The sequence below is a fragment of the Lissotriton vulgaris genome, chromosome 6, assembly GCF_964263255.1.
Source record: "Lissotriton vulgaris chromosome 6, aLisVul1.2, whole genome shotgun sequence".
NCBI lineage: Eukaryota > Metazoa > Chordata > Amphibia > Caudata > Salamandridae > Lissotriton > Lissotriton vulgaris.
Genome location: NC_141694.1, coordinates 722,341,188 through 722,411,961, shown reverse-complemented (window position 1 = coordinate 722,411,961; position 70,774 = coordinate 722,341,188). Strand labels below are relative to the sequence as shown.

At 46.7% G+C, this 70,774-nt stretch overlaps 1 pseudogene; it reads left to right on the top strand.

The window, feature by feature from the left end:
* The first annotated feature begins 49,631 nt into the window (after nt 1-49,631).
* Nucleotides 49,632-51,269, top strand: LOC147707897 (uncharacterized; annotated as a pseudogene).
* Nucleotides 51,270-70,774: the final 19,505 nt, after the last annotated feature.

Genomic DNA, 70,774 nt, shown 5'->3' with positions numbered 1-70,774 from the left:
CTATCCACTATTCCAGAAATTACAGCATTAAAATCACCACCTATAAGCAATAGGCCCTTGGGAAATCAAGCAGGAGCTTCCGAAGATCAAAAAAGGTTGTAGACTGCAGACCCGGTGGGACATAGACCGACAAAAGGGTCAGGACGCGCCCCTCCCATCTGCCCGTAACCCCCACATATCGTCCTCTGTCGTCTATCCACGTAGAATCCAGCACTAAGGGGAGAGCATTTCGAATTAGGATGCCCACCCCCCCTAGATCCGGACGTGAACCCCGCATGAGCAACCAATCTATACCCCATCCTATGCATAGCCATGCATGTATTTCCAATCAGGTGTGTTTCCTGGAGTAAAACCACATCTTGCGCACAAGGTTTTAAATATTGAAGAACCACACTACGCTTGATTTTATCCCCCAATCTATTAACATTCCAACTTATAACCTTAAGTTCACCACCACCCATCATCATAGACAAAAGAGAGATAATCATCTGTCGACTGTTGCATATTAGTACAAACCAATATAGTGATGCCAACTAGAACACAAAACATAAGACTGAACAAATTTAACAAAAAAAGGAAAATACAACCACACAAAATCAAACTCAACCCCTCACCCCCCACCCTGCACCCCTGCTCTCGGCGTCCGCCAACCCTCAACTTGCAGGGTGCCTGTCGCCCCATGCACTAGCTAATCAACTATCTAAATATAGATTGAGGGAGGATGTCAGAGCCCCGCATCCCCGCTCCCGCCCCTTGCAGCCCTTCTTCACGCCTTTTACATCTTACAATTGTAGGGGGTAGTCTCAAAGAATAGTCTTGCAACTAGTATAGTGTCCACCCGCCCGCTCCGGTCAAGCAATGCAGTACTCATCACTCTTGTTCCTGTTCACCACAGCCGTCTTCTTCGCCGTCCATCCAGGGCTCCCCCGAGGGAAGAGATTCTCCAGCCAGTCAGAGGCAACCTCCGGGTTGTCGAAAAACCAAACCTTCTCCTCGGCCTCCACCTGCAACTTGGCAGGAAACAGTATAGCGTACTTTAAACCCTTGTCTCTGAGCCGCTTCTTGACTCCTAGAAAGCTCTGTCGCTGCCTCTGAACCGCCTGAGTGTAGTCGGGAAAAAAGTTAAGGGTGGAGTTCTCATATCGTAGTGGCCCACCAGACCTGGAGGCCTGCAGGATAGCGTCTCTGTCTCTAAAATAAGGCACCCTTGCGATCATCGGGCGCGGTGGAGCTCCCGGCTTTGGTCGTCCCCCAGGAACCCTGTGCACACGCTCCACAGTAAAAAAAATTCCCAGACCTTTGGGCTTCTGATGGTTGAGGATCAAATCCTCCACAAATAGGTCAGGGGCTCCATCCTCCGCCTTCTCCGGAACTCCAATAATGCGTATATTGTTTCTTCTGAGTCGCCCTTCATATTCATCCAGTTTGTGACGGGTCAAGTCATCCGAGGCCCTAAGCTCCCGGACTTCACGTTGCAGCTGCGAGACATCGTCTGTCAGACTTGCCGTTTTGATGTCCAAGGACTTGACCTTCTCACTGGTTTTCGTGAGATCGGCGCGAAGCAGGTTGACCTCTATGGTCACTGTATCCAACTTGTGGTCCAGCGACTCCATCTGTTGTCGCAGGGAGGACTTGAGACCGTTAATGGCAGCCATCACATCCTGCAGGGTAGGGTCAGGTACTGAATCCGCGGAGTCTTTACCTCCCTCCGGCGTCCATCCCGACCTGGTGTGCGAACCTCTGGGCATTGTGTACCGATCTAGTTTATTAGACGGCACGACTCTGGAACCCTAGGCCGACCTAGGGGCTTGTCTCTCACCCTCAGGCCGTGTCGCCATTGTGGACCGATAGACAAAAACAGCAAGTTCACAGCGATGATAGACCACAATGAGGTAGAGAGGTAGCCCCACCGGGACAAAAGCCAACACTCCTCCAGCGCTTGGACCTCCTCCGTCTCTCCCAGCTTCAACCAGATCAAACGCCAAGCATCTCCAATCCACCAGGCAATTCACTAGGTGCCGGCCGGGCCCGCTGTCTCCAAGGGCAAGAGTGTGTACAGTTAGATGACCACTCAGGGCTCGCAATCAAATCAGTGGCCCCAGGAGGTATTTCCGGCAAAGACACGCAGCCCCCAGTCAGGTACAGTAGCTCCGGACCATTGCAGCAGGGGGCCACACCATGAAAGTCTGGAGGCAACGACCGACCAGCGGCTACTGATATCCAATCACCAGGATACCTCCGGGCATTCGGCAGCAATGAGACAAAGCTGGGCACTTATATGAAGTGCACCCCAGCAGACACCTCTCAGCTGGCACTACTTTAACTGACCTCCGGTGCTGAGAACGGCAAATGATCAAACTTAGTGCGTGCCAGGTCCGGTGAATGTCCACGGGCTACACCCGTAGTTCAGAAAGGGGTGGTATGCTACCTACTCAAAGAATGCTACAAATAATCCAGGGGGAAGAAGGCTGTCATATAAATCCGGCTTCATGGGAGAAACAGGCGTCAGCATGGGGGAGACAGTCCGCAGTAGGGGCAGGCTTCCTTGAGAGCTGCCCTGTCTCCCTCACTCGTGAACCACCTGCTCCCTGCACTCTCTGTCCCAGCCTCAGGGTTCTCCCAGTGCTGCCGCCAGTGGCCCTTTCTTGCGCCGCTCCACCAGATGCTTAGATCGTGTCTCTGCTTTATACAGTGTCCGCTTCTCCTGTCTTGCTGATTGCATGGGTTGCTCCTCCACCCCTCCCTGATTTTGCCACGGAGTATGAGCGGCCCCCCTGCACCCTCAATCGCCGTCCAGCCACACAACACAGGCGTTCAGTGAGCCGTGTCACTAATGGCTCTGACTCGCCCGTCGTAGTGACGGCACTTTCGCGGGTCTTCCTGCAGACACGCAAGTCTTCGCGCAGACACTCAAAGACCGTGATGACTCCGCCGGGTCTTCACAGAAACACCACGGGTCAGCAGCGGACCAAAGTCGGCCATCAGGTGTCCGGGTTTTCAATCTGCTTCGGGATGCGGCCGGTGACTTCCGGTCAGCACACCCGATGTTATTCGGTTTCAGGCCGGCCGTGCATTCACGAGAGCTCCCGGCTCCACATCTGGCGAGACCCCAGACTTCCGAAGCCAGTAACAATGACGTTCCGAGCCCGGAGTTTCTTCAAATTGCACAGCTAATCCTCCGCCAGATAAAGCCGTCGTCAGCGCCACAATATAAAAGACAGGATATGTGGAGCAAGGAACGGGTCACCCGGAGCTACTGGCCTACGTGGCCATTTTCTATGGACGCGTAGCTCCTCCCCCCGAGCATATTCATTCTTAACATCAAAATGTTTCTGCACACTCCATGGGGGAGATTCCATTCAACGTACAGTTGTTTTTTTTTTATACATACAACCCCCCACTATTATGTAGTTGGAGTAGTTTCTTACCTGTAACTCCAGTTCTGTAGTAGGGGTATCTCTGTTATAGTCATAATCTGTGAATAGTCCCGCCCATGTGCGGGCACCCCGGAGCAATTAAAATAGTCTCTTAAGTCGTCTTCTTCTGCAGTCCTGCATAGTCACTTAAGAGAAAATAAAAGACAAATAATGCAGCCTGACATTAACAAGGCTACATTGGCCAGCACTTCATCCTGAAGTGAAAAGGATAGCCAGATAATATCAGTAAATTTTACAGAGTTTCAGCACACATAGAGAAACTCCCCTTCACAAAAATCCTTTTCATGATAGAGAGGAAGGGTTGGACAGACAAGCCTCATAGGCTGCCATTATGTGTCTGGAAAAGGGACACCGTGCCTTTAAGGAACCCTCCAGAGACCCTCTGTATCCCATGATGCACAGCCAAAGGCAAGTTACTTTCAGTTCTTTTTGAAGGTCTCTTAAAGCCAGGCCTGTAGCATCCAGGAAAAAAATGTTTAATTACACCGGGGAGGAGGGTGGGTCGCTTATGACTATAACAGAGATACCCCTACTACAGAACTGGAGTTACAGGTAAGAAACTACTCCTTCTGTAGTAGGGGATCTCTGTGTATAGTCATAATCTGTGAATAGAATGGCAAGCCCATCCCAACAACCAAATCCAGCGGTGGAAGAAAACGAAAGAAAAAAATCCTTACTGAGCTAATAAATTCCTCAGCGAAGACCGCCCAACTTGCGCATCTGTCCTGGCATCAGAATCCAGGCAGTAATGTCTAGCAAAAGTGTGGACAGACTTCCACGTAGCCGCCCTACAGATGTCTGCAATGGGAACGTTACGTAGCAAAACCGCTTTGCCTCTAATTGAATGAGCCTTAGGCTTACCCCCTTGAGTCTTGTTAGCCTTCTGGTAACATAGTTCTATACAGGATACAATCCACCTAGATATGTACTGTTTGGAGGTGGCAAGGCCAGTCCTGACGGAACCGTAATTCACAAACAACTGATCTGACCTACGAATGTCCTTGGTCTTATCTAAGTAAAATTTCAACACCCGCCTCACATCAAGTGAATGAAGGGACCTCTCCGCCGGAGGGGAGGGATGTTGAAAAAATGTTGGTAATGTGATCGTCTGGTTGACATGGAAATTAGATATCACCTTAGGGAGAAATTTAGGGTGAGTCCTCATGACAACATTGGAAGCATGAAATACTGTATAGGGCTCTTGACAACACAAAGCCTGAATCTCACTCACCCTGCGAGCTGATGTTATAGCCACAAGGAAAGCCGCTTTCCAGGACAAATGCTGTAGAGAAGCCTTATGAATAGGCTCAAAAGGCTCCTTCATCAACCTGGACAGCACCACATTCAGCTCCCATGAAGGCGGAGGGCACCTAATGGGGGGAAACACCTTCTTCAAACCCTCCAAAAAATCTTTCATTACAGGTATCTGGAAAAAGAATGTTTGTGAAGGGCATTTCCTATATGCAGTTAATGCTGCGAGGTGAACCTTAATAGAATGGAAATTAAGGCCAGATTGAGCTAAATGCAAGAGGTATGGAAGGATGGCATCTTCCTTGCAGGAGGTAAGATCAGCGTTCTTGGATGTGCACCAGATGCACAACCTTTTCCACTTGTAGGCATAGGAAGTCCTGGTGGATGGCCTTTTAGCCTCCTTAAGTATTTCCATGCAGTTGTCAGGCAAGTTCAAGTGTCCATACTGTACTATCTCAGGAGCCATGTCGCCAAACTCAACGATGAGAGGTTGGGGTGCACCATCTGCCCCCCGAACTTCATTTGAAGGTCCGGCCGACATGGAAGCCGCAGATTAGGTTGGAGAGACCAGTGGAGCAGGTCTGTGAACCACCACTGTCGAGGCCACTCCGGAGCAATGAGGATCATTCGCGCTCTGGATTGAGACAGCTTGATGAGCACTTTCGGAATCAGGGGAATGGGTGGAAAAGCGTACAGAAGGCTGTCCGACCAGCTGATCCATAGTGCACGGTTGGTAAAACCTGGAGGCGAAGTCTCAGCATTTGCTGTTTTCGGTGGTGGCGAGCAGATCTATATCTGGAGTGCCCCATCTTTCTAAGATGTTTCCTAGCACCTCGTCATTTAAGACCCACTCGTGGTTCTCCTGAACGAGCCTGCTGAGTGCGTCCGCCTGAGCATTCTGCACACCTGGTAGATGGGTAGCCGTTATCATCAGTCCTGTGGCTAGCAGCCTGTGCCAGATCGCCGGCGCTTCCTGAGACAGTGTGCGCGATCTCGAGCCTCCCTGCTTGTTCAGGTAATACATCGTGGTCGTATTGTCCGTCTGTACAAGCAGGGAGTTGGTCTGGAAGGACGGATGAAAGGCCTTCAGTGCGAAGTGAACAGCTCTGAATTCCAGAAAATTGATATGGTACTTGGACTCCGCCTGGGACCACGTCCCCTGAATTTGCAGATAGCCTGAATGCGCTCCATAGCCCTGGAGAGAGGCATCCGTTACAATGGTCTGTATCGGAATGTCCTTGTGGAATGGAACCCCCCTGAGGAGATTCTCTGCTGAACACCACCACTTCAGGGACTGCTGAGCGTGCTGAGACAGCCTGATCCTGTCCTCCCAGTTCCCCGGTTTCTGGTCCCATTGATCCTCCAGACATTCCTGCAGAGGTCTCATATGGAGGCGGGCATGCGGTGTGAGGAATATGCAAGAAGCCATCGACCCCAAGAGAGACAACACTGTTCTTACCGTCGTCGATGGAACGGACATGAGTGTCTGAGCCTTCTGAAGGCTCGATAAGCGCCTCTCCTCCGAAGGACACGCGCTTGCTCAGAGTATCGATGGAGGCTCCCAAGTACTGCAGACACTGAACAGGAGTCGGAACAGACTTGGAGATGTGGATGTGTAGACCCAGTTGGCTCAACAGAACAGCCGTCCTGTTGAAATGCAATTGCGCTTCCTGGAAGGTGGAGGCTTTGATCAACCAGTCGTCCAGGTACGGGTAGACAAACACCTTGTTCTTTCTCAGGTGCGCCGCCACCACTGCTATGCATTTTGAAAAAGTCCTGGGTGCAGACTTCAGACCAAATGCAAGTACGGTGTACTGATAGTGGTTGGTGCCGACTAGGAAGCGTAGGAAGTTCCAATGTTTCTGTGCCATCTGTACAGGGAAGTACCCATCCTGCAGATCTATTGCGCAAAGCCAGTCTCCTCGATGCAGCTGAGGATAAATCTGGTGCAAGGACAGCATGCGAAACTTCTCCCTGCGGATCCACTTGTTTGCTTGTCGCAAATCCAGAATGAGCCTGAACCCGTTCTTGTCCTTTTTGCGCACGAGAAAGAACATGGAGTATAGACCCTTTGCCTTTGAAACAGAGGGACGTCTTCTATCGCCCTTTTTCTTAACAGGGTATCGGCCTCCAATTGGAGCTCGCGCAGCTGGTATTGCGAGCGAACCGGTGGAATAGCTGGAGGTGGGCTGACAAAACGAAGACTGTATCCATTGCAAACAATATTCAGCATCAACTTGTCCTGAGTAATTTTTCTCCACTCTGCCAAGTAATTCTGTATGCTTCCCCCCACGGGAGCGGGTAACAGAAGAGGGGGGAAGTAATCCCTCAGGGCTTGGATCTAGCTGGGCCCTTATTTCCCGATGAGGCCTGCTGACCGCCTCTGCCCCTCTGACGCTTCTGGAAGGGGTGCCTCTGATATCGTTGTTGTTGCTGCTGCTGTTGGCCAGCTTGGCGACCCTGCCCATGCTGGAATAGTTGGGAGGAGTAGCGCCTCTGTAAGGGGCGGAAAGACTTCCGCTGGTCCTTTGGTTTCTCCAAACCGACAGCCTTTAGCGTCTCAACTTCTGCCTTCATGCGGGCCATCTCCTCATACGCATGAGTTCCGAAGAGGGTAGTGTCCGAAAAGGGCAAGTTGGCAATACGCTGTTGCGCCTCCGGCTTAAGAGAGGTAAGGCGCAACCAGGAGTGACATCTCAAGTTTACTCCATGGCAGTACCCATGAGCAGCCAGGAGAGAGCCATCCGCAGCCGCGCGGATGACTTGATTGGAAACCATCATGCCCTCATTCAAGATTTCATGGAAATCTTCCCTTCTGTCTCTCGGGAGGAGTTCAATGAATTGTTGCAGGGACTCCCACAATGAACGGTCATACCGACCCAGAAGTGCTGTCGAACTCGCAGCTTTCATAGAAGTGGCTGCCGTACTGCAGACCTTTCTTCCTGCCAAATCCATTTGACTGCTCTCCTTGTCCCGAGGGACCGCAGACGAAGGAGCAGTAGAGTGTTGCTTCTTGGCCGTTGTAACAATAACCGAATCCGGGGCAGGATCAGTTCTCAGAAACGCTGGATCCGAATCCTGGGGCCTGTACTTCTTCTGAAGCCGGAATGGGGCAGACTTCACCAAGGCCGGCGTCAGGAACAGCTCCATGGCCGGTTCCTCCAACCCTGGCACCAAAGGCAGCAAAGGGCGAGAAAGGTGCTTACGCTGTAGCGTTTCCAAGATGACAGTGGTGGAAGGGGTGGGCACCGTCAGTGCTATCCCCAACTACGCTGCTCCCCTCAACAGCACGTCCTGAAACATCACAATGTCATCCACTGGCGACACCCTTGGAGGAGAGTCAGACAAAGTAGGCGAATAGCTCATGTCACTGGAAGAGTCCGTGCATCTGGTATGCCTGGACCGCGACCTCTCTCTACGACGACTATGTTGTGACCTGGTTAAAGATCTACGCTCACTGCGAGAACGATGCCTCCCCCGTGATCGTGACCTCGGTCTCCTGGGCCTCACCGGACCCACCGGCACAGGCTGCTGCGGAAGAAGAGGCGGCTAAGCCGGAATCAAAGGCCTCGGTTGTTTACGCTGAGGTGGAGGAGGAGATAACCCCTACTACAGAACTGGAGTTACAGGTAAGAAACTACTCCCGTAGTAGGGGATCTCTGTGTAAAGTCATAATCTGTGAATAGAATGGCAAGCCCATCCCAACAACCAAATCCAACGGTGAAAGAAAACGAAAGAAAAAAATCCTTACTGAGCAAATAAATTCCTCAGCGAAGACCGCCCAACTTGCGCATCTGTCCTGGCATCAGAATCCAGGCAGTAATGTCTAGCAAAAGTGTGGACACACTTCCACGTAGTCGCCCTACAGATGTCTGCAATGGGAACGTTACGTAGCAAAGCCGCTTTGCCTCTAATTGAATGAGCCTTATGCTTACCCCCTTGAGTCTTGTTAGCTTTCCGGTAACATAGTTCTATACAGGACACAATCCACCTAGATATGGACTGTTTGGAGGTGGCAAGGCCAGTCCTGACTGAACCGTAATTCACAAACAACTGATCTGGCCTACGAATGTCTTTGGTCTTATCTAAGTAAAATTTCAACACCCGCCTCACATCAAGTGAATGAAGGGACCTCTCCGCCGGAGGGGAGGGATGTTGAAAAAATTTTGGTAATGTGATTGTCTGGTTGACATGGAAATCAGATATCACCTTAGGGAGAAATTTAGGGTGAGTCCACCGGCACAGGCTGCTGCGGAAGAAGAGGCGGCTAAGCCGGAATCAAAGGCCTCGGTTGTTTAGGCTGAGGTGGAGGAGGAGGAGGAGGAGGAGGAGGCGGTGGAGGAGGAGGTGGTGGAGGAGGAGGTGGCGGAGGAGGAGGAGGTAGTTGTTGAGGTGGAGGAGTAGGTGTCCTAGGCCTTGAGGGCGAGTAGGTCCTTGAGTATTCAGAGTCCGGAGACCTAAGTACTCTCCTCTTCTTACGAGCAGGCCTTGGAGAGGATGCTCTGGAGGTAGACTCTTCTGAGGAAGAACGCCGGCGCCGCCGCGACCGGGAACTCGCTGATGAGGAGACGCTCACCACACTAGACCCCATCCGGGGCATCGACTTCCACTTCGACGTCGACTTTTCCTTCCTCGACGTCGATCTCCTCGATGTGGCTCTCCTTGACGTCGATCTCCTGGACGTCGATCTCTTTGACGTCCATCTTAGTCTCCTCGACGTCGATCTTCGTGTCGACGTTGAAAGCGAACGGCGGTGTCGCCTCGACAGCGAGCGCCTGCCTCTTCGGGACTCAGCACGACGACGATGGTGTGTCGACGCCGGTGAAGTCCTCAACGTCGACCTCGTCCGAGGTCTCGACGTCCTACCTCTCGACGTCAACGTCGCTTCGACCCAGAGCCCTGGGTCGACGAGGAACAGATGGTAGTCATACCTCTCGACGTCGAAGCCCTCGACGTCGACCGGGACCGTTTCCGGGCCTGTTCTGGTCTGGGGAGCCCCCCAGAGGCCGATGCAGGGGCAGAGGATGAAGATAGAGTCCCTCCATGCCCAGAGGTCCCACCTGCTTCTTGAGGTCTCCTCTGCTCCAGGCCTTGGAGACAAATCTTCTCCCTTTCACGCAGGGTCCTCCTGGAGAAAGAAAGGCAAATATCACATGAGTCAGGTACATGGGTGGAAGGAAGACAGAGTACGCACACTCTGTGGGGGTCTGACTTGGCCTTCTTCTTACCACACTCAGGGCACTTGTCGAATAAAGCTGGCATTTCGACAAGATAGAGGTGGCAAAACTGGGCAAAAAAGACAGCAACTGGAAGAAGAAAACCCCAGACGTCGAGTGAAACACAAATTTCACTGAAAAAACTCTAAATATTAAAGATATACCCAAAAAGGTAGAGCTCAATGCTCCAGGGTCCTGCTAGCAAGAGCCAGAAAAAAGAACTGAAAGTAACTTACCTTTGGCTGTGCATCATGGGATACCGAGGGTCTCTGGAGGGTTCCTTAAAGGCACGGTGTCCCTTTTCCAGACACATAATGGCAGCCTATGAGGCTTGTCCGTCCAACCCTTCCTCTCTATCATGAAAAGGATTTTTGTGAAGGGGAGTTTCTCTATGTATGGTGAAACTCTGTAAAATGTGTAAAATTTACTGATATTATTTGGCTATCCTTTTCACTTCAGGATGAAGTGCTGGCCAATGTAGCCTTGTTAATATCAGGCTGCATTATTTGTCTTTTATTTTCTCTTAAGTGTCTATGCAGGACTGCAGAAGAAGACGACTTAAGAGACTATTTTGATTGCTCCGGGTTCACCGCACATGGGCGGGACTATTCACAGATTAGGACTATACACAGAGATCCCCTACTGCAGGATGTATGACGTTACAACGCAGGCTATTACAACGCCTGCCTTTACAACACAGTTTTTACATCGCATACCTTTACAACGCATAGCGCTTAGAGGTGCTGGATAGTGAAAAGTTTAATTTTCTATTCCAACTCCAGTCCCCGTGGACACTAGGGAAGGTGTTGGATAGAAAATTAAACTTATTCCCTATCCTAGAGCGCCCCCCAGCGCAATGCGTTGTAATGGTTTGCGTTGTAATGACCGCGTTGTAATGGTAGTGCGTTGTAAAAGTTTTGTTGTAAAGGTTGTTCACCCCTACGGCAGAATCAAGAGTTCTCTGAACATAAAGATAGATTTCTCTTGCAACAGAATTTGTATTTTTTTTTTAATTAGAGTTTTCAATACAGATTTCGGGCGAGGGCATATACCACTATGGCCAATTTCAAATAAATCTAAGACTTTCTCATAATTTCTAAAAACAACGTTTTTCCTCTTTAAGCTGAAAAAAATGTCATGCCTTAGTGCTGCCCGAATAGAACTTACATAATTTTCCAATAAAGCATTACCCCACCTTAAATATGCTGCTATGGTGATCACATACGTTGAGAGAAGCCCAAATTCCAGCCAAAGGGCCGCTATACTGGCTGCACAGTTCAAATTACAGATCTGGCGCAAAATGTGCCCTTCCACCATCTCAAATAAATCCCACTGATTGATTTGATTTATTTCATTCTTCGGCCTTAATTAATCTAAGTTAAATCCAGTATACTTGGATGAATGTACGCATTTTTGTGGCAGGAGATTGCTTGCAGCGTTTCTTAGTAGTGAATGAATAAATTAATACATTTTATTGTGTCAGTTAACTAAAATTGTTACACTGGAGGTCAAGCAAAGTTACTCCGGCACTTGATTACTTCTGTCATGATAGGTACGTATTTAACAGTTCTAATATACATATCTGAAACATAGATAAAATTGATCTAAAAATACTGCGTTTAAAGATGCAAAACAAATAAAAGTAGTACAAAAAACAAATGTCAAACCCAAGAATTAGTTCTAGTCCTTGATTAAGGTTTTGACTAGAAGTTCTTTCACTTAGTGTGCACATTTTCACTCCTCTATCCGTGTCCAAAAGAGGGGGTTTGTGACGTCTGTGCCGGTACCTGTTCGATATTTTAACCACAGAGTTTTCAGTAAAGTGCGACGTGCGTGGCATTTCCTAAAAGTTCTTTCACCTTATGTGCAAATTTCGCCAATCTGGCCAGTTCCATTGGGATGTCCAGGTTAAAAAGAAGTTTCATGGCATCTGTGCAAGTACCCGTTCTGTATTTTTAAAACAATGGTTTCAGTAAAGTGCGACGTGACTGTGCCAAACGTTGGCATGTGCAAACCAGATGAGCCATGGATTCCTCATACTGGTAACAGAGTCTGCAAGTACTGACCGCTTCTAAAGCTTTCTAAATCCCACTGCTGTGCATTCACCGATTCCCATGAATAACTCAATGAAGGCGGGATTCTGATTTTATAGACAGATAAAACATGTGCAAAGTGTCTTTGCCAACAACATTTGTATAGCCTACCAAGTGCAGAGGTCTGGGATATTGCTTTACTTCTGCACTGGTCAATGTGATCACTGCTTGAGCACTTGCTCGTGAAAATTCTTCCTAGATACAGGTACTGCTTCACAACCTCAAGTTTGCTTTTCCCTAAAAACAATGAATATAGTTTCTAACCCTAAATCCCTGAAACCTAAAAACCATGATTTTTCTTTTTAAAATATTATGTTTTTAAAAAGTGATCATCAGAGTAATGACCTAGCTCATTAAGTCGCCTTTGCAAACTTTGGAGTTAGATCCAATAGGATAGTGTCATCCGCATAAAGTAGACAACACAATTCCATAGGACCTAATTTAGGCGAATCTCCTTTATAATGCACTACCCGGCGTGGCAAATCATTGATGTACAGAGAAAAGAGGAGAGGGGCTAATAGACAACCATGCTTCAGCCCATTGTGAGTTGCCACTTTACTTGACAGGGCCTCGTTGCCTCCCATTAGCACTTGTGTCAATGTAACATAACATGTGTATTTATAAAGCGCACGTTTACCCTCAATGGGGCATCTTTGTGCTGAATAACAGATGTTTGTTACCCAACTCAATGGGACTCTTTTTATCGACATCAGAAGGATGAAAGGCTGTGTTGACCCGCCGGGATTTGAACATGGGACCATGAGGTCGAGCACAGGCCCCTGCAATGGATGCATTAATCCACTGAGCCACCAGACCTGGCTTGTAGAGGAATGCAATGCAATGACCAATCTTAACAGATGCCCCGGAATACCCATTTCGACAATTTTCCTCCACAGCGTCTCCCGGTCGAAGGCCGTGGAGAAATCTATAAAGGCGGCATATAAGACCATTTCTTTACCTATTGGATATTTTTCCTCAAAGTTTGTAAAGTGCCACCATGCTTACAGAATCCCGCTCTTTCTACGGGTACAATTTCATTACCAAAAGGCCAATCTTGGAGGTGAAGAAGTATGCTCTTGGCAAACAGTTTTTCGATTGCATCCAATAAGAAAATTTGCCTAAAACTGGCAGGATAATTACTAGGGCCCCTTTTAGGTCGAGCATAAAGCATTGCCTTAGCAATGCTCGTTATATAGTGGAACCACTATGCTTCCTCTCCAAGTGGGTGGAATAATCCCGTAAGCATAGCAGTAAGAAAACACCGGGTTAAGGAAATGAGCCCATGCCAGGCTATCATGTTTAATGATGGCTATCAGAAGATCGTCAGGGCCGCTTGCACCAGAGTATCTTGCCCCTTTAATAAAACTCTATTTACTTACAGGAAGGAGGGCCATAAGTATTCGCCAGGGAGGGCTCAGGAATTGACTCCAAATTTAAACTGTTCCTAGTGTATAGAGCATATGGCTGTGAAATATATTGGGCCCATTCGGCATCAGATATCAAAATGGCTTCTGCATTAGTTCTGCTATCACAGAATTCCGCAATTACGGCCCAATATTGGCGTGAGTCACCAGAATGTGCGACCTCTGTTTGGTCCATTTGGAATCCTCCACCCCCTACGTTCGGCGGCCTTAAGTCTAGTTCTTACCCGCTTGAATATATTAATTTCCCTTTGCATAGACAATGATCCCTGCTTAAATTGGTCCCTTACTAAAGCATTCAATTCCCGAATTAGCTTTTTTTACCTCCAGCAAAGGAACCACCGGTTAGTCAATACCATTGCCTAGTTTTTTACTTCCACATAATCTAAACAGAGCCAACAACTTCTCAAACCAACGAATGGATCAGAGCTCGCATTTTTAACATATCTCCCTAAGCATGTCAGATTTCTATTTGACCAAAATGTAAGCCCCTTTGTTCTATTGCACATATTAGTGTAATTTCTCGAGTTCCAACAATCAAAAAACTTAAACTCCAAATTAACATCCACTGACAAAATACTGTGGTCACTAAGACCAGTCCCCATTATCTTAAACTGAGTGCATGCTCCAAAGAGTTGATATGATACCACCATATATTCAATTAATGACTGCCCCTGGGCCGCATGGAAAGTATGGGATGCAGGGGAGTCCTCTGGAAATATCCCATTCAATATAACTAAGTCATTGGTTCTCAAACAATCCAGCAGACTCAACCCCTTCCTATCAGATCAGGTATAGGCTGGCAACAAAATTTCAGGGATAGATCATACATTTTTCAAATCTCAGTTGCTAAAGGCCAGCGAAAAACAGTTTGAGATTTTAGCATTAAGTCACCTACCACTATTATCAATGTGCAATCTTCAGATATACTGATTCTATCCACAGAAGAAAAAATGTAATCAACAAAAAACTCAGAAGCCCTATCAGGAGGAATGTATACGTTTACCAATAAAAGGTATGAATACGGACCTCGTGCTACATTACCAAAAGTCCATTTTAAACAAATACAGAGTTTTGACGGGTGAATAAAAACAAAAAGGTTCCAATTATACTGTTACTAAGTAGGATAGCTAAACTCCCAATTGCGTGACCTTTGCTGAAGGTTTTGCTGCACACAAAGACAAAAAAAAATCCTAAATCTAAAATCCACACAACTCCATGTTTCCTGAAGGCAGATTATCTTTGAATCTTAAATCATTAGGGGGCTTAATTTAAAACTTGAGAGTCCTACACCTGCCACATTCCAGGACAGGATCTTTTCAGGGGGCTACCTCTTAAACATGAGGAGTTTTTTATTTCCTTTAGGAATCTTCAATGAACCCGCTAGCCAACTCTGTTGTCCCAATTCTGCTCCCCCCCCCCTAGATTTGGTAGCACTTTGATCCTCATGTCCCGCAATATTAATCACTCTTTCCCCTGTGCTGCTACCAACCAGAGATCGTGATAATATCTTTCAGGTTTATGGGCCCCCTCCTATTCATTGTCAATCTGCATAAGGCCTGGTGATCTCTTCTAAAAGATTATATCTGAGCCGCTACTGGCTCCTTATGCAACAATACATCAATCCCATTTTTCCTGAATTCATCGACTTTCGCCAAGACTAGCATTGCAATTATCCCAGAGCTAAAGTAACTTTGGAATTCGGGAGCCCATTTCAACGGACCAATAAAACCCGCTCAAAATCTCCAGTTGTTATCAATCTCAAGTCCTCAATTTCCGATAGTAACTGCAGGAGGCAACTTCTATTAAGTAGGCTCAGTTCTCTGTAAAACAGGGAAGCAAAGATTAGGGTTTTAGATATTTGTCCTGACTTACACCTAATTAATGCCTTTTCACTATGCTTTTGTTCTGCTTCCTGTTCCACTCTCTTAGATGATGGTGAAGGAAAGGAGGAAAAAGAGGAAACCGAGAAAAACCTGTCCTAACCCCCCCAATATGGGCACTTCTATCATAATTGAGGAGAAGCAGGGAGGACTTTCATCCAGGCAATTCAATTCCTGGCCACCATGGGACCCAACAGCCTTTTTGGGCAAAATAGCATTATCAGGGTCAGGGAGTTTGCGTTTTGTAATACACCAGTACTTTTTCTTCTGTGCTTTTACCCCATTACACTCAGATTGAGAGGCATCCTCCACAGGGAGATCAAATACAGTTTCAGCCTTAGACTGTTTAATAAAAGAGGGAGCTTCTTTACACAAATGTGGAGAGGCAATGTGTATCGTATATATTATTGGCTTCAGATGCCATACATTAGATATAAATATATGACAAGAGTGACGAATCTTCCAACAGATGACGTAGTTTTCAATTTTTTTTTATTGTAATTCATAAAATCCACAGCCTACGCGTTTCGCCCAACACAGGCTTCTTCAGGGCTTATCTTTGTGTCTTGGCACTGAAACGTAATTTCTCCAATTAGGGAGTCTTCACAGATTTTCCACTCCTGCGGGGGCGAGTGTTTCTCGGACCACAAGATCACCCATTCGTTAAATAGGTGGGTATTTTTTAGAACTCGTTATCCCTCCTATGTCGGGGGAGTCCTTGTTTCTTGGAATGAAACGATAACTTTGATAATAGCTGTGTCGCTATCATGAGCCGACTTAGGCACAAAGTCCTATCTCCTATGTCGGAGTCTCCCTTCTCAGGTCCTCGTTCCGGAAAGCGTGGATCAAGCATTCGTTAAATAGGTGGGTATTTTTTAGAACTCGTTATCCCTCTTATGTCGGGGGAGTCCTTGTTTCTTGGAATGAAACGATAACTCTGATAATAGCTGTGTCGCTATCATGTGCCGATTTAGACACAAAGTCCTATCTCCTATGTCGGAGTCTCCCTTCTCAGGTCCTCGTTCCGGAAAGCGTGCCGCTTTTTTCAGGCTCTGTTTTGTCCATTTCTGGTGCAAGTCGGTCTGGGGTGGAGCTAGTCACTCTGACTACTCCTTCAAGTTTCCACTTGAAAGCTTTATTGAATTGCTTAATCATAGGACAATACACCTTAAATGCTTTTCATAATGGGCTTGCTTATATTCTTCCCAGATGCTCCAAAACGTGTGCCTTTTACTCATGTTCCCCCCTCTGTCTAGTTTGTTTACTCTATGTATTGACGTCAGCCATTCACTATGTGTCCGAGGAACTTTTTTCACCCACTTGATACACATTTCCCTTCTGGCTATAAGTATCAGCATAAAAAGTAGACTTTCTTGGTCTTTACTCATCTTTGAGAGTTCTGTGTTCGGCTGACTTCTCTAAAAAAATAATGAGATCAAAAGCGCGCCCGCCCCCACGCGTCGCGGGACGCGCTTACAGACTCACCGCAACGCCGTGAGGGGAACAGCCGTCCTTGGGCTCCACTCCTCGCGCCGTGAGGGGAACGGCTTCCTGTATGAAACCAGCGCCGTGAGGGGAACGGCATTGCGGCTTTGGACATTACCGCCTACATTCCCCAGCAGCCTCCAGGGGAGCCACATGAATCCTGCGCCGGCACCAGCCCTCAAATCGCGCCCACCCAGAGGCATCGCGGGACGCGTGCAGGCAGTGCCGGGCAAAGGGCGGGCCGTCTGTGGCCGTCAGGGGCCAGAAGAGGCTGGGCTGGGCCCCCCCTAAGCACCTGAGTAAGGTGAGAGGAAATAAGTACTATGGGGAGACGTACAGCTACCACGGGCCCGAAGAGCTCTTCCACCACTATTTTTTAAAGCATGCTTGAAAACGCTGTTAACATGGTCTCCTCGGAGATCCAAATAACCGAGAGGAGACTTTCTATGGGTCAATTATTATCTCATCCACATACGTCTGGTGGGGCAGAGAGGGTTAACCACACGGTGCCTCTCCCGTTATCTCCTAACGTAATAATTAATAACCCCACCTATCAAGAAATGTTACCTGTGGGGCCGGTGATTGACAAAAATGTAGTGGAAAATGCAGACTGCCAACCGGGGCCTCAAGTCAATACTAGTGACGGTAACCTGGCTTTAACCATCAAAGTTGCTGGGGAGAAAAGAAAGAGAGGAATATCAAAAATGATTGGCAGTAAGAGGAAGCAACCACCCCGCCACAAATCCCAACCCACATCCCAGAGTATGTGGAATCGTGGAACTTTAGGAGAAACTGATGTAATAGCTAGCCCCATTGCGCAACCAAACAATAGCACCGTAGATCTGACAACAACGGAAACTGCATCCAACTCTACTTATACACAAACTGAAAATACATCAGCTAACAATATATATGGAAGGTCAAATGGAATCTTGATTGACACTATAGTGGACTCTGCTTTCGATCGTTTGAAAAATTTGATGGACAAACAATTTAATGCTCTCTTTAAATGCCTAGACAGATTAGAAAGCTTGGTTAAGAAAGAGGATGTTAAGAGAAGAGGGGCTACTATTGTGACCATATCAGGGGGGAACGGTATTTAAAAAACATGGAGGCAACTAATCAGGGCACTTCTGGTACACACAACGCATGCGAAAAGTGCGGTAATAACAAGAACAGCCTGTTACCTAATTCCACGCCTAGTACCATGACCAGTTTGTTGCCCATGCCAAATATATCTGTTGAGAGCAGGCCTCCTATTAATAACCCGTCCCCTAACCCCATATCAGTCACTACTGCATCACTTGCTCCTGTTCCCACGAAATTGGCTATTGGTTCGAAAGGTAACCCTATCCCAGATACTCAGGCTAAAATCCCTTCTGAGGAGGTTCTTCATTTACCACCAGAAGTATGTCCCTACGTTGTAATTTTGGCTAGTGTACCCCCACTGAAGAAAGACCAAACTGAGTCCTGGGATCAACTTAAAAATAAAAGCATTGATTGATTATCAAAGTATAAGGGACTAGGGATGGAATATGCTAATGAAATGTTGATGGTACGACGGATGGGATGGGTGGGACCCTCAGTTAAAAATATTATGGGTGACTGTATAGTCGTGAATTTTAGGTGCCCTCCCCTGCTGAAATGGATATTGAAAGGCCAAACGAACTACAACAATACCCCAACTCTCATACACTCATTACCATTGGGTTTTTTCTATAGACCCCCACAGAGAGTCCGTCATGTTATCATTCCGACATATATCACACACGATCGGTTCACCATCTTGTCAGACTTGGAGAGTCAAGACTGACTACTGAAAGATCCATTGACCACTGTAGCTGGGCCAGAGGAACCGCTAACAGCCTGTCCGTTTGACATTGAATCTAGACCGCCAGATATCACCCGGAATGTTCCTTCAGTAGAATCTCCAACGGCCGGTACGGCTGTTATCAAACCCAGATCCCAAGACCCAAATTTAAATGTACTTAGCTGGAACATCGCAGGTTTAAAATCTAAACTGAACTCAGTGGAGTGTATTAATCTAGTTAGTAACTACGACATATTAATGTTCCAAGAGACATGGTGCACCAGTGATCAGCTTTTAGAGGGATTTGTATGCTATAAAAACATTGTACCCAGCCCTGAAATAGGTCGACCCAGTGGGGGGTTATCGACATGGATAAAGATTTTAGCTGGGAGTAGCATAAAACCCTTGGTGACAAATTATCTAAATTTTCAGGCTACCATTTACTCACATGGAGCAACAATATGTTTAATTAATTTTTATAACAATAATTTTACATCACGACCCAATAGGATTTTTTTTAACTTGTTTGAATTTATTGATAGTCTAGCGGATGAACAGAGGTATGGCAAATTGGACGGAATTTGTCTTTGGGGGGACTTTAATGCACATTTGTACAGTGGAATTGATAACCCTGCCGGTACATTTGCCGCGGCTATTCCGTGTAAAAGAGGGGAGGAAAGCTATAATCATGTATCTCCTCAGAATTTAGTTAATGTTATGGAAAAGGCTGGTGTTGACTCAGACAAGGGGCCATTACCTACCTACAGAGGACGTGGCTGTTCATCCATTATAGACTATGTTTTTTTATATCATTTTCACTGGTAAAATACTTAGTCAAGGCTGAGGTCTTCGGTACTAGTCAAAGCGACCATAATCCACTTTTAACAACCATTAGGTTTTTTACCAAACTAATAGTTAGGAAGGAAATAGGGGCCAAGAACCTGGTGGCATCAACTGACAAACTTAAAGTGATTTGGAAGGGCATAGACAATAAAGCCCTATTTGCACGTATGATAAAATCCTATCCCCAACTGGTAGGGACATGTTTGTCTAGTAGCTGCTCAGGAGCAGAGATTGTTCAGGACTTTAGCGGGCTATGTGCTGGCATTAAACATGAAATCTCAAGACCTGTTACAAATCTAAGTAAGAATCCCAAATGGTTCGATAGTGCCTGCTCTCGGGCTAACAGAGAACTCCGCGAAGCATTGGCGGATAAACCAAGGGATCTAACTTTAGTGTTATAAGAAAGCAACCAAACTACGCTCAGAGGAATTACTAAAGGAACCTTCTCGCCTGTGCAGCCTCACTTAAAAATGTAACTGGGTTTTGGAATGAAGTAAAAGCTTTGAGGTCTATGGGATCGAATATCACTCCCATAAGCTGTAACATATCCAGCGAGTTATGGGAGGAGCATTTTGCAAGAATATACACTGCTCCCATAATGACCTCCCATAGACACTACCCAGTCACAAAGGTTGTTATATCTATAACAGAAGTTAAGGATGCAATACACCAAAGCGCAGGGAACAAAGCCCCAGGTTCAGACGGATTGTCTATAGATCTTATTAAATCGGAACCTGAGTTCTGGTCCCCTCTCTTATGTAATATTTTCAATAATTTGACCAATACGACTATTCAAAGTACTTGGTCTACTAGTATCATTGTGCCCATTTTTTAAAAAGGCGACAGATCCAACTCAAGCTGCTATCGCCCAATTTCTTTGATAGATAACACCGTGAAGATTTTGGGCAGGGTTGTCTTTAATAAGATTAGGAATTGGGCAGAAGACAATCACATTTTAAATTGTTGTCAGCTGGGTTTTAGGAGTAACGTTGGTACTGTGGAACAGTGTTTGAACTTAAATCTTATATTGGAAAAATATACCTTTGCCCAAAAAGTTCCACTATACTTGGGTTTTATGGATTTAACCGCAGCGTTCGATTTTGTCAACAGATCACGTTTATGGGAGATTCTTTTAAAGTATGGGCTGGATGAGGGACTGGTCTATTTTTTGGCATATTTGCACAGAGACCTGAAAGCACGTGTGAGGATAAGCAACGAAGGGGACGTCTCCGGGGACATTTTAATTGGTAGAGGGGTTAGACAAGGGTGTGTCTTGGCCCCTCTACTTTTTATCATTTACATAAATGAACTACACAACTCCCTGTCCAAGTCATCCTGTGACGTTCCTAAAATTAATGGCAAATTGCTTCCCGTACTTTTATACGCGGATGATGCGGTCCTAATGGGCCACACTCCGAAAGCACTTCGCTCTTTAATTACTGGTTTTGTGTCTTTTATAGCAGATTTGGACCTTTGTACTAATTTAAAAAAATCTTATATAATGTCCTGCGGGCCAAAAAAATATCGCATTAACCATATAACATCGGGTAATGATTCCCTATTAAGCACCAGCACTTTTCCTTATTTGGGGTTAGTCTTATCAGAGTCAGGTTCATGGCAAGCCCATGCAGCTCATGGCAGAAACAAACTTGGCAAAGCAATTAACTCTATCATCAGCCTACGGCAGCCAAGACAGGCAGAGGTGGTGCTACCTCTACTAAAGATATATAAATCTCAATGTGTACCAACGGCTACTTATGGCACCGAAGTCTAGGGGTATGTGAATTGCAGCGGGATCCAAATCAAGGAAAATAGATTCCGTAGAAAAATCCTTGGGTCACAGATTTCATCCCTGAATTATATATGCCACAAAGAATTGAATCTACATTATGTGGAGGATTTTATTAGATCCCGTCCAGCATTATTCTGGTTAAAGATATGGCGGAATCCTGGCGCTATCTTAACACAAGAAATAATAGCAGATTGCCTTAAATGCGACAGGGGTAGCAGTCTACCATGGATTGGTGCTGTAAAAAATAGTCTAATCAGTGTGAAGATGGAGCATATCTTCCTTCACCCATTAGGAACTGATGGCATAAGTATAAAATCAGTAAGGGGGGCATTGTATGACCTGTACTGTAAGGAAAGAGAAAATATTGAGTACTGTAAACCATCTATTGCTAGATACATCCCTATTCTTGTGGCACCAAGTAATGATTATTATATGCCACAGGAATATCTTAGGAAAAACATTGGGAGATGGAAAAGGAGCTTACTTTTCCGTCTCAGGGATGGCAGCATAAAATACTCACTTTGTTTCCCGATAGGATTTAATAATAATCTTGAGAAGTCATGCTGCCCATGTGGTGCAGGCGGTAAACAAACATTGTTACATTTCTTATTCTTTTGTAAATTTTATGTGAGATACACCAAACAGTATTTTATCTCTTACTTCAAGGCACGAGTCATTACTGATTTTAATTTAGCATATCACGAAATATTGCAGTTAGGAAGTGATGAGGTGATTTTTCGAGTAAGCTTACTTTTGCAAGCTGCAGTATGTTCACGCGCTTCCATGATCGAACCTCAAGGAGCTAATTAAATAAGCAACATATCTGTTCATTGTACCCCTTAATTAGTCTCCTTGGCGCATACTCGTATCATCTGATATTTTAAGACTCCTTTACTGCTAATGGCTAAAAGGATTAGGAAAATCAGAAATGATGCTTTAGTTGCTAATATTTCCTTGATCTGTATCATCGATTGATATATCTTATTCTCTAGCACTTTAATTACAAAACACTGCTGATTTTGCACTCTAGTCTAATGTTTATAAATTGCGATTTTGCTCAATGTTGCTGCTAGATTATGCTGCTTGTTAGAATTTATGTACAGCACTTTGCTGGCATTTTATTGCCAAATTTTGCACCTTGGTCTAAAACCCTTGAATTTGTACTATGCTATTAATGATGCCGATCTGCATTTTATTGCCAATTTTTGCCTGCCGATCCATAAACCCTTGTATTTGTACTTTGCTATTAATGATGTTGACTTAATAGGCCCTCTAAATTTTTATCTCCTTTTATTCATGTAACCTTGCATATGTAACGGACGACATTGTATATTTACCTATTTTTAAAAGGAACATAATTGTTTGTTTTATGTTTCAATTGGTGGTGATGATTTGTGCTTTAATGGATATTTTTATCCGAATAAAGATCATTTGAATGATTGATTGAATGAGATCAATACTCACCTCCACCCTTCGTCCCAACAGCTCAGCAATGGTCTGACCCGCGTCGCTCCAAAATTCCTTGAGTTGGGGGCACTGCCTGAACATGTATAGGTCATCTGTGGCCAATTCCCTGCATTTTGGACAGCTCCTCTCTTTTTGGCCATTGATCTTGGATAGATTCTTTGGCGTCCAATATGCTCTGTGAGTGGTATATAAATGATTTTTCCTCAGAGGTGCAAATTTTACAACTTTCCAACAGGTAGCTAATGATACTTGCCATTTATTGTCGATGTCTAGCTCCGGCAGTTCTTTTCCCCAAATCTCGCTTGGAACTTTATAGTCTTCTATCCCTTCTTGTATTAGCACCCAGTACCAGTACGCTATTTCCTTCTTGATGAGTTTTCCCCTTGCATCTTTTCCTCTATGTTCCCCTCTCCAGCTTGGATGCCTTTTTGACTTTTTGCCCAACTTGTAAGCTGATAGTACTTAAATCTTGAAATTTTCCCCTCTGTTCTTTCTTTTAGGACAACCCATTCCGCAATAGAGTTGTGTTCCACTAGCTGGCCCCATTTTGTGATGTTAATCTTTCTTTTTTTTCTTTTTTACTTTATTTTTATTTATGGTATTTATGCATATGCATACAGTAAACAGGGTAGCTTCACTGTGGGAAGCCCACCGGTTAGCATCCACGGTAGGTATACATGGTTAGTTTATGACGGCCCCCTTTTTGTAGTTCGTAGGAGTAATGTAGGGAGAAGGATAGAGAAAAGTGTGAATAAGTAATGAGAGAATGTAGCTTAGGTATGATAACAGCAAGGTCTTATATGCTTCTGCTGGCAAGTTGTCATACTTGAATTGTTCATAACCTATGGTGAGTCAAAAGTTGGTAGGGCATTGTCGAATGAGTTCAATAAGTCTCTGGTGGCTCTTACACAAAACGTTCTGGACCCCAGTGCGTCTACACAAGCTGGGACTCAGAGACAACAATACATGCTGGAACTGCAAAGGGGACTTAGAACACCTGATCTTCCTGTGCCCGACTCTCACGGAATTTTGGGGGAGGGTCTTTGATTTTATAGATAGGATGTTCAAATGTAAATGTCAAGGGTCTTCCACTCGATCATCACAGCCTCTATCCGGACCAACCTCCTCACAAAGGAAGAGAGAGAACTCCTGGACCATCTCCTAATAGCGGCAACCAAGATGGTACTCACAAACTGGAAAGACACAGCTAAAGTGTCCTATGTTAATCGCTTTCAATTGTATTGCTAGCTTATCTCTAAGGCATTCCAGAGTACCTGGGGAATCCCACAATGGGGCATATTTACTTTAATATGGAATTTTTAGTAGTTTCCTCATCCGGTACCATAACTCTGCTGCTTATTTGAGTACCTTCAGTTTTACTTTCTTGAAATATTTTGGGTGTCCAAAGTTACATAGGTAGTAGCTTCCTTCATTACCTACTAGGGCCTGCAAAGAGCAGGAGTATTGATTGGAGTTGGTGAGCAACTTTCTGATGTTTTTAAATTGGAAGGCTCTACAATACTCCAAGATGTCTGGGCTTGCAATGCCGCCTTTGCGCCTTGTTCCTCCTTATTTTCTTCCAGGCAAATCTTCCCCCTTTAGCTGCCCAGATGAAACTGCTTAATTCTCCTTGCAGTTTTTTTTATTAGTTCTGTTTTGAATTTCAGTGGGATTGTGCTAAATAGGTATGTGAACTTGGGTAATATCTTCATTTGGATTATGTTGGAACCACCCAAGAAGGTTAAAGGTAGGCCCCCCCATACTTTTAGTAGCTTTCTTACTTCTTTATATACCCTGTCAAAGTTTATGCTTGCGATATCGTCTATATTTGTGGTAATGTCTATCCCAAGATATCTTATCTTTTCCTTCACCAGCGGGTTATATGAATTGTCATTCCATTCCAGAATTTCTGATTTTGATTTGTTTACCATATATCCCGATACTTCCCCATACTTTTCCAGAATCGCCTCTATTTTGGGAAGGGAGGTCGTTAAATTGCTTGTGAATAGCATCAGGTCATCGCAAATAATGCTACCTTCTTTTCCAATCCTTGGTTTTTAAAAGGTATTATGCCATTTCCTTCCTTAGTAGACAAGCTAGTGGCTCGATATAAAGATTAAAAAGTAAAGGGGATGGTCAGCTCGGGGAACATCGCGGCCGAAAGCTAACGGTCGCGGTCGAAGCTCCTTGGGTGCGACTATAGACCTCTCCCGGACCTCTTGCTCTGACTCCATAAAGCGTTTTTAGCGGATTCCCCCCACCCCACCCCTGTTCCTCCTTAGCTTAGCCCCGGAATTTTGATTTCCTCTTTTTTCTTTACCTGAAAGGTTCTTATTTTCACATCCTGAATGGTGCCAGACCCCCTGAGCAGAATGACGGCGCCGCGGGAACCCGCTCTACTGCGGTCTGCTGGTGCAGCAAGAAAGTGGAGGCGCTGGTGTATTCCCTGCTTGCAGGTCCGGGTCCTCGCGGTTAGAGTCAGCACCTGCGACGATGTATAAACTGAAGAACGGGGACCGGAGTCATGAAACTGTGGTAGGACGCCGAAAAAAGGTGGGATGTTCCACTCTTTTCCCCGCGGATTGTGCCTTTGTGACCCGTAAAGGTAAGAAATCTGCGCTTTATTTTTTGGAGACTCAGTGAACCCAGCAAACTCTCCACTGTTATTGATAGCCTCAAGTGGGGTGCCCAGTGAGCAGGAGGGTCCAGTTGGGGCCGTGCAGCAAGTTGGAGCTCTGTATTGTATGGAGAGTAGGGACGTTTTGCCCCCTAGCAGTGTCAATAAAAATCCAAACGTCTGCATATATACTCTCCGCACCAGCGCCATTAAGCTCAACTTGGGCACTGACTCGACTTGTGTTCTGCCTCCAACTGTGGAGGTTAGGGCTACTGCCATGGCCAGTGCAAGTGCCAGGCAGGGCAAAGGAAAAACCACCACTACAGAGACCGCCCTTCCAGTAAACGGAAAAAAGAGAGAGGAAAGGTAAAGAAAGTGCCTACATCCAACGTTAAAATCACAACCTCCCTCATGACGTACTATAAGGTACTATCTACTCCTATAACAAGGGGGTCCAAAGGAAACTTGGCTATTGACAGTATGCAGTCTCCTGTTCTGTCTAAATCAGTGAGTAAGAATGCAGGAATGGTGGCTGAAACAATAATGTCAGCTGAATCAACTGAAACTATTGATATGAATAAAACTGCAACTGGGGTTGCATTGGGAAAAAATCCTCAATCTCTATTATATTCTTAAAATTAACTCATAATTAAAGCATCTAAATAAAGTTTTGACATCAGGGGGACGTAGTAGCCTTAATGAGTAGTGAAATAAAATTTGTCTCGAGGAATGTCAACGGATTGAGATGTCCACGTAGACAAAAATTGTTCATGAAATATCTTGAACAATCATCTGCAAGTCTGTCTTCTACAAGAAACCCATTTGAGCCACCTAGAAAGCCGAGTCATTTTTGCTCAATACTATTGGGTGGAATACTTTTGTTCCTCCGAACAGGCAGCGCACAATAAAGGGGTGGCTATTTCAATTGAATCAGGCGCTAGAGGTATTATCAAATCAACGTCAACTGATCATCTGGATCATCGCACAGTCAGAGATCAGAGGGATCGAGTTAAATGTAGTGTCATTCTATGGTCCCAATACTGATGACCCGACACATATGTGTAAGATGCAGTCTAATTTAATGGAAGCCAATTCTTCAATAATAATTGGTGGCGATTTTAACGTCCTTTTTGATCCCCTGCGGGATAGATCAAATCAGAGTCACTATGTCGGAGCCCCACGTACTCCTTGGCAATGACTGATATGATTCACGACCTAGGGCTTGCTGATGTGTGGAGGGCTAAGATGGGTGATAAACCAGGTTTTACTTACTTTAGTAAAAAAGCTTGGTCACTCATCTTGAATTGACTATGTTCTGGTTGACAGGATGAGTTTAGAAAATCTTCATGATATTTCTATTCTACCTAGCATCTTATCAGATCATGCCCCAATGTCTTTTACCTATCTTGGGAAGGGATATAGCCTTAGGCCTAGATGGACACTGAAAAGGGCTATGTTGTTTAATGAGGATATAGTCAGGGCAATTAAATCTTCTACCGTGGATTATTTCTCTATTAATATAGGATCAACATCTTTAGACTACGTTTGAGACCCCTTTAAAGCCCATATGCGAGGCCAGTTACATAGCCTGATCTGTTCTAAAAATAGGGAGGAGGCTCAAGAACTTCATGACTTGGAAGGAGAAATTGACAAGTTAGAGGATGAAAGGACAAGATATTCTCAGGAGCACCCTGAAAGACTGACTCAAGTTCTTAGTGACTTAGATCGTCTCCATCAGGAATATAGGGACAAATTACATCTTAAGGTGAAGGCCCAGTGGGGATCCCATAATATGAATAACTACGAGTATGGTGAAAAGGTGGGTGCCCTCCTAGCCTGGAAGGCAAAAACTGACTGAGTCAAAAACAATATCAGCGAACTAATAATAGATGAGAGTGGGGTGACTTCTTGTAAATTAGAGGATATGCAAACCTGCCTCCTCTCCCTTTTTTCAAAATTGTACAGACAGGAGACCTCACCTAGCTCTGAAAATATCAAAAAATGGTTAAGGCACAAAGATTTACCTGAATTAACAGAAGGTTGCCGAGATTGTGTTGATGCTCCCATAACAGAGAGCAAGATAAGAATGCACATCAATAAGATTAAGAAGAATAAAGCTGCGGGAACTGATGCGATTCCTGGTGAGGACTATAAACTCCTCCAAGACGAGCTTGTCCCAAGACTATGTGAATTGTTTAACTTCATCTATAGCCAGGAAGGCAAGGTCCCCAAGTCTTGGAATGAGGCCACAATTGTGCTTATTCTGAAACCAGGGAAAGACCCACTCAAAGCAGATTCGTGTAGACCAATCTCCCTGCTGAATGCGGACTATAAGATCTCCATGAGCATTTTGGCAGGGAGATTGGTCAAGGTGGCACCGCAACTGATTAATTCCGATCAGAAGGGCTTCATCCCAGGGAGGTACATTCAAGAGCAGACGCTCCAATTGATTGGCACTATAGATCTGGCGGTGGCTCGGTCGAGACCCTTGGCTGTAGCAGCTTTTTGTCACTTCGGCCATCCAACTATGCCCGATACTGCGGAGGCGATGCTGATCCCTATCCTCTGCCCACACTCTAACAAAGCGCACTGAAATATATATATGCAGGGCACTATTAACTAGAGCGCCGGAAGAGGGAGGGGGAAAAAAGGATACAGGTGCACTGGACTTCTAGGATAGATAATCCCATCAGATAGAGGAGTACACCTGGAGTGGGAGACAAAAGGACAAAAAGGCTCACTTGTAACAATACTATTGATACAAGCCTACTACTATTCATTCTGCGGCCATGTACAGACACCCCTAGACAAAAAAAAACCTCTTACCAAGGTACTGTCTCCTGATGCTGTATATTTGGAATAGCGGAGTTCTGGCAGACGACTCCCACAATCCGTAGAGTTTTAGGCAGAAACTGCTGATATCAAAAACAACCTCCACAGGTTCACTGTTCCGTAAATCCAAGGAAGGGCAAAACGAAGGGGAAAAAGTCAACAGACAGAAAAAAAACATTCTGTGATCCTGTAGGTAACGAGTGCAGCGAATTGAAGTCCAGACAAAAGCCCTCAACCTACGCTAACTAACTAAGGAAAAAGATCGCTAAAGACAGGGTTTTTAAATTCTCTTCGTGAAATGGCCCAAACAAAGCATAATGAGGGGAAGCTGCAGCAATAAACAAAGCATAATGAGGGGAAGCGGCAGCAATAAACCCCGGAAGACGCCGCTCTACAGCCAGCACGCAGCCGCGCACTGACCCGAGTCCAAAACAAACTCAATGTCGGGGTCTCAGGGGTAAGTAAGTACAGCAGAAACCAGGGAGATCTAAAAGACACCCTCCAAAGGTGCCAATGATAGAACCAGAGTTCGAAGGGAAAAAAGGGAAGCAAACAGGAACCGGCAGCCGCCGGTTAGCAAGGCAAAGACTCAGGAACTCCCAAGGAAGTCAAGACTGGAAGGAATAAGCACGTTTCCGGTTCAATCCTAGGCTAGGTCCAAAACGACAGGATACAAAACCAAGCAACGTATCACGGGTAGGAAGCCCTTATAAACAGGAGCTACTCCCTCTCTGCATCATGTGACCTGCCTGTACATGGCCATAGAAGGAGGACTGAATCCTAACAGTACCTCCCCCCAAGGGTCTTCCTACGGGACGGGGTTTTGAAGGGTGTCTCACATGGAATTGACGCACCAACGAGGGGCATGAACATTACCTGACAACTCCCAGGATCCATCTTTAGCAGTGTAACCCTTCCAATCAACTAGATAATACAACCTACCGCTTCTACGTCTTGAATCCAAAATGGACTGTACCTCAAATTCCTCATGACCATCAATCACCAAAGGTGGCGGAGGAGGTAGCTTCTGTGTAGTTTGTACATAGGGCTTAATGAGGGAAGTATGGAAAACGGGATGAACCCCATACTTATCCGGAAGTTCCAACTTCATTGCCACTAGATTGATCACCTTGCATATGGCAAAAGGGCCCACATAACGGGGCAGCAATTTCCGTGACCCTCTGATACAGAGATTCTTAGTGGCTAACCATATTTTATCACCTACAGCATACAAGACGGCTGGAACCCTATGTTTATCAGCTTGATCTTTCATCGTCTCCTTTGCTTTACGCAAGTGAACTTGCGCCTCCTCCCATATAAGCCTCAACCTCTTGCTTAAATCATCAATAGCCGGCACAGTCCCTGAAGGCTGCATCGGCAAAGCCCTAGGATGATATCTCATGGAACAAAAAAAAGGAGACATTCCTAAGGCAGAATGCACACTGTTGTTATAAGCGAATTCTGCCAAAGGGATCGCTTCCACCCAAGCACAAGACAGAGAGGACATCAAACAACGAAGATACTGCTCAATGGTTTGATTGGTATGTTCTGTCTGTCCATCTGTCTGCGGATGATACGCAGAGGACAGACGAATCTCCATGTGCAAAAGAGAACACAACTCCGACCAGAAATGGGAAAGAAACTGAGCCCCTCTATCTGAAACTATGGCTGTTGGTAACCCATGGAGTCTCACTACAGAAGTCATAAAGGATTTAGACATTTCCCTAGCTGTTGGTATCTTAGGCAAAGGGATGAAGTGTGCCACTACCACCATAATGGCAGTACACCCAGATGTTAAAGGGAGGTCAGTCACAAAGTCCATGCTTATGGTATGCCATGGTGTGGGGGGGAACTGGTAAAGGCTGTAACTTCCCTGAGGGACATGAATGCAAAGGCTTACTGATGGCACAAATAGGACAGGAGGCCACAAACACCTGAACGTCATGAGCCACTGTGCCCCACCAAAACCACCGCAAACACATTTCCTTCGTCTTAGGAATACCAGGATGGGCAACCAGAGCAGTGGAATGACACCAGTGAAGAACGGAATCCCTTAACTCAGGGGGGATGAACAAACGATTCTCATGATACAATAGCCCATCACGCACCTTAAACAATGATTGAGACATCCAAGGAACAAGATCTACATTCCTCATCATTTCCCTCATAGGATCCATAAAGTCCTCCACAGAGACACCCCCTATGATTCTATCCCCAGAAATCATGGGTCTAATGTCTCTTTCAGATCCAGCATCCCCTTGTTCTACATGGATGCGAGACAGAGCATCTGACTTTACTTGTTGGGCTGCAGGTCAATACGTGATAATAAAGTCATATTCGTTAAAAAACAATACCCAACGCATCTGCCGGGGTGTCAATGCCCTAGCGGACCTGAAAACTCCAGATTCTTATGGTCTGTATAGATAGTGACTGGATGACGGGCACCACATAAGTAATGCCTCCATTCCTCGAATGACAGTTTCATGGTGAGTAATTCCCTCTCAGCCACGGTATAATTAAGCTCTGCTGGCAACAAGGTCTTATAAAAGAAGGCAATGGGGTGCATACCTCCGGTATCAGGATCTTCCTGCGAGAGCACACCACCTACCGCACATAATGAGGCATCAGTCTCAACAAAAAAGGGTAAGGCAGGGTCAGGATGCACAAGTACCGGAGCAGACGTAAACCGGACGATCAACTCGCTGAAAGCAGCTTGTGTCTCTGAGGTCCACACAAACAATACCCCCTTTTTCAGTAAAGCAGTCATGGGTGCCACCACATCAGAAAAATGCGATATAAAACGTCGATAGAAATTGGCGAACCCCAACTGAATTTGCACGTCATTTAAACAGGTCAGCCTAGGCCAGGTAACAATGGCATCTGTCTTCCATGGATCCATCTGTATCCCTTCCCCTGAGATAATGAATCCCAGGAATTCCACGCTAGACCTGTGAAACTGACACTTCTCCAATTTCACACATAACTGATGCTCCATCAACTTCTGTAACACCTGACTCACATGCGACTTGTGCTCAGACATGGACGCAGAAAAAATCTAAATATCATCGATATATACGATGACACTCAAATCTAAAAACTCCTTCAACACCTCATTAATAAAAAACTGAAAGGCTGCCAGAGCATTACATAAACCAAAAGGCATTACTAAATACTCAAACAAACCAAATTTAGTTCTAAAAGCATTTTTCCATTCATCTCCCGGCCGGACGCGAATAAGGTGATAAGCTCCCCTTAAGTCCAACTTGGTGAACACAGTGGCATGTTTTAATTGGTCCAACAATACCGGAATCAAGGGGAGGGGATACTTGTTCTTCACTGTAACCTTGTTCAAGGTCCTATAGTCTACACATGCGCGCAGACCGCCCTCCTTCTTCGGAATGAAGAAGATGGCTGATGACGCCGGAGAGGAAGAAGGACGTATAAAACCCTTTGCCAACATTTCATCCACATATTCTTTGAGGTGTCGCTCCTCGGGTTCTGATAACGCATAAATGCGGCTACACGGCAACACAGCCCCAGGCACCAGATCAATTCGACAGTCAAAAGACCGATGGGGAGGGAGACTGTCTGCTTGACCCTTATCGAATATCTCCCTGAACCGAAAGTAAGGTGTTGGTATAGACACGGTTTCACCTACATTGCTCACTGCCGCACATGTCAAAGGCGATACCCGATCAGTGGCTACTTGATAACAATTCTGCAAGCAGGTTACTGAATCCAAGGTTATTGTACGCCTCACCCAATCTATCCGTGGGTTGTGTAGTTGCAACCATGGCACTCCAAGAACTACACCAAATAAAGGAGCGTCGATCAGATCGAAACAAACATACTTGGAGTGACCATTGTCACATAACAAACACATAGGTTCAGTTTGCCGTGTGATAGAACCCGACGACAACTCAGTCCCATCAATCGCCCGTACTGGTTCAGGTTGTTCTTTATACATGAATGGAACCATCAACCTGTCCTCCAACTGTATGTCCATAAAGTTGCCTGTTGCACCCGAATCGATCAACACTGACACAACGGCGGGTTACTCTCTGTGACCACAAAACAAGCTGATATGGTAAAGTGTTGTGGCGCTCTCTGCACAGCTCATGCTACCTCGTATGACATACTATGCTCCTCGTGTCCAGCTACACATGCCACCGTTTTTTTTGGCATCACACTAGACAGTTTCGTTGGGCATTCTCGAGCATAATGGCCTGCACGGCCACAGTATAAGCACAAGTTCAGATCCTGCCTTCTCTTTTTTTTTCATCAAACGCGAGTGGACCTCTGATTCCCCCAATCTCCATAGGTTCACTAACTGATTGAGGGTCACCAGAGGGTTTAACCTCGCTTTTTACCCACATGGCACGTGATGACTGGAAACGACTCCGCTCCCCACGTCTTTCCAACATCCTATGATTCAGCTTCACTACCAAATCAATGAAAGCTGCACAATCTAATGGAGGATCCACCACCTGTGACACGATGTCTTTCACATCCTCTGCCAGCCCCTGATAAACAGAGAAGTTCTCTTTTCTTCTGGCCAGTGGGTTTCAGACACCAAACGGTTGAACTTGGCAATATAGGTCAACAAATCTTGTTTGCCTTGTTGTAATTTTATCAACTCCACATCACTTGCCTGCATAAAGGCATGTTTAGCAAACAAGCTTCTCATTTGCTCTTTGAATGCCAGGTAATCATACAACACCTTATCATCGCTATCCACCAAAGGCACAGCCCACAAGGCTGCCGTACCCACCAGATACGAGATGATAAACCCCACCTTGGCAGAATCATCCGGAAAGGCATTAGGCTGACACGTAAAGTGCAGGTGACATTGATTCATGAACGTGCTGAATTTATTGGAGTCTCCTGAGAACCTTTCGGGGGCAGCCAACGGGCCAGGAACAGGAGTATTGACGGACACTGCTATGGGGGTCCCTCCACTCGTTCCCTGCCCTGTACTCCTCTCGAAATGGAAATTTGCAGGCTGAATAATAGGACCCTGTCCCCTGATTGGGTCCCTACTTCTCATCACACTGAGTTCCTGTCGGAACCCCACATTTTCCTGTCTTAAATCATGCATCTGGGACTGCAAGGAAGTAATGGCCCCCATAAGGTCCTGTAACGTAACACTACCCTCCTCGGCCATCACCTGACCGTCCTCATTCAACATCGCCCGGGCAGTATTTCAATTCGTAGGCTTGGTTTTTCTGTAACTTCGGCCATCCAACTATGACCGATACTGCGGAGGCAATGCTGATCCCTATCCTCTGCCCACACTCTAGCAAAGCGCACTGAAATAAATATACAGGGCACTATTAACCAGAGCGCCGGAAGAGGGAGGGGGAAAAAAGGATACAGGTGCACTGGACTTCTAGGATAGATAATCCCATCAGATAGAGGAGTACACCTGGAGTGGGAGACAAAATGACAAAAAGGCTCACTTGTAACAATACTATTGATACAAGCCTACTACTATTCGTTCTGCGGCCATGTACAGTAACAGACACCCCTAGACAAAAAAACCCCTCTTACCAAGGTACTGTCTCTTGATGCTGTATATTTGGAATAGCGGAGTTCTGGCAGACGACTCCCACAATCCGTAGAGTTTTAGGCAGAAACTGCTGATATCAAAAACAACCTCCACAGGTTCACTGTTCCGTAAATCCAAGGAAGGGCAAAACGAAGGGGAAAAAGTCAACAGACAGAAAAAAAACCTTCTGTGATCCTGTAGGTAACGAGTGCAGCGAATTGAAGTCCAGACAAAAGCCCTCAACCTACGCTAACTAACTAAGGAAAAAGATCGCTAAAGACAGGGTTTTTTAATTCTGTTCGTGAAATTGCCCAAACAAAGCATAATGAGGGGAAGCTGCAGCAATAAACAAAGCATAATGAGGGGAAGCGGCAGCAATAAACCCCGGAAGACGCCGCTCTACAGCCAGCACGCAGCCGCGCACTCACCCGAGTCCAAAACAAACTCACTGTCGGGGTCTCAGGGGTAAGTAAGTGCAGCAGAAACCAGGGAGATCTAAAAGACACCCTCCAAAGGTGCCAATGATAGAACCAGAGTTCGAAGGGAAAAAAGGGAAGCAAACAGGAACCGGCAGCCGCCGGTTAGCAAGGCAAAGACTCAGGAACTCCCAAGGAAGTCAAGGCTGGAAGGAATAAGCACGTTTCCGGTCCAATCCTAGGCCAGGTCCAAAACGACAGGATACAAAACCAAGCAACGTATCACGGGTAGGAAGCCCTTATAAACAGGAGCTACTCCCTCTCTGCATCATGTGACCTGCCTGTACATGGCCATAGAAAGAGGACTGAATCCCAACACTTTTGATGCAGCCAAGGCTTTTGACAGAGTCTGCTGGGTTTTCTTCTGGGAAGTACTGAGGGCAATATGCTTTGGACCCATTTTTATTCAGACCCTGATCAGTTGCTACAAGGGAGCTTCTGCGGTATTTCTGTTAAATGGAATGATACCTGCAAGTTTCTCTATATCTAGGGGGACAAGGCAGGGTTGTCCCATCTCGCTCTTGCTGTTCAATCTGTATATAGAGCCCCTGGCTCAAGCATTAAAACTGGATGAATTAATCACTCCCTTTAGTTTCCACCAATACAGCGGTAAATTAGCTCTACATGCAGACGATCTGCTATTATACACCAACAATCCGGTGGAGGTAATACCAAGGGCGGAAGCCCTTTTCGAGAAATTTGGTTCGTACTCTGGATATCTTCCTAATTCCTCCAAAACAGAGGTGATGTTCTGGAACATCAAAAACTGGGAAGGCAGATTGAGCAAACAATTTAGGTATCTGGGAATCAGTATAGTTAACCATCTAGATCAGCGTTTCCCTAACTGTGGGCCGCGGACCCCCCAGGGGTCTGTGAGACATTCCCAGGGGGTGTGCAGGACTCGAGTGCCTGTCGTCGTAGTGAAAAATTAAACATCCATGCGTCCTCACAGCACACAAGAGCTGTGAATGTTGGTGCAGGGGCGGCAAGACCACAACAATACAATCGGGAGGCACAAAAAATTTGGGAAAAACGAGTGGAACAGAAGGCAAAAGGGGCACAAAAACGAGCGGCACTGAGGGCAGAAAGGCACAAAAAACGAGTGGAACAGAGGGCAGAAGGGCACAAAAAACGAGGGAAAAACAAGTGAAACAGAGGGCAGAAAGGCACAAAAAATGAGTGGGCCAGAGGGCAGAAGGTCACAAAAAACGAGGGGAAAACGAGTGGAACAGAGGGCAGAAAGGCACAAAAACGAGGGAAAAACGAGTGACACAGAGGGCAGAAACGGTACAAAAGGGGGTGGTGATGGACGGAGCATCTGAATCAATCAAACGAATTCCCTTCGGATTCCACACGCAATTTCGCTGGAAAAATCAGAGTACTTGAGTTCTCAAGCACGTAGTTCCTTCTTTACCTCCGTGAAGCCCCGTCGTTGTTGGGCTATGGCCACTGTATAGTCTGGATAGAAGTGGATTTCTGAGTTATCAATTTTGATCGGTGGTCGAGTGTGCGCTGCTTGTAAAATGGCGTCCCGGTCTCTGAAGTTGAAAATGCGGGCTAATATGGGTCGTGGTGGAGCCCCGGGTTTTGGCTTTCCTCCAGGCACGCGGTGGGCACGTTCCACTGAGAAATAGTTCGACAGACCTTTGCGTTGGAGCTGCTTATATATGAGGTCCTCAACGTAGAGGTCTAGGGCCGGGCTGCGTTCGGATTCTGGTACGCCAATCAGGCGTATATTATTACGTCTCGAGCGGCCTTCTTGATCGTCCAGCTTTGCCTTCAGCATGAGATTGTCGTCTTCTAGCTTTTGGACTCTACGCTGCAGGTCCGACGTGTCCCCCACAAGGTTGGTAGTTGTTTTTTCGACCTCCACCATGCGGTTAGACATTTTCGCAAAATCAGCTCTGATTAGGGAAACCTCTGTAGAGATCGTGCCCAGGGTCAGACTGATTTGCATATAGCCATGTCTGCACTGGGGTGGCAGAGTGGGCTAAAGAACGGTGATGGATTAAACCCAGATCTTTTGACTGGGTGTGAGTGTTTGATTGATTCAGATGCTCCGTCCATCACCACCCTCTTTTGTACCACAGAGGGCAGAAAAGCACAAAAAACGAGGGGGAAACGAGTGGAACAGAGGGCAGAAAGGCACAAAAAACGAGTAGAACAGAGGGCAGAAAGGCACAAAAAACAATTGGAACAGAGGGCAGAAGGGCAGAAGGGCACAAAAAAGGAGGGAAAAATGAGTGGAACAGAGGGCAGAAAGGCATAAAAAACGAATAGAACAGAAGGCAGACGAGCACATAAAACGAGAAATATAGGGGTAGCTAAGAACAGAAGGCAGAACGAGCAGAGAGGCATGGGGGCAGCGAGGGGAACAGAAGGGAAAACCGGGCAGAGACATGGGGCAGCAAGGGGTACAGAAAGAAAGACTGGACAGAGAGAGCACGGGGACAGCGAGGGGAACAGAGGGAAGAAAAAGGGGCACGGACCAAGTACAGGCAGCGGGGGAAGACAGACAACAGCAGCACAGACACAACAATGAAAATACAGGCAATACAATAAAAGCAATAAAGCGTTGAAAGGCACATGTGTATAGGTTACCGTTCCTTGGCAGGCAGGTAAAAATAGATGCAGCCAGGATCAGCAGTAGGATTTTCGTGCTGATGTCTGATTGCTCACTTTCCACAAGCCCTTGGGTGAATTATATGTGCTGTCAAGCTTTCATATTCAGACATATCAAGCTCTTATTCTGTGTAGCCTTTGCAGTTTGTTGTTGTAAGGGACGGGGCAGTGGGCATCCTAACAGGAGAGGGTCATGTCAGGTGCCACGCGAGGACTCTCTATAATATTCCTTAACTGCACTGCTCACCCCTTGGTGGTAAAATGTTTTTCTGCTGTCTCTGACTAAAGATTATGTCTAACAGGGGTTTATGGTAATTGGCATAGCATTGTTCCATGATCTCGCTGAAACAATATGCCTCCTGTGCAGATACCTTCCTGCCATCTCTTGCACTTCCATGATGAACTCCTAATATAGACCTTGAATTTGCTCTGTACACTGGACTCATCGCTTTGTGCACTATCTTGTTAGAATTTTCACAATATCAGTTGCTTCTTGGGGCATGTCTTTATTATAAAATGCTTCATAATTGTATAATATTTAAGACCTTCTTAAACTGTGAATAGGTAAAAATAATAATAATTCACAATCATTCAACCTGTTGCTGTAAGGAAGGGTCACCACTCCAAAGCTCTGGAATGAGAATGTAGAGGTGCTGCTATGGCTGAGAGCAGGAGACTTGTACCACTAAATAATACACTGTTGTATGCAAACATGTCCATGCCAATAGACCCAAATCAGTCTCCCTCTTGAAATTGCCTCTGCTTCAAAAGGCGTTTTTAAAAAGAAATTAAAATAAAATTCAATGCAAAATAGGTAGTTTCATCTAGTCTAATAAGAGTGCAAGACTTTCGTGGAAGAAGCTGAGACGTAAGCTGCTGAAAGGGCGTCTCGGTCTTGTAAATGTAAATGTAAATGTGCTGGACTTGTAAAGCGCACAGCTGCCCGTAAGCGTCCCGGCGCTTGCTTAGGGAACCCGTCCTGGTATTCCCCTGTGAGAAACCACGGCAGGGTGTCCACAAGGTGAAAGCCAGGCATCCCGCCGCGAGGGGCCGTAGTGGAGATTAAGCAAGCTATTGCCCAGAGTCGCAGAGTGTGACCCCGTGAGTTGAGTAGGCACCAGAGCGAGAATTGTCGAGTCCGTGGAATGTTTGAGCCCGAGACCCGCCGAGGCGGGGAATCGAACCCTGGTCCACGGTCGATCTCAGCTTCCGGGTCTGCCGTCTCTAACCACTGAGCCACGCTTCTCTTCAGGATATTGCCTGGTACTCTTTAGCGTTTCAATTTAAAAACATACGGATTCTGTGACAACATCTGAAGAAACTAACTGGGGGAAGATATTGAGAGAAATGGCCATTAGGGAGGGTGGGGGTGAAGGGTTTCTATACAAATGTGGGGCACCAAGGTTTTAAAAAAAATTTTGCCTGAAAGTTTTAAGAGCAGCCCTCAATGTGTGGTACAAGGTTAGACGTAGATGGGGAATTGGGTATTATTCAGAATTTGCCCCTATTTGGGACCCCCATGGGACGCCAGCCTGCGTAGATGACAGTCTTGCGCTGCCAATCAAAAGGGCTGACATCCTGATCTGGTCAGACCTCGTATCCTCGGACGGAGTTCTCCTGTGGGGTTTATTAAAAATTAAAATAGGTAACTCCTTTTCCAAATGTAAATATTTACAATTTGCCTCTTGGTATGCAGCTGAGACTGTGGAGACTGGGAAATTGAGCTTACCCTGCCAAACTCTAAGCTTAAAATGAAGGAGGTTGCACATTGGTATAAGAAACTCCTTGATGCAGATCTCGCAGAACTCCCTCCACAGCATGCTACCTGGAATCAGTCACTCCTGGACTCCAAGGCGGAAGATCTATATGATTTATCACTGCAAACTCTATATAAATTCGTTAAACCGGCATCTTTAAAAAATAATCATTTTTTTGTAGTTAATAGACTTTATAATACCCCCGTGAAAATCGCTAGATTTGCTCCTTTAGCTTCTCCTAAATGTCCGAGATGTGACTTTCCTAAAGCCGATATACACATATTTTATTAATGTTGTAAATTAAGTGGGTACTGGCAGAATGTGGAGAGTGTCCTTGGTGCCACTTTTAAAGTTAAGATCAATGTGAACCTTTCTATAGTAATTTTTGGTATGGATTTTGAGGTGACAAATCTTTTGCGGCCAATGCAAAGAGGCCTGTTACTATACTTAATTCTTGTTGCCCGAAGGGAGATATGAAAACTCTGGAAAGACCAACAGCCCCCACTGTACCAAGACTGGTTGAAAGCTGCATTTGCTTTGGCACGCCTGGATCAGGGGTATTTAAAGGAGGATAATGCTAATATTTGGTCTCAGTTTGTATCATGGGGTAGAGAGATGAGGCTGGTCAGATAACCCCGGTCCAATGATTACACTAAGCTTCGTACGAAGAAGCTGGCCTGGTCAGGCCTAAAGCCAATGCAGTTGTAGAAGCCTGGGGTGCCTAGGTCGGAAAGACGGCTTCTAGCTAAAGTTGCAGACGCTGAATGGTGAGATGAGGACAAAAAAAGAAAAAAAAAAGAAAAGGGGATAGGGGACATCCCTGTCTAGTCCCTCTCTCTATATTTATTTTTTCCACCAAGGTATCATTTACTAGCACCTTTGCTGTTGGTTCCTTATATCTGCATTATTGCGCTCTGGAAGGTGTTTCCGAGATTGAACTTATTCATAGTTGCATTTAAAAGTGGCCAGCTAACCCTGTTGACCGCTTTTGCGGCATCAAGAGTTATAAAAGTTAGAGGGACTGAGTTCTGTGTTGCTATATCTATAGCGCCAATTAGTTCCAGTGTTAAATCCTGTATTTGTCTTCCTTGTATGAATACTTTTTGGTCGGGATGCACTATAGAACCCGCTACTTTTGTTAATCTTTTCGCCAGGATTTGCATGTAGATTTTATAGTCCACGTTTAAAAGAGAAATTGGTCTGTATGACTCACATTTTGTAGGGTCTTTCCCTGGTTTTAATGTAATGTTTATAATTGCGTCTTTCCAAGTAGTCGGGAGATTTCCTTTCCTTAAGAACATTTAATTTAAAAGTTCCGTCAGATGTGTGGCCAGAACTTGTTTTAGGTTTATATAAAGCTCATTTGGGAGTGCATCCGGGCCTGCTGCCATGCCTTTTTTTAAGTTCTTCATAACTTCTACTACTTCTTCTCTTGTGATTTCTTTATTAAGATCTCTTCTTTGTTCCAGGGATGTAGATGGTATTTCAACCTTATCTAGCATTGTGATTATCTGTCCTGTTGTAGCTATGGTTTCTTCTGAATATAGAGTCTGGAAGAATTTGACAAACTCTCCTTGTTTCAGTGTCCTCTTGACTATATTGTTAAACATCTTTTTGTATTTTATTTACCCTTAGGTCTGTTTTGATTTTCCAAGCTAAAAAATGTCTGCACCCTTCTCCGTATTCATGATGTGCTAGCTTGCGAGCTTCCAATCTTTCCCGGACATTTTTTTCGAGACAGTCTACCAACTCTTCTTTTGCCAATTTTCTTCTTTCCAGCACGCTGATTTTTTCCTGCTCTGTTGTGTTCTTGTTTAGTTCTACGTCAAGCGTGACAATTTCTTCTTCCAACCTTTTTACAGTGCTCCTCTTCACTTGGTTTTTATATGCTACAGTGCTAATTATTCTTCCCCTAATATAGGCCTTGTAGGCGTCCCAGGTAATTTGTTTCGTGGTCCCTTTATTTATATAAAAAAATCTCGGTGTCTTTCGCTACAGTTTCCACCTGCACTGTTTCAAGAAATATAGATCTGTCTACCGTCCATCTTGAATTAGTTGTGACTTTCTTCAGAGTAAGGTGCAGAACTACAGCTGAATGGTCCGATAAATGTGCTGGCGTGTGTTACACATTCTGGGTATTATGTAGAAGTTTCCTATCTATTAGGAAATAGTCAATTCTGGACGAGTGGCCCAATCTTTTATTCTGCAGGGTAAATCTGAGTTTTTTCTCCTTTGTCTCTCCATATATCAATCAGATTTAGATCTTTAATACAATAGTTTATCCAGTCTCTCATTTTTGGTAGATCGAGGCAATTATTTGCTGGATATCTATCTTTTTTGAGATCTAGTATTATATTGAAGTCTCCTGCCATTTTTATTGGCGATGTTGCCGTTATAAGTTGAGAGTACACTTTTTGGAGAGGTTCAAGATAATCCATATTTGGTCCGTAGTATCCCACAATTGTATAGGGGTTGTTTTGTATTTTTATTTTTGCGATTACCCATCTTCCTTTTCAGTCTACCTCCGCAGTGTGAATTATTGCCTTCAACAATTTAAGGATTGCTACTCCCTTTACATTACACTCCTGATTCGTACAGATATAGTCGCTTACCCATTTCTGATATTTTAGAATCTTTATCCATTCTTCTTTCACAAAGTGGGTTTCTTGTAGTATAATTATTTCACACTCCACTTCTTTCAGGATTTTTGGCTTTTTTTAAAATCCTAAGGCCATTCAAATTCCATGACATAATTTTAATTAGCATTATTTTACCTTTTATTTACCTGGATTGTTGGACTTGGAACATATCTTTTGTCTTCTTTTGTTATCTTCGGGACCCATCCTCCCTTATTTTGCTTTTTAGGACTTTTTATGTATGCATCTTATTGTCCCACATTATTCTGAAGGAGGCAGGAAAACGCATTTGCACTGTTGCCCTTAACGTTTTCAGCTGTTGCATGTGTTGGCCCAACTCCCACTGCCGCGAGGAACCGGAATTCACTTCCGGTTTAGCGAAACATATAGTTGCTTTTGATAATTAGCGTGATGCATCTAGTAAGACTAACGAAGAAACGCAAACATTAATACACACACGAAAGGAATTAGTTTAGGAATTAGCATACACCATATTGCATGTTTTTGTATTTAGATCACAGACAGCACTGCTTGACTCGACCGACGCCATTTTGTGGCCTCGTTCGATCTCTGCATTAGCAAGCCCTATCCTTACATTCTGACAAAGCCGTTCCCCTGAGAAATATCCCAACTGTTGCAAACTGCTGTTTCTGCACGTTAGGCCCGTCAAGGTAATAGGTAGAAGGGGGAGGCTGGATAAGCACATTCCGAGTGGTGCTGCACGGACTCTGTCGGAGTTAGCAGGAGGGAGTCACCCTCACGACCTTGCTATAATGAGACGAGCTAAACCAAGAACGCTTTGTTTCCCATATATGGTCTTTCCCTCTGCACCAACCTGTACCAACTTGTATTTTTCCATCTTGGGTAACGGTTTCGAAATGTAACAGTATATATGTGATGTTCTGACAATGTGCCAGCAGTCTTCTTGGCGGACCTCGTGGGGTTAGGTCGCAAGGAGCTCCTCTGGCAGAGTTTGTTTGTTATAATAAACAATTGGACCTTCTACACTGCCAACCGACTGATTATTGGTAATTGGTATTGGGCTAGTTGTAAGTATGGCTCTAGGTGGGTTGTAATAATTTTTCGGTACCTCAGTTGGCAACTCCGCCGGGACTCCGCGTTGGGGTCGTCCCTCTGTAATCAGAAAAGAAACGGGACATTGAAAAGAGCGATCTTGATCGGGGGGGGGGATAGACCAAATAATTTGGGGTCTGCTCCGCTCTCCCGATCGAGAGAAACCCCAGCTGCCAATGACCCCATGCCGGAGTCCTTCGGGTATAACCTGAGAACCAGCCACATTGGCTTAACAGGAATTGGCAGTGGAGAACGCACAATCGGACCTGATTGCACAAGGTGAGTGTCATGTCTTGTCTTGTCTTGTGTTGGATATCTCTTGGATTTTGGATTTGATACTTGGCATTTGGTGACCTTTGGTCACGGAGAACTTGACAAAGGGGGTCTGACAGGGCAGTACTGAAACTGCACGTGCGGACGCCCCTGTTTTGGATTGTGAAAATAACTAGCGATTGAGACCAGACGCCTCAGTGTAAATTGCGGTTTTCACCCGGCCGGACTGCTCTCGGGAACGCCGGCGGCTGAGATTTGGTAGCACTCGGACAAATCTGGAGCGGCGCTTGAAAAAGGGGGCTTAGCCAGAATAGTTCGGGAGGTGATCCATGAATACTGTTGGATGGCCCGTAGGTCGGTCTGTGGTTTAGAGAAACCTGTGTGGCTATCTCTAGGCAGTCTAAGGACAAGACTGTTGGACTTTGTCATTTTTGAGCTTTGAAGTTCTGGAAAGGGTTCTCCATAGGTGGGAGTCGACGGGCTCCACCTCTTGTTTGCAAATACCTGTGTTTTTGTCTTTCATGTTGATGTAAATTGAAGATTCGTTTTCGTGCTGAGGTTACTTTATTCGTGTAAGAGTGAATTCGAGTGCAGACATGGCCATGTGTATGAGAGTGTTGTGATTAACAATTTTGATTCCTTTTCAGCTCGATTTTGGTAAAAGAGGCGATGCCGTGCTTTAGTAAACTATGCTTTGGCTGTATTCACCGAGGGAGCACGAAGTTGGATGAAAGCCAGCCAGCCCCTCCAGAGGGAACTCCCAGCCATGATATGTATTGCAAGCACGGAATAGGGCCCCTCCTCTTTAATACCTTGTGGAACAAATAGACTAAAGATAATGTAGAACTACAATGGCCAAAGACCGGGTCTTTTGATGAGAAAAAGATCCAATATTTGCAAGAACGCCTGTTTGCTAAACGCAGTAGACAGGCCATGTTTGATACTCTTAATAAATGGCAGAAAGAGGCCAAGCGGAGACGCATCCGGTCTGAAAAACTCTTGAAGATACAGCAAGGGCAGACTGAAACTCAGAAAGCCATTGATCATGATAAAAATAAGACCGAGCAAAATATTAAGTATGCAGACAGACAGTTTAGGTTGCAGGTGGATAAGAGTTATTTGACACAGAATGAAGCAGAGGATGAGATAGAGGATTTGTTAGATAAACGACCTCCCTCACCGTATGCGCCTCAACGCATATACCCCGCGGTACCTCTTCAGGTGACTGCCACACCCCTGGCCTCCGCACCGGAGGAGGTTGTGCCTCTCACCTTCCCTGGGGACTAACCGTGCCCCACCTATCTCAGTGAGAGACATGGCTACCCTCATCCCTGACCCCCGGGAACCCCCGGGAACATCCCATATGGTGTTAGCAGCTCCAAGCCCCATATGGACCTCCCAATCGGCCAGTACTACACCCGGAGATCTGGGGCAGACACCGAAGGGGGAACCGGGAGGTCTGAGCAGCAAACGATTATTCACGAGAGCCTCTGTAGGGTATGGTGAAAAAGAAGCAGTAGCAGATCAGGCATCTAAATGGATGCGGAACAACATAGACACAGTAGCTGATGTATGGAGCACTATTAAAGATTTGGAGCCGTTAATGCAGCAGCATGCCCTATATCAGATGTCTTGTTACCTCATCGAGGCCTGGGAACTATGTTTCCAGGATGGGATGGCCCCTCAGGTACTGTATACCATCCGGGACTGAACTCATAAGTTTAACATGGATCCACAGGAGGTATACAAGTATGTCGACACATTAGTGAAATATCGAGGCAGAATGTTCATAAAAAGCCCCAATTGGACTTCCCAGCATCCCATGCGGGAAGTGCACCCTATTTTTCATCCCGAAATTCCTGAAGCACGTGATAACGCTGACCAAGTTATAAGAGCTCGAGTAGAGGCCCGGTTCCAGGAGCAATGGGTGTACACTCCGTGGAAGCGAAGTGAGGTTCTTGCCCTTAAATCTCAACTGCCCGATCCCCGCAAGAATCCCACCGCCTACTACAAGGAACTGACTGAAGCTGCAGCCTCGGCTGTAATGACATTGGCAGATAACGAGCTATTCTTTGGGTTACTAGTTCTGGTCGATATATGGCGGCAGGGTCATGACGCCGATCATGCTGCGGAATTAGGGGGAACTTGGGAAGAGTTGAAGGATTAGGACTGAGATCGAAAACCTGGGTATAAGCCTAGAAACGAAATGACCTCTTTGCCGGCAAAAATAATAGCGTTCATGCATCCCCTGATTCCTCCACGAAAGGTTGACTGGGACAAACTGACAGCTTGTAGGCAGAAAAAGGATGAAAGTGTGTCCGATTTCTTTACCAGGTTTGAAGGGGTTTTTATTGACTTTAGTGGGCAGGACTTGGCCACAGAAGGTGGGATCAAGTTGTTCGTGAATAGATTTGTTACCAATTTGGCACTGGAAATTTCTACACAGTTGCAGGCCGCAGAAAGCACATGGACTACCTCCACTCTTTCCTTGATCTTGAGCATGGCCCAATATTATGAGCATAGGGAAAACGAAAGCATGGATAAAGTGGAGAAAAAGGCCAAGGATCTTAAAACACGGGTGCTGCTTCAGCAAGTTGTCCGAGGACAGGGAGGAGGGAGAGGAGCCAGAGGGCCCGTGTCCAGAGGGGCGGGAACAGGCAGAGGCGCAGGCGGGACTCGGACTATAGGGATAAATCAATGCTCCTATTGTAAGCAGGAGGGACACTGGAAAGCGCAGTGCCCGTTATTGCTTGCCCAGAACGGGGCAATCCGAGGGCGAGGACGAGGACGGGGTGGCCCAGACCGGACTGATATGCACAGAGAAGAGGCACCAGGCAAGTCCGAACGGAATCATTTTGATGGTCACCAAGGCAGACAATATTATCATGACGATTACGCATTCGAATATCAGGATGGGTACGTCCACCCATAGGACAGCCAGGGACAAAGTAGGGGCCAAGTGTCGATCCCAGTCAATCAACAAGGACCTTATGTGAGAGAGGAATTGATGGGGACTTCTGAGAATTTCCTGATTGACACAGGGGCAATGAATAGTTCAGTTGCTCGATCATTGGTTCCAGGGGCGGCTCTGTCCGGGCAAAATTATGTATCCGTGGGATTTTCAGGAGTCCCAGTAGTCAGTCTCATCTCTAAACCACTCTCCTTCACGATCGGTCCCGCTACTGTTGAATCACCTTTTCTGCTAACCTCGCATTGTGGTGAGAATTTGTTGGGCTTAGATATGCTAAAAAGGTTGAATGCAAAAATATACTGCTCCCCTGAAGGGGTTTATTTGACGATACAACCCCACACTGACTGCATGAAACAATGTTTTGCTAAAAACGAACCTCTTCCCCCGAGTTTAACAGCATTCCCGCTGCATTATGGGCAACAGGGGATGCAGACGTGGGAAAGTTAAACATCCCACCAGTCCATATCACGTTGAAACCTGGCGCAAAATTACCCCGCATACCGCAGTATAAAATATCACTAGCCGGTGAACGGGCTTTACTTTCAATTATTCAGGATCTCATTGATAAAGGGGTAGTGGAGGAGACCGCTGCCAATATTTGTAATAGCCCGATTCTTCCAATTTTGAAAAAGAGTCCTCATTCTGACCTGTAGGGAAAAGTTGATGCTTATCGTTTTGTGATTGACCTGAGGGCAGTTAATAAGATTGTTGTACCACAGTACCCTGTGGTAACGGACATCTCCACTATCCTTAAGATGATTCCGCCCACTGCTCAGTATTTTTCGGTCATAGATCTGAAGAATGCTTTCTTCAGTATCCCTATCCACCCCGATAGCAGACAGATCTTCGGATTCTCGTTATCTGGCCGAAGCTTCCGATTCTGTCGTGCACCTCAAGGCTATACTGAAAGTCCGAGCATCTATAGTCAGGCCCTTAAGGCTCTGTTGGATGACTTAGTCTTGCCCGAGGGCAATGTGCTCTTGCAATACGTGGATGATTTGTTGATTGCCTCTGACACTGAAGAAGGCTGCAAGGCTGCCACTGTTAAATTATTGCACCATTTGGCGGCAAAGAGGAATAAGGTGTCCTTGTCTAAGTTCCAAAACTGTCAACAGGAGGTAACCTACCTAGGTCATCTACTGTCGAAGGAGGGTAGGCGATTGACTCCTGAACGGATTACTACAATCTCTAACATGTCTGTCCCTTGCACTCAGCGTGAAGTTCATGCCTTTCTTGGCATCACCTCTTACTGTCGCCAATGGATACCTAATTTTTCTCTTCTCGCTAAACCTTTGTTGCATCTAACCACTAAAGACGTGCATGAACCTCTCCCCTGGATGGATGAATGTCAGCATTCCTTTAACTCTTTAAAAACTGCTCTCTGTTCTGCACCCGTCTTGGGTACTCCTGACTACCGTAAACCCTTTGTACTATATGTGCATGAGGTCGACGGTTGCTCGCTTTCAGTTTTAATGCAAGAATATGGTGGTAAGCAAAGACCTTGCGCTTATTTGTCGGCCACATTGGACAATGTCGCAAGAGCACTTCCTAGCTGTCTGAGGGCCACCGCAGCTGTCGCAGTGGCCATCCGGCAGTCGGAAGGACTCGTTCTAAATTCCAACCTAACAGTGATGGTGCCGCACACTGTGGACACATTACTAAACAAAACTAAGACACAGCACCTTACGAGCGCACGCCTCACTGGGTATGAATTGACACTATTTGCTCCACACATCACGATTACGCGATGTGCCACGTTAAATCCAGCTACATTGCTACCACTCCCTACGAGTGAAACTACCAATGATATACATGATTGCATATTTCGAACTGATGAAGAAACGAAGGGTAGGGTTGACTTTACTGACACTCCTCTATCTGACCCCCAGGGGGAGTTATATATGGATGGGTCCTGCTTCAGATTAGCAGATGGAACAACAACAGCTGCGTATGCAATAACGACTTTGAAAACAGTAGTTGAAACATCTCGAGTGCCCCATCGGTCAGCTCAAGCTGCTGAACTGGTGGCGTTGTTACGAGCCTGCAAATTGAGTGAAGGACTTGAGGTTAATATCTACACAGACAGCTAATACGCCTTCGGCGAGGCCCATAGTTTTGGGCGGCTGTGGAGGGAACGGGGTTTCCTCACCTCTCATGGTCAGAAAATACAGAATGGTCCCCTGGTGTTACGATTGTTGGACGCCCTCACTCTGCCCAAGAAGCTAGCCATAATAAAATGCAGTGCACATAAGGCAGTGGTGGATGAAGTAGGAGAGGGGAATGCTTTTGCAGACCAGGTTGCTAAACAAACTGCCCAATCTACAATGTCGACTATGTTTGTAATGTCCTCTGCAAGGTGGGTGGAGGAATCTGATTTGTTTAATAATACCATAGAGAGTGTGAGAGAACTGCAGAAGGAAGCCACCCTAGCTGAATTAGAGCGATGGGAGAAGGAAGTAGGGAGGTTGGATGGGAATAATTGTTGGGTTAATTTGACAGAAAAACAGAGATGGTTGTTACCCAATGCATTGGTGCAGGCCGTTGTAACTATGGCCCACAGTCCTGCTCATGTAGGAGCTAAAGGTATTTGTGGCCTGTTAGACCCAGTATGGAATAACCCTAACATACAAAGGACGGCTGTCCTTTTGGTCCAATACTGTATGGTCTGTCTGCAACACAATCCGGGGAAGGCAGAAAATGTTTTGAGTGGGAACTTTGCACCCCCAACGTTACCCTTTGAAGTGCTCCAGATGGATTATATCCACATGGAGCATGTCAACAATTTCAAATATGTGTTAGTGGTGGTCTGTGCTTTCAGTAAATGGGTTGAGTCCTACCCCACGAAAGAGAACACTGCCCTGGCTACAGCAAGGGCCCTTCTTAAGGAGTTTATACCACGCTATGGTTTGCCCCGTTTGATATGGTCGGCCAATGGGGGGCATTTCCATGGGGCCCTTGTTAAGCATATTTGTGATGGATTACAGATAAAACAGAAATTCCACGCAGCCAGACACCCCCAGTCAGCAGGGCTCGTGGAGAAGTACAATGGGATTCTGAAACTGAATATGGCTAAAATTCAGGAGAGTACGGGTTTAAAATGGCCTGACACCCTGCCTCTGGCCCTCAAGTCATTGCGAGTTACCCCTCATTCTCGCTCTGGTCTCTCTCCCTATGAGATAACCTTCGGGCGACCAGCTAATATATGGGGGTACCCAGACCACGGTCCTTTTCTGATATCGAATATCCTATGTTGATCGATTACCTGTATGCCCAGACTAAAGATCTCCGTTCTATTCATCAGCAGGTGGCATCTGTACTGCAGCCCCTGCCAGAGGGCCCCGGACATCGTTTGGAACCTGGCCAGTGAGTGCTGGTTAAGAAGTTTGACCGAGACTCCAGCCTACCTCCGAGGTGGTCCGAGCCGCATCAAATCCTGCTCGCAACCCTGACGGCTGTAAAGGTGGATGGGAGAAAGCACTGGATACACGTCTCCCATCTGAAAAGGCTGCCGCTCCCGCTTCCTTATGATCAGCTACGCTGTGGGGGAATATTGACCCAGGAAACAGAGAGCCACTGCATTTGTACCCTTTTCTGACGCCTGCGAATTAGAACAAAGGCAAGAAGAGGGAGTGACGAGATCGGGTGAACCGGTCTCCGCTGAACCTGCAATTACTCTGAATCCTGTCATTGATATCCCAGCAAGCGAAAGCTCTAATGAAGGAGAGATACCCTCTGTGCTGTTTTCTGATCAGGAAATTCCGGGTCATGTGCGATACAACCTATGGCCAAGAAAGCATCACGGTGCCTCAGACCCTACTGCCAGGAGATAAGGAAAGACTTGATTGAGTAGACAGGGTTTGCTAGATTTCAGGCCTGTGGTACTGAGCGAGACACTGGACTGAACCAGTTGAGAGCTGGAACTTTTGTTACTGTGCTCTGTTCAGAAAGAAAGACTAACCCTTGTGAACGGCCAGGTTGTACACCAGGATTCCTTTTGACCACGACGTTTGTTTTCTTGAGATGAACGATAGGAGTCTGCCTGTGAGACTCAGACGGACACAGGGAGAAGAACCCTCTGGCAGGACGGACTGCTAGGCCCGAGTTTAGTTTTGGACTTTCAGCTAGGAATGTACCCTTTTGGTCGTATTGTACTTGAAGAACTTCTTCCCATTGCACCACGATACTTACCATTTTATGAGCCAATGTTTTCTACATGGACCATGTGTGTCAAAATTGCCTTTGTAGTGGTAATAACAATCATATTAGCTATCTTTATGAGCTTATTCATATATTTAGAATATAAATACCCCCTGCAAACTCTTCTGCCCTCTACTGTTGCCCCGCCTGAGCATTTCATGTTCACCTTAGCACCCCACAAAGAACGCCATCGCCAGACTTATGCAAAGAATGTATTTGTAGAAATGCTCCATCAAACCCATAGCGCTACCAACATCACCGACTGTTGGGTTTGTGGGCTCTTGCCATCCGTTATGCACAAACATGACCTGTTCCTCTCATTGCCTTTGTCCTAGTTGGGAAGTTGTGAAGCATGGTTTAAAATGTTTTCTGCTATGTACAGCCACTATGTTGAAAATCCCAAACAGTACACCAATAAGGATTACAACATGATCTTGGCATATATTGAAACCCACCAGGGATTTGACCCAGAGGGAAATGGGGGACAGGGATTGTTGGATCCAGAAGCCTGTATGAATTTATATACTGAGAGCGAAAATAGTAGCTGGTTAAAGGATGAACTCTATGATTTTGTTAACTTTAATGATTCGCAGTATTTCCAACACTTTGTTGTTAGAAATGTTACCAGTGAGCGTATTGTACCCATTCCTATTTTGAATACTTCTTCTGATTTCTGTGTACGAGGGATGGGACATGTACAGGTTGGTGACAGTGTCTGTAACTATACTTATCGCATGAAAATATTCAGTAGTCCTCCACTGTTGACACCGCCAAATGTGTATTTCGTGTGCGGGGAAAATGCTCACACTTGGTTACCCCGAGGTTGGGCGAGTCAATGTTATCTATCCTTTTTGTACCCCCCTGTATACATTGCACCATCCGACTATCACAGAATACACCAACTCCATCGTGCTAGAGCAGTTCCCAATAGGCAGCGTAGACAGCTCGTTGTACCGGAAGTCGATCAAACTGACACTTCCTTGCAGCAGTTCACTGACTTTAGTAAAGGATTGGTCCCTTTCTGGGGGCCCATATTCAATAGTAGAGAAATAAGACGGTTATCTAGGATAGTAGAGAATGTCATTAATATCACCACGGATATCATGACCAATATAACAGTAGAGCTTCAGGCGACAAGACTCGTTTCGCTCCAGAACCGGATGGTTCTTGACCTTATCTTGGCTGATCGAGGCGGAGCATGCCGGGTGATTGGCAGCTCCTGCTGTGTGTATATTCCAGACTCCGCCCCTACAGTTCATTTGGCTATCCAAAAGTTGCATCGCATCGCGGCTGAAATGCACACCGATAATGGGTCCTCATCACTGTCTGGTTGGTTCTGGGGGCTCTTGACAACATGGGGTTGGAAATTATTGTTGATAGTAGCTGGGGCGGCAGGTATCATTTTCACCTGCTGCCTCTGTGTACAATGTGGCCCAGCCTGTTGCTCCTATTGTGCCACCAAGGTGACAGCCATGTGCGTCCCTTCCCCTGTCCCCACTAAAATTCAGATGCTCCAGCAGGAGATTAATGAGCTGATGGCCATTGATGAGGAGGTCTTCCAAGACTAGTACTCCCTTTTAGTTAGCTACATCACGCTAAAAGGAGGGTTTGAGGAACCGAAATTCACTTCCGGTTTAGCGAAACATAGTTGCTTTTGATAATTAGCGTGATGCATCTAGTAAGACTAACGAAGAAACGCAAACATTAATACACACACGAAAGTAAGTAGTTTAGGAATTAGCATACACCATATTGCATGTTTTTGTATTTAGATCACAGACAGCACTGCTTGACTCGACCGACGCCATTTTGTGTCCTCGTTCGATCTCTGCATTAGCAAGCCCTATCCTTGCATTCTGCCAAAGCCGTTCCCCTGAGAAATGGCCCAACTGTTGCAAACTACTGTTTCTGCACGTTAGGCCCGTCAAGGTTATCGGTAGAAGGGGGAGGCTGGATAAGCACATTCCGAGGGGTGCTGCGCAGACTCTCTCAGAGTTAGCAGGAGGGAGTCACCCTCACGACCTTGCTATAATGAGACGAGCTAAACCAAGAGCGCTTTGTTTCCCATATATGTTCTTTCCCTCTGCACCAACCTGTACCAACTTGTAATTTTCCATCTTGGGTAACGGTTTCGAAATGTAACAGTATATACGTGATGTTCTGACAATGTGCCAGCAGTCTTCTTGGCGGACCTCGTGGGGTTAGGTCGCAAGGAGCTCCTCTGGCATTGTTTGTTTGTTATAATAAACGATTTTTCGGTACCTCAGCCGGTCCTGTGTTATTTTCAATATGTCTGATCTGATTTTACACGACCAACCGTTCCATGAGAAAGAGCTTACTTTTAGACCTTCTCTCAGAATTCTTTCTTTCAATGTCTAGCTTTTAAAGTTCACTAGTATTTTCGGTGTATTCTTTGAATGTCATCTGCGAGGTCAGCTGTCTTCGTCCAGGGGATTAATTCCTCCAATAAGTTAATCGTGAGATTTTTTATGTCGTCCCCTTCGAGACCTTCTGGTACATTCAGTATTCTAAGATTATTTTTTCTAGAGTGGTTTTCCAATGACTCAATTTTATCCCTAATCTCGATGTCTTCCTTTCTTAATAGGGTAATCTCTTTTTGATTTGTTCCCACCTTTTTCTTCGGGTCCTCTACCTCCAGTTCTACCATGCTGATCCTGTCCATGAGCACACTTATCTTCTGATCCATCATTTCGCATGCTTCCTGTATTTTTGCCAGTTTTTTTCTGAGGTCGCAAAGTTAGCTCTCATTTCTTTCATCATAATCTCCATCATTGTTTCAGTATTTTTCTGTGTCAACTCCCACTGACTATCAGCCCTTTTGACGGACTGTACTCCGGCCTCTGTTGCGGGCTGTGCCCCAGCCTCTACTGCTGTCTGTTGCTCTCTGACAGGTTCTATTACTTCTATTTTTCTATTTGGTCAACTGGAGTCAGTACCTTGTATCGGTTACTATTCATTTTTGCATTGTTTATTTCTTCCCCACTGCTTTCCTTTTGAGTTCTCTCTAGCTCTATATTGTCAACCCCTTTCTTCTCTAGGGATTCTTGGGTGTCTAAAATGCTTTCTTATTGCTTTTCTGGGGCTTTAAAGAAGGACCTCAATGAAGGAGTTCTCCTCGGTCTACTGTTTAGTCCAGGGGTTTTTAGTTTTGCTTGGCTAGCACTGGATAAGGGTGGTTGTGCCGTCACTTTGTGCTTCCTTTCTTTCTTTGTGCTTTTGGGGACTATGTAGCGGTACAAAAGGGGGGGGGGTAATGGACGGAGCATCTGAACCAATCAAACACTCACACGCAGTCAACAGATCTGGGTTTAATACATCACCGTTCTTTAGCCCACTCTGCCACCCCAGTGCAGACATGGCCATATGCAAATCAGTCTGACCCTGTGCCTCATGGGAACAGTCCAGCCCGAACTGCCAAGCCATGCCTTCCCTGGACCGGAAACAAGCTTCCTAGGACCGGTTTCTGGCATTACAGCCGTCTTCAGCCAGGCTTGCTTGAATCCAGTGGCAAAGTGAGCAAGGGACTCACGTCTGAGCATACCATGCCAACTTATGGCGAACAAAGCGGTACAAAAAGGGGTGGTGATGGACGGAGCATCTGAACCAATCAAACACTCACACCCAGTCAACAGATCTGGGTTTAATACATCACCGTTCTTTAGCCCACTCTGCCACCCCAGTTCAGACATGGCCATATGCAAATCAGTCTGACCCTGTGCCTCATGAGAACAGTCCAGCCCGAACATTGGGGACTATGTAGGCAATATCCCTTCTTTCCTTTTGAGAGGGCTGCACCTCTGTCGCTAATTGCTGTCTACTCCTTAAAGAGTACCCCCCCAGTCTCCTCTATTGGTTTTGCACCTTTAATTGTGAGTTTGGGGAGAGTGTTGGTGCCTAGTGTGCTCACCTCATAGCCTGCCTCCTTGGGAATCTCAGTCAGATTCCCAAGACTAAACAAGAGTTTTTTTCCGTCTGGGCGAAGTATGGCATTAACTTCCCATCCACCTAGCGTTATTTTCCAACCCCCTCTCTCCCTCACTCACCCTTTCTTGCAGTCTTTGCGGCGTTCCTGCTTCCTCAGCGTGGCGGTTTTCGTAGGGGTTTTTTCTTCCTTCCACCGCCACCGTGTTGTCTCTGAATGGCACCCTCGCTGCAGCACTCAGATTCCTTCGGTATGCCATAGCTGCTTTCGCCCACACATCGCAGGGTTGTGATGCGTTCTGTCTCTCCCTCCAGCTTCACCGTTCTCTGCACGCTTCCTCACACACCTCGTTAGCAGCTCCTCGCCGACTCAATCCAAGCTCTATCAAGCCTCAGCTGATAGGCGCCCGAGCCTCGCCCTTCAGATTACGGTTGGTTTTGTTTACCCTTCTTTCTTTTAAACTCCGAATATTACTCCGCAGGACAGATCTTATATTATCAATCTCTAATGTTTTTTTAAGCACCCGTGTGCCATTTTAAACTAGTTTCTGTTCATTTTCTCTTCAATGTTGTGTCCGAGGGCTCGGAGCTCGCCATACACTTCCTAGTCAGCCGCCATCTACTCCCAAGATAATAGTGGGTAACTTTTAAGAACCCTTTGTATTTTCACTTGAAACAATGAAAGGGCGATTATCCACATACAACTGATTTGGGGGGGCAGTGCAATACATATTGTTTAGTGCTATGATATCTCCAACCAAAATCGGGGACATTACATCCAACACATGATCAGAGTTAGCAGTACATTTTTCTAACAAAATTGAAATTTATGACATCATCCTCTCTAAGGCACGTAACACATCAGAATTGTTCCTCCCTCCCCTATTCTTATTTACACCCTCATTCCCATTTACACACGCAGTCATTAGCTGACATATGTCATGTGCCCCTTTACTTAGGGTCGCCTCAGAATTTAATAGCCCTGATGATAGAGAAAGAGAAGCACTTGAAGGAATACTGCTATACAAAGCTGGCATTCGTGGGCAACTAGCAGGACAGGACAATCCATTGTCAGTCCCTTGAGCGGTCAGTGATTTTAAGTTAGTCTCCATTACTTGGTTTTTCCCCATGAGTATAGCAATATCGAGTAGTGTGATGAACTCAGGGTCCAAATTGCATTCAACCCCACAGTGGTCGTTCTGGGGAGTTTGAGACAACTCTGAGTGGAAACAATCCAGAATTTTACTCTGCCACTTTTACAGTGATCGGTTTAACCACCGAGCTCAATGGCTTCAGCGAAACCGCAGATTCAGGCAACGGCTATTTACCAGCGTATTTTATTTCAAAATTAGCCTTAGCATCTTCCATGCCCATTTCCATATCTTCAACTAGTATAATTGACAGATGTTGTTGAATAAGCTTGATAGGTTGAGTTAAAACGGGGTTTCCACCAAGTTTTGCACAATAAACTTACTGGTGTGCGGAACTAACAATTGTGAGATGACCATATCAGTGCTCAACTCATCCACATTCGCCACACTAGGGGACATCCCCACTTCATTAGCCTGTGATGTTTTGCTCCTCAAACCCTTGGTGAACATAACTAATACCGTAGTATGAGATTTCAAAAGGGACAGATGGTCTTGTGGCTTCTTTTGCTTGATAGTTTTAATTAATTTAGGGGAACTAGAGCATTCAGATATGCTTCCAACTGATCCAGAGGTAGGATCTAATCCTCGCCCAGCAGATGTAATTAGCTGACCAGATCGCAAGCATCTAGAGGGCATCTTCCGTCTATATGGACTATTCTTAATCTTAATCACACTCCAGTCCATGAGAAAGAAACACTTGTCTCGAGCTTCCAATGTATCAAAAAACCAATGGGACCAAGTAACGTGATAACACAAGAGCTCTGTTGACCAAAGACCTGGACCTCTATGAAGTCAACTGAATCACACAGGACTGTGCAAAACTCCGGTGGTGGATACGGATGGGGTCAAATGACATACTCCGCATTCTGCACCCAGACCCTACTGGACTGCTTCCTTGGGGTTCACAGGTTACACTCCCTGCAACCAACTAATACTGCAACGCTTGTGTCAATCTGCAGATGATCACAGTGGGTCAAGTTCAGGGATTAAGTTCTAAATCAGGGCCAAGAACTAAGCCACCTGTGCAATTTTGCACCTCTTTTGCCCAGTTTGGCCAGTTTGTTAAACAGCAGGGTAGAGTAATGGGCTATGGCTAAGGCTGTAAATGCGACTATGGCTGTAGGCTATAGCTGAAGAACACTGTAAAAAATAACTAGGTCCAGTCAACTAAGGCTGAGACACTGAGGTTCTGAGGCAGTTTTGAGGCTGTTCTGAGGCAGTTCTAAAGCAGTGGGATGGAGGAACAGTACATCAAGTGGAAGTGCACCAGGCCACCCACAAGCCACACCCAGGCCTAGATGAGCAGCCTCCGCGGTAGCCCAGGCTCACACTCTGCGCGCGGTATCTACCACCACCATGTTTGGCCCTCACTCCTTACCTCTCCTCCTGCCAGATCTTGCTGGAGCTCGTCTTGACCAGTCCAGGCTGAGACGTAACGAAGCACCAAGTACGCAAATTACAACTGCGGTTGATCCGCTAAACCAATACTCCAATGCAGTCTCGTCCTCGCCCAGTGCCTGTGTTTGCAGCGGTAACATTGCGTTCGATTTCACATACCACACCTCATTCATATCTCAGGCCTCCGGGCGCTTTCTCTGAAGCCACAGCTGGAATGGAAGTGTGCTCCTTGAAAGAGACACTCCACCCCACTTCTTTGTGCAGTGATAAATGCTGAATAGTGTTTGGAGCACAAGCACAATGACAAAGTAGAACACAAGTCCCAATGCTCTAGGAGGATTTTTTCTGCAGCAGCATAGAAGGTAAATTGTGGATTATTTTTTTTAAAACTTATGATTTTCTGCTGCAGATGAAAAGATTGCAGGGGGGCTTCTGGGGCGGATCGAGATGGACCAAAACAGGTTAGAGTATGGCAGGTAGCAGCTCTCCCAAAGCTCTCCCACACACCAGCCGCACCGGCCTCACACCGACCTCAACGGGCCGGGAAAGTACTGCGGCTCAGCATGCCCGCTGACTCCCTGCCGTCCGCACTTGCCTTCAGGAACCTTTTATGGTCTTTGGTGGTACTTTCAAGCTTTCTTGCCAGACTTGGCCTCAACGCGGCCAGCGACCACAGCTGCTCTCTGCTCGTGCTCGCCTCGCCTGTATGCCTGCATGTCAAACCTCGCCTAACAGTACCCATTGTCTGGGGATTTGCAAGAGTGGAAAGAGTAGGAGATACTGGGTCACTTTAAAGGTTTCTTTATCCTTTATCCTTCATCCCATAACCCACTACTCACTTCTCCATTCTTGGTCTAATCTCCTATCATATACTCAAAGACTGTATTAAAAAAACTGTCCCCAGTCTCCTTTTCCCAGAACTCGCTTCTAATGATGTCAGCATCCCCATTCTAAAACACGTGCTTTTGCAAATCCACAATATCACTTCCAAAGCCAATAGCTATATGACCTAGTGGCTGATACTGAATGACAAATGATTGCTCGCTCTACAAATTCTGGAGGGGTAAACTATAAAGGCCATTGCTGGTAGATACTGTCTTCTGTGTCTAGAGGTGAGTCCAATCACAAACTTGCTGGCCAGTGTAGGAGAGTAGGGTCTGCAATCCTATGATCACCCAGATTTTTTTGCTTTTGTTTCACTGGTTTACGACTTTCTCTGGCTGTGGGCCTGCTAATCAGACCCACAGCCTGGCTGTTCTCTTTCTAAATTACGATATGTACCCTAGGTGCATTTACCAATTGGTACTGGGCCACCTTATCAGACCCCGTAACGCAGGGCATAGGTGTACCCAGGGCCGCCAGGGGCTGAAGCATGTATTATGCCACCCCTGGCTGGCCTCCTAAATTTGACACAACTGGCTGCACGACAGCTGGGGCGAAGACGTGTAACCACCCTTCGCTTTAGGTATAGTAGCTCTATATCTAACCATACAATGGACACCCGAGTTCCTATCAGTCACTCCTATGGCAGGCCTTAACGATCCTGAAGGCAGAGTGCGTGGGCTCGTGTGAGCTAGGTTCAGGCCCGAGCCGAGCCCGGTTGCAGCTTGCGGAATCAAGACCCAATAGCTGTTCCATGATAACGCGTACCATATCGGTAACTCCGGTGTCGCGTTATCAAGGCATGTCGAGTAAGGTGTCATACGAATCGGGGTGCTGCCCTCTCACCAATGCTGGCGACGAGGTTAGCATTCCACCCTTGTAGAGGGACACGACATGTACGTAACTGTGAACCCCGGTTAAAGTTAACTGAAGCCTCAGCTCCACAAAATGGATGCTGCCACCACAGACACGAGTCTGACCTCCTGCTGCTGGGAGTCCTTCCAGCGAGGAGCACTTGGACAAAGGGTTTCCTGTCGAGGGCGGTGTTCGCACCGTCCCAGACGGGGTTTGTGTATTCTGGGTAGGTAGGGCTTTGGCGAGAAGGTGACTGCGGAGTGGCACCCCGGTGCTCACTACGCATCTGCCGGTTAGAACCAGTTCCAGGGGCGACAGCCCTGGCCTGGGGAAAGTCCGGCAGGGGAGAGGGGTGTAACTACCCCCCTTCCTGGTCCCACCCTTAGGGCAGGACCTAGTCATGTACCCACCCCTTTCTTTAGAATAAAGACCGGAGCGGGGACCCTTCCAAATTAGATCATCTTTGATTCAAGAACTACTTTCTACGAAAGGACATTCAAGACTCTTCTCAAGATTTCTCCCTTGTGACTAAGGAGTAGTCACCCTGCATCAGCGGGCACCAACTAAGAACTCTGCGGTTTGCTGTAAGTCCTTCCTCAAGGAATCCGACGGCCCAGCTCGACGAGAACCGGCTTCCCTGGCACCTCTGACCTCTACCCACGTCATCAGCTCAGCTGTGATCTGTGGGTGCGACGAGACCTCGAGGGACCGGCCATCATCAGAACCTGCACGCTCTTAAAACCAGCACGACCATCGAGGTAACTCTCTGGTGAGTGCTCTGGGGTCCGAGAAGCCCCGACCCTGAGCCGCTCCAGCACCGAAGTGCAGTCTCCCAGCATCTCCACGATCTGCGTGGGGCCCTTCTGCTCGCTGCTCAGCACGTTGTCTGGTCACTAGCCGCTGGCTTGTGCCCTTCTGTGACGACATCCGAGAATCATCACTGCTGGTCTGGTTGCTCCAGACTGGCCCTTGCTTCCATCTTTGCGAGAAGCACCCCGGACCCTCCTGGTCCACTCAAGACGCCATCTTAGGCCCACCACGTGGCCCTGAGATCTGCCAAGGCTTGTTGCCCCATCCTGGGCCCAGCGACGCCGACAGCATCATCCTTCGTGGGACAGCTCGCACCTCCACCGTGGTCGCCGACAACGCCTCCTGGTCCGTGAGACTGCAGAGCCTAGCGTCGCCCACTCACCTGGTCGAGGTGACGGCCAACCGGTGCCTTCCTGGTACCCTCTGACTACTGGCTAGTAGTACGAACTTGGTCCCCTCTGCTTTCAGGTTTCATCAATCTCCGATCCAGGCTTGGATCTCTACGAACTATTCAGCACTGGTCGCCGGCCAGCAACTCCTTTTCTTCCGGCTCCTGGCTCGTCAGCGAAGACCCCGACGCCTGTAAGACTTGTGCAGCCGCAGCCCTCGTGGCTAGGTAACTCGGCATTTCGGTGCCTGCATAGCCTCCTTACTCTAGGGTCCTGAGTCCCTCGCTTCCGACTTGCCTTATCGGGTCCGCCCGAGACCTTAATCTTTCCGTGTCCTCGGACACTTGTTTTAATTGTGCACTTGAAGTATTTGCTAAAGAGATTTGGTTTGTGCTTAGTACCCTGTCCTCATAAAGAGTACAGGGCTGTTGTGATTCTTAATAAATATACTGTTTATTTTCATAACACTTGTGTGGTGTCCTTTCACTGGGTGTTCAAGGGGTACATGTGTGGTAAACAGCTGGCTTAACGCGCCCTCTCGAGTCTTTAGCCTTAGACTGCTCGTATCCACGCTACTAGGATAGCTGGTCTATAGGTTGACTTACAACCAAACACCATAAGGGTCGTTGGAACGATACATAGCGGTCGCTAGAATAGCGAACGTTGCATATCGGGCCAACTTCTCACAGCCAGCACAAAGGTTTTAAACTTTTACCTGCCCCAGAAACACGATGCAGCCAAATTACGGAGTTAAGACTGCTCACAGGCTACACATGCTTAGCACATTTGGTGGCTAGGCATAAATTAACTGGAAAGTTTGTCACCTTATATACTACGGTTCAATTCAGATTTAAACTGCTTGACTTCATTTTAACCGCTATGTGATAGGTCAACCCTTCCAAATAGCCCTGCTTTTTGGCAAAACATGAGCAAACAATGCTACCATTCCTGCCTCTCAGTGACTTCAGTTTTGAGATAAAACATAGATATCCCACCAGGCATAATGTTCAGCAATAAAGCCATATAACCCTGGGTGCATTACCACAATTTCTAGCCACAATATCGGAGTTTTAAACATCATAGTTTACCTTAAAATCCGTCATGAATCCACTTGCTACAACCTACTGGGCATGGGGGAGTGTTGGAGAGAGACTTAGCATGCCCTACCTGTACTTGCCATCCGAGCAGTTAGCAAATAATTCACTATTGCAATTGTCCGGTGAGAGTATTGTTCTAGACTGGACTATAGAGTGGACATCACAAAATTGGAACAGCTGTTTAGAGATGGCCAGTTCATTAAACTAGCCCAGCTAAGGGATATGTTTGAAGTCTCCCCGCTGTGAGAATTTGGCTGATATATGATGTTCACTAGTTCTAGTGACCACCTTGTATCAGTCCAAACCAACCCTTATGGTGATTGGTTGTAAGTCAACCTTATAGACCAGCTATCCTAGTGGTAGCGTGGACAAAGCAGTCTTAGGCTAAACTCTTTTGGCATGTGAAGCCAGCTGTATTACCATATGTAACCCCTTGAACACCAAGTGAAAGGACACCACAGAGGATATATATTCAAAATATATATGTATTTATTACTAAAAATAGTCCCCTGAACTCTTTATGAGCACAGAAGCAAACACGTTAAAACAATTCAATTGATAAGTATACAAAAGTGGCACAAATATGGATAGGCCCGGGTGACACCTAAAACCATATACTAAAGAAGTGGTATAAGTACTATGAGTCAAAAGGAAGTAAGGCCTAGGGCCTTGGGAATCGCTGGGGCTATGCTGGACTAACAAAGGTTAGGGACTAGGAGGCCCACAGGATCTGGTTTGCAGTGCGCAAAGTTAGAAGCAGTTCACATTGGAGTCAATGGATGCGTAAAAGTTAAAAAGGTGAAGGTAGGAAGTCTTCCGGTCAGTCTAGAACTTAACCCTGTGGAATCTGAACACTAGGAGTGTTAAACTACTCGGGGGCACCGGAGTGCCAGCGTTACCTCACCCACAGGAAGCGGGAGAAGTGGAGCCAAAGTGTGTCGGGATTCTGCAGGAGTTCAGATGGAGCGTTGGAGTGTTGATGCTGCAGGCGACCTGATGTGAAGAGTTCCGGTGGATCTTAGGGTGGATCTGAAGTGATGAAGACCTGGAAGCAAAGGGGACAATGTTCACAGTCACTAGCCAGTGACCGGCGTGGAACCAGGCGTTGTCAGGTGCCAACAGGTGATGTTGTGTAGCTTGTCTCTCAGCAGCGTGGACCAGACGACGATGACGACGACCAGGAGTCACTCACGAGCTGTCCCACGTAGGCTCTAGTTGATGGCGGTGTCGGCTTCTGGATCGGAGCAAACAGGCCTTGGCTAATGCAAGCCACGCCGGAAACAGAGAAGGCTTCTCACTCTAACCAGCAAGGTCAGAGGGGTGGCTGCTTTTGGGAGCAGCAAATGCCAGTCTGGAGCAACCAGACCAGCGTTGGGTAGTTGTTGTTTGGTCGCCAAAATGGCCACTAGCCAACGGACTAGTAACCGGAAAGGTGCGTCGAGTGGAACAAAGCAAAAGGGCCCCACGCAGATCTCGTGAGAGCTGGAGGGCTGGTCCTTGGTGCAAATGTAGCTCGGTGGTGGGGCTTCTCAAGACACCAAGCACAGCGATGAGGGTGCCTCAGGTGCTGCGTAGTCAGCTTCTCGTGGACTTTTCAAGAGGTCCGGTTCCACGTCTCAGGTCGCCTCCACTCGTCTCAGCTTAGCAGGGACTGTGGATCGGGCTGTTATATGTCTGGGAGTCTGGTTCTTGTCAGGCTCTGGGCTCGGGCTCCGGCGGGAGGCGGCGGCAAAGCAGTCGTTGATTGCTGGATGGTGCCTGTGTTCACAGGGTGGCCACTCCTTGGCCACAAGGGAGATTCTTCAGTCTTCTGAGTAGCAGAACGTCGAAGGCCCAGAGTTTCTTCTTCTTGTAGTCGAATTTCAGGGTAATCTGCCGTCTTGGGACTCCGCTCCTACTTTTAAACCAATTCTAGGGGCTGGACTACCTACCAGGTCCCTCCTATGGGTGGGACCAGGAAGGGGGGTGGTTACACCCCCTTTCCTTTGTCCAGTTTCGCGCCAGAGCTGGGGCTGGAGTGCCCCAGCACCAGTTTGAACTGGCCTATGCAGAGGGACACCTTGTGTGCCCTGGGCATGTCTGATTCTATGCAGCCCTACCTAACCAGATACACAAAATCCTGTCTGGGGTGGTGCTAGCACCTTCCAAGGCAGGAAACCCTTTGTCCAAGCCTCCCTCGCTGGAAGGACTCCCAGCAGCAGGAGGTCAGACGCGTGTCTGTGGTGGCAGCATCCATTTTGTGATGCTGAGGCTGTGTTTAACTTTAACCGGGGTTCAGGTTCGGTACATGTCGTGTCCCTCTAGAAGGGTGGAATGCTACCCCCGTCGCCAGAATTGGCGAGGGGGTAGTATTCCAATTCGTATGACACCTTACTCGACATGTTTAGATAATGTCAAACCAGAGTTAGCATTTAACCGCGAGGTTCATAATGCACTTAAGAGTATATGGTATGACGCTATCAGAGAACAGCTAAAGGACATGGTTCCGAAAGCTGCAGACAGGCTCAGCTCATGCTAGAGCACCATCTCACACATAACCAAGCACTCTGCCTCCAGGATTGATAAGGCCTGCCATAGGAGTGACTTATAGGTTACTGTGTGTCCTTGTATATGTTAGATATAGAGATACTATACCTAAAGCAAAGGGTGATTACACCACCTTGCCCAGCTGAGTGATCAGCCAGTTGTGTCAAATAGTAAGGCCAGGCCAGGGGTGGCACAATACGTGCTGCAGCCCCTGGTAGACCTTGGATGGACCTATGCCCTGGGTACCTAGGGTACACTGTACAGGGGCTCACAAGGTGATCCATGTTCCAATTGGTATGTACCTAGAGTACATAGAGTCCATTTTAACAGAGAGAGCAGAGGGCCTGGGGTCCTGAATAGCAGGGTCCCAGGTCAACTAAGTCGAAAACCAACTAAACACTAGGCAAGAAGTTGGGGGTAACCATAGTCAGATGACTACCTTCCTACACCCGCTAGATATTTTAACACATTACAGGATTAGACTTATGGCTAGAGAAAAGATACCTGGATTCCCAGCACATCCACAAGAGCTAGCACCTTTCACGCAATTAACTAAATCTCCTGATGCAACAAGGTGGGCTTCATGATTATATAGTCTAGTTTCAGAGATGATGCTGACTGGGGATCGGCGTCATACACAGGCATGGGAGGCAGACCTGGTAGTTGAAGTCACGGATGCAACCTGGAAATTTTGCTGTCTTCAGATGGTATCTATAAATCACAAGCACAAACTACTACATTATAAATTCCCTTTTTGTGCCTATGGCACACCAGAAAAACAACACAAGAAACACAAGATATACCCAGAAAACCCGAACTGCTCCCATCCCTGCCAGGCTGAACATGCAATTATAATTCACATGGCTTGTTCCTGTGCAACCACATATAAATATTGGGAGGAAATCTTTGACCACATAGCAAGAATGATTGACCATAGAATTACTCTTAATCCTAGGTCAGCTTAGCTTGGCTACATAAAGCTACTTCCAGGAAACATCGGGAGATTCTTAGGCCTGGCTTTATTATACGTAAAGCGTAGAACTGCCATACATGGCGAGAAGGGGGCGCAGGACGCCTAAGATAATGAGTTGGCTGCGATAAACGGCAGTCTGTATCAAAGAGGGCCGAGGACTGTGTTGCTTTACAACATCCTGCATCCAGGCCTGTGGACATCTGGTTATTATAGAACAGGGGGTAACCTAATTATAGCCAAAGGACCTGGGTATCAAGTATTATAGTCAACAGTTCGTCCTAGACATTCATTCAATATGCACAAAATAGTGATATACTCAAATTGATTTCTTTAGTCACCATTAGATTCAATCCACTGTAGTTAATATAGAACAGACCATATTAGATATATTAGCCCAAAATAACAATTGGTACAGGAAAACACACTTTACACCAATTAGTCTCACCAAAGTCCAAGAGACTTTCTTATTTAATACATTTTTTGAAAAACACAAATATAAAATACAAATATTTACAAATGGGGTTTCACTATCAATTATTGTGCACAGGAAAGAGTGAAAGTAAGTGCTCATGTGAATGGTCAAGAAGATCTGTGAGAGAAAATAAGATTGTTGATATGGAAAAACACAAGTGAGCCTGCCCTAACTTATTAGCTCGCAAAAAATGTAACTCTTTCTTGCTGGCACGTGGTTGAATAGTCCTCCGTATGCCTTAATTTGTACAAACGACAAGGGGAAGGGAGGAGGGGGGGGGGGGGGACATGTAGGTGCAGGCTCCAAAGGAGAGTTGTCGACGTTTCGACCCAGAAAGAAAACTGGGTGGCTGGATTCCTCAGGAGCGGGTCTTCATCAGGACGGGACAAGGAAGGGGGGGGGTGCATTTAGTCAATGTGCACGCAGGTAAAGTAACCCCAATGCCAGTGGGCACCCTTCAATGGTGTGCCACTCGTGCAACGTTAATTGGGGCGACAGGCACACTGCAAGTTGGGGTGGCTTTTTGGTCTACCGCAGGGGTGCAGGGGTGCAGGGTGGGGGGTTGTGTTTTGGGGATTCTTTTGGGGTGGCGGGGGGGGTCTTTAATTTCTTGGTTTTTTCGAGGCTGCGTTTTGCTGCATATCTTATCTCTTGTACCCGTTTCTTGACGGGGGGGCATGGTTCTTATGTCTGGGATGGGGGTAGGGGGCTGAGGGTGCTGAGCTGGAACGTCAATGGTCTGGGCGATAGGATAAAGCGGGGGATAGTTTTGCAATATTTGAAGCGCTGTTCCCCAGATATAGTTTTACTCCAGGAGACGCATCTAATAGGAAACACGTGCCATGCACTGAATAGACGGGGCTACCACCTGGTGGCTCACTCTGGATTCACCACTGGGTCGAGGGGGGCGGGCGTCCTAGTCAGGAACTCCCTCCCCCTGGAGATAGATGACACTGTGCTGGATGATAGAGGCCAATACGCGGCTATTACGGGCCGCTGGGAGGGGAAGACGATCTCCATTTTATCTGTGTATGTCCCGCCCGGCCTACAGTCCACTACATTTACTGATTTGGGTGGGGTGGTCCTGGGGTTCCCTGAGGGCATGTTGGTTGTGGGTGGGGATTTTAATTCGGTTGTCAGTGGTAATGAAGATCGTAGCCCCCCCAGACTTCTCCCGACATCGCAACTATGGCTGGGCAACTTTTTGGAAACACTGGGACTAGCGGATTGTTGGAGGCAACTGCACCCCGGACAGCTTACCTGGTGAGGACCTGTGTGGATTGTGTGCCGGTTGGAGACTTGGGCTGCCCTTTATCCCTCACCTCAGAGGGATACCGCTGCTCCCGCAACTTCTCGCCGCACCCGCTTTGCGGGTGCCGCTTCACGGGTTGAAGCGAGGGGCTGTTGTGTTACTCCTGTGGTGGACCACGGGGGAGAGGAGGAGCATCTATCGACCAACTTCAAGGGCGGTGCGAGGTAGGGACTCGCTTGTCCAGGAGTCCCTGCAAAGCCCCGGAGATCTTGGCCGCGCCCCCTTGAAACCACGCCCCCCGCCTGCAACGCTCTCTACTTAACTGCACGTCCGACGTGTAGCGGAACGCGAGCGGGACGCCAAGCGAAGCCCGGGCAAAGGGCGGGCAGTCTGTGGCAGTCAGGGGCTGTCTAAGGCTGGGCTGGGCCATCCCTCTGACATTGTTATCTGATACTCCAGACCCGGTGGACAAATTAACGCTAGTAAGGGTATTTTCTCTTTCTCTGCAGTCTGTGCCAATGTCTACCCGCTCGGGGAAGATCTTGAAGGGAGGGGGCGAGGTGGGACCTAGTAGTGTCATAGGTACTATGGACCAATTTATCACACGGGTTGCAGCCGTCATAGAGAAGGAGATTGTAATGACGGAGCGACGTCTTTCACAGGAACATCACCCGTCTAAAAGATCATCCCTGGGCCCCTTAGCTCAGGCAGTGTCACCTGTCTGTAATCCTGTTCCCCTTTTAGCCACACCTCATGTGTCTGACGAACCGCGGGTTGCATCTCTGAGGGCTAGTATTGATAGATTGGAGAGCCTGGCTGCATCATCTATACCTCCTTCTGAGGATGGTGGCAATTCGGCCTTGTCTCCTATTTTATCTCTTGTTTCCACAGCGGGCCCTGCCTATCCCCCTCCCATAGTGGAAGATCCTAAGACACTGGGCACCCCGCTGTCGGCTCCTAAGATCCCATTAATTACTAAAAGGAAAAGGATTGCTAGCCAGCGTAAAGGAAGTTCCCTGAAACTGTTTAAGAAACCAAGAAAACAGGGGATCGAGGGCATAGGTACCAAAACGGGTGAGGGCTTGGGTATGATAAATTCCTCTTCTACTAAGGGGAGTGGTCCTATCTTAGAAAAAGTAGGTGCAGTTCCCTTCCCTAGCCATCAGCCACCAGCTTTCTGTGTCCCTGTTACTATTGCACAAATCGAAGAGTTGTTGAAAACACTGTTGTCCCCGATTGCTGACAGAGTGATAGGGCTGGGTGATAGGCTAGACAGGTTTGAACAATCAACCCTAGATAGCTTTTTCTCGTTGAAAGCACTCATTAAATTGCACTCTAGATTAAGGGAGGAGGGACAAGGAGGGCCCACTGAAAATAGGAAATCTACGGAGCCCCAGCAGGCTTTGCCTGTTGTATCCACTGCGGCTATTTTGGTAACTCCACAGTTGACTGACAATGTTCCCTTAGTGCCTCATCTGGCTACTTCTGGGAGCATTGGCCAAAAAGCGCAAGTCCTTTCAAGTATCCCCAAGCCCCCCAAAGCCCCGGGTACGAAGCCGGGCCGGGTTGAGTTGCCGGGAGGGAGTGGTCCTGTTAAACCTAAGGGAACACCAAAGGGCACGGGCAAAGGTAATGTAACTAGTCAGGCTTGTTCAGCCAAAACCTCGAATAATAATCCTGCTCTTATTCACCCACAAACACTATTACCAAAAGCTGTCCCAAAAGTTTCATCATCCAAAGTTGCTCCAATATCCCCACCTGTGAACTTGCCCCCTGACTGTCATCCGTATGTTGCCGTCCTTATAAATGTACCCACCCTGAAGGCTGATCAAAATGAATCCCCTCAAGCCTTAAAAAACAAAACTCAGCACTGGCTAGAGTCCAACAGACCCCTTCCTAGGGGCCTTGAAGGATCAATTCTAAGAGTTAGAAGGGTGGGATGGGTGGGTTATGGTCACAAGCATTTGGAAGGAGACTGTGTGGTGGTTAACTTCAGGGATAGCAGAGTAGCACAAACCATTTGCAATTATAAACCGATTTCCGGGGGCCGGGAATAGGTATAGTGGACCTAACCTTTTTTTACCCAAGACCAGTCACTACCCCGATTGGCCGAGAACTCGGCATGGTTTGGAGCAACAGCTCTGCCTATTCTGAGTTTTCTGCAAATCCACAATTTCACCCTAAGGGAGTCTGGCCTTCGCCTGGTTGGAGACCACCGGGATATTGAACCGACGTTATCGTTGGGGAGGTCCTCGGGGTCTGTAACTCAGGTGATGTCACAGAGCTGAGTGGGCTGGCCATTGATTACGGCACACTCCCCCTTAGTACAGTAGTCCCCACTCCTATACAGGAGAGTAATCAGCTTCCCGAGAGGCAAGGTGGGGTTGGCAGCCTAACGACCCAGGACCTGTTGGAGGGTGGAGGAGGCCTCGACTCTGGCGGTCAACCAGCTGTTGCGGATCCAGTCCTTAGGATTTTCAGCTGGAACATTGCAGGAATCGATAGGAAGTTGGGTTTGCCTGACTGGAACGCTCTTGTTGAGTGTTATTCCATCTGTATATTCCAGGAGACGTGGGGTAGGGAGCCCTGTCATAAGGTGGGATATTCATCCCACTTTGTTCCAGCTGTCCCCCCTTTGTCAGGGAGGGGTCGCACTTCGGGTGGTCTCCTCATTTGGGTTGCTGTCTCCCTAGATTGTAGGGTGGAGGAGCACCCCACAAACTCACCTGATCTCCTCAACATCACGCTAAAGGATTCTTGGGGATGTCTGCTCCTAGACATCTTCAATATCTATGCTAGAGGTACTAGGGGAGGCGTACAATCGCCCACCATTGCTCTTTTAGAAGATCTCCTTAGGCAGCGGTCAAAAAAATCGTGCATTTTGGTGGCGGGTGATCTAAATTGTATGTTCGAGCCCCTAGGCCTTGATGATATGCTAGGCATAGAAGAGGAGGATTCGAGAAAGGGGATTCCGGCCCTGGCTCTGCCCCCCATTAAAAGGTGGTCATAAGTGGCGTTGCAGATCAAAGCACTCAATATGGAATTTGATCTGAGGGCGGTCGATGGGAGGTCCAAATCTGACTCAATTGGTGCACACACTTATAATAGGCCCAATCATACGTCTAGAATAGATTACATTCTTCTTGACGTATGCTTATGGAGCACCCTGAGTGACATGGAGATTATTCAGACTATTGAGAGTGACCACAATCTCCTCTCTCTTGTCTTATCTCCTGAGTGGCTCAAAGGCAAAGCTGGGTTACAACCACCGTCGGCAACCAACTTTCAGATGGTCAGTGTATCTAACTGTGGGAGACGACTGAAGTGGGCCAAGCTCGTCTTATCTGTTGAGAAAGTTGCAGCCATAGGGGCATTACTGGCTGCAGCTCAGAGCAATCTAGGCTCATTGACTCATGGGCCTGAGGAGGCCACGCAGATTTTTTGTGACCTAACTAGGGCCCTAAGTAAGCTCTTCATTTCCCCCAGTAGTTCCTCTGGTGCGACTAACAGGGCTAAACCCATGAATAGACAGGGATGGTTAACGACAAAATGCAAGACCATGAAAAAAGCCTTGATAGGGGCAGTCAAATCCAAGTCCCAACTAGCAATTAGGACAGCAAGGAAGGATTACTCCCACACCTTAAGGGCAGCGAAAAAGGAGTGGGAGGAGAAGTTTTTGGAAGACCTTTTGGTAGCAAGTAAGGGAAAGGATGCAAGGGTTTTTTGGAGCTTGGTTAGAACTAGGAATAGGCCAGATGTATCGCTGGTTACGTGTAATATCCCCGCTCAGAACTGGTACAACCACTTCGAGGCCCTGTACTCTCGACCCGAAGGGGACCTTAGTGAGTCTTTTTCCTCGGGGGATGATGCAAATGTTAGTGTCACAGATGGCTTTACCGCGAGGGAGGTGGAGGCCGTAATTAAGTCCCTGGTCCCATTAAAAGCAGCTGGGCCGGATGGGATACCAGGTGACTTGCTACGAGCCAATCCCAAGGAATGGGGGCATTTGGTCGCTACGCTACTAAATGCAATCGTGAGGGGCGCACTAGTACCCAATTCCTGGAAGGGGGCGGAGGTTGTCCCGATATTCAAAAAGGGGTGTCAGGACAACCCCGCTAATTACAGGCCCATTAGTCTCATCGACTCTTCCCAAAAGGTGGTCGGGAAGGTGATTTTGGGGAGGGTCCTCCAATGGGCTGATGACAACAAGATACTGTCTGACTTTCAGGCGGATTCCGTTCAGGTACTGGGACGATCGAACAGGCCTTCAGGCTGATGCTCCTGTATTGGAAGGTGGTGGTGCTGGGCAAGGGCAGTCTTTATTTGGCCTTCATTGACCTGAAGACTGCCTTTGACCTAGTACCTAGGGAGGAGCTTTGGAGGGTTAGGCTGGGGCTGCCCCCCTACATCCTGTCGCTCTTGATTAAACTCCATACAGACAACTATGCACAGGTGCGGTGGGGCACGAATGGGGAGAAAACCAATAGGATCCCGGTGTGCAGGGGTGTCCGCCAGGGATGTGTGTTAGCTCCCACACTATTCTCTTTGTATGTGAATGGTGTGGTAGAGCATCTGCTCAAAGAACCAGCAGATGCTCCGTCCCTGGCAGGCATATGGATCCCCACCCTGCTCTTTGCCGACGATACCCTTCTCATCGCAAAGACACCCCAGGGTCTCCAAAAGCTCCTCAACCGCTTCCAGGAGTTCTGCTCTCTCAGGGGCTTGACGATCAATGTAGACAAGACCAAATACCTGACCATTAACCCCCCTAAAAAACTAGGGCGCCCCCCGGTTTTGAATACTGTTCCCCTTGAGAGGGTCTGTGAGTTTGATTATTTGGGGATCCGCCTTAGCAATTCCATGAGTTGGACCCCACACATTCACAAGATGCTGCTCAGCCACAAAAGGGTGGCTGGCGTCCTACTCAGGGAACATCGCTCATCTTCTAAACATTGCATTTCCCCGGTTATAGACATTTACAAAGCTAGAGGGGTTACTCCCGCCCTGTATGGGGCGGAGTTGTGGGGCACCTCAAACCTTGAGGTATTAGCTAAAGCGGAAAGTAAATTCCTGAAAGAACTTATGGCTCTTCCATTGAGCACACCCACAGTTCCGGTGCTTCTCGACTTGGGCTGCAGATCAATCGCGGACCAGGCGCGACACCGGCCCTTGCTCTTGTGGGCTCGCTTGTGGAGGGTCCCTGAGCTAGCCTCATATGCAGCAGGCCTGTCTGAGGTGATCGCAATGGAGGGATGGCACTGAATAAAATGGCTGAGGGATGTCAAGAGTCTCTTGGGGGAGCTGGGTCTGGATGATTCTTGGGCTA